This window comes from Labeo rohita, unplaced genomic scaffold (assembly GCF_022985175.1).
Source record: "Labeo rohita strain BAU-BD-2019 unplaced genomic scaffold, IGBB_LRoh.1.0 scaffold_558, whole genome shotgun sequence".
In the NCBI taxonomy this organism is placed as follows: Eukaryota; Metazoa; Chordata; class Actinopteri; order Cypriniformes; family Cyprinidae; genus Labeo; species Labeo rohita.
In genome coordinates, this window is record NW_026129481.1 from 1 (window position 1) to 51937 (window position 51937).

Consider the following 51937-nt stretch of genomic DNA (forward strand, 5'->3'; position numbering starts at 1 on the left):
ACAGTCACCCAGTTGCCCTGCTGCAAATGTAACCGTAGGACTCTTTAGTCTGCATTGTGTTGAAATTTTGACGAAGAACGACAGGAGAGCGCCGGATTGGGTCTGCATAGAGCAGGGGTTCTCAACCTTTTGCAAGCTGGGCCCCCCCAAAGCTGGTTCATTGCAGTTGAGATAATTTATATATTATTGCTTGAATATTTCCTATAAATTACAAAGGTTTAATTAGAATCTTTATTTCAAACGACCCGACCGCCGCGACCCGAATATAATTAAAAATATTTTTGGATGACTCGTAACTGCGGGTGACCGCAAGCACCCGCTCATTTTGGATCAACCCGCGCATCACTGATCAAACAAATGAGCGCCGTTTTCTAAAGTCTATGAGCGCAGCACACACAAATAAACTAAATTGACATACTGCAGTTAAATTTCAAAATGTGGTGTTTTTATATTTATAACATTTGAATACAGTTCAGCAACATACATCACACGACTTGACGACCAAGAGAGCTGACAATTGACCATCACTTAATTTCACCTCACGATTGAAAATGTGACACTGATTTCATATGACAGTTCAACAAACAAGTTAATAATATTAAGTCACTTATATTTTTGATGAAATAATGACTGTTTTGGTCTATTTTAGCAGCGAAAATAGATCCGATGAATCCAAACAAAGATAACGAATTTGCATTTTTTTTTTTTTGCTCCCATCCTGTAGCCTACTCGCGCCCCCCCCGCAAGAGTGCCCTACCGGTTGAGAACCACTGGCATAGAGAATGTATTTTTTTTATATAAACAGGTTGTCACGACAGCTTCAGCTCACACATCAGTAACTGTTCCATTCGAGAGAAAGACAGAAAAGGCGAGAAAGGAATGGAAAGGAGAGAAAGAACAGGAAATGAGGCCTCAGTCCATAGGCCTGCACATAAATTTATACAGAGGAGCGTACGAAACGCAACCATATTGGTATTAAAACAACTTAAAAACACAAAAATATGGTTTATCAATGCCTTACCTGCATAGAGAATGTATTTTTTTTAATATATAAACAGGTGGTCACGACAGCTTCAGCTCACACATCAGTAACTGTCAACAAAAATAACATTCTCAAGTATAGTTAAACATGTATGTTAAGTATATATAATATGTAAATGGCAAAGTAAAATAAATAAAAACAACTTCAACATTGTGTATTTCTGTGCATGTATTATTTTTAAACAAATGCTAAGTCTGTAGCATGGAACACTGCATACCTGTTCCATTCGAGAGAAAGTTTATCACATGTGAAACCCTCGCTGCCGACAGAGATTGATAAACTATACATATGACAGGTGATGCAGGTTACCAGGAAAGGAGAAGAAGCCATTACTCACCGTAGTTGTAGAACGACTTCTTAGAACGATTTCAACTCACCACTGTTGTCTGATGAACTTGTGTAGAAAAAGGCGTAGAGAAAAAGTAAAAGTGAATGGCAAGCTAACCGGCGAACACACTACAAACACGCTGCACTCGCGGTTGTAGAATAAAAACGAGCGATCAACGAGAGCGAGGGAAAAAAGGAAAGCGGTAGTAGACGTGAATAGAGACGTGAGTGGGAACGCAAATGGCAGGCTAACCGGCAAACGGAATTGCACTCGCAGTTATAGATTAAAAGCGAGCGATCGGATTAGTTTGATGGATAATAACAGAAATCTGGTGGGGAAAAAGCTATATTTTATCACTTTAAACAACAGAAAGTATAGTAAAATAGGGATTTCCTCAGAAGAATAAAACTCTAGGGAGCTACAAACGCACACCACTCTGCAACACGAGACCGGAACCGGAAGCTCTGATTTTTATACTAACACCTGAACAAAATTTCACATTAGTTAACCTAATGTTAATATAAGATTAGCGTTGATCGTTGAAAATTATTTTAATACAACAGGCTGACTAACGCAGTTTACTATAGTAAAGTTTGTAACCGCCATGTTGACGGGTAAATGTTACTAGGTTAAACTGGTGTGCAAAAATCTGACAAACACTCAGACAAACGTATATATATTTTTTACCTCACTTGCTGGTCTTAATCTCTCGTAAATTGCATCGACAAACGGCGCGGATGTTCTCCAGAACTCTTCCACTCTAGCGGGTTCATCCCCGGGCAAACGCCGCGCCGCCCGCTGCTTCAGCGTCTTCCTCGGACACGAGTGGCGCAGCGCAGCTCGACTCGACAAAAGAAGACAATATAGAACCCATTAAATATACGATCTACAGTGGATGCTTACGGTAAAGTGATGCCCCGGTATATTTCTGACTTACAGATGTACTTAAAGCGCTCGCGCTTTGTCTGACATGAAGGACAAACAGATTTTCCAGTCATTACAAGCGATGCAACACATCCGGTGTAGTCCGTCCAAAGCTGTTGCGGCATTGTAGACACAGTGTAGGGCAAATCTTGTCAATCCAAATATAATAAATGAGGAAAATAAAACGACCTGAATAGAACGCCGCCAATGAGACCGTTACAGCAAATACAGTAGTATACAGCAATTTTAAAAAAATACAGTAAGTCTCTGTATTTGGGGTCTGACGTCACAGAAAATTCCCATAATGCAACGGTTATTATAGTTATTTACTGCAAAGGGAATTTGCAGTATTATACTGGGTGATATACAGTTAATAACTGTAGAAATTACATAAATGTCTAACAGTGTGCCTATGACTTTCTAAATTATGTTTTTTGATGTAATCTTCTTAACATCAGAAGTGGACTACAGAGAACAGCACAAAATAAAAAAAGGCAGTTCATGACCCATTTAAACAATAAATAAATGTAAAATAAATAAAACAAACAGAAAAAAAAATTTAGTTTGATTGTTTACTTTCTACAATTTTCTGTATTATCAATCATAAGCCTAACTGACTAAAGTAAAGCATACAGTAATGTTCAGATTCAGGGTAACAAAGGGACAGCCCACCCTACTAATCAAATATTAACAAATGTATTTTATCTGGAATTGTTCTCAATACAGTTTAGTTAACAATACACTATTTTTAACCACACACTTTATGTACAATATTATACATCAAACATCAATTTACATAATTATACTGAATCGTTTCAAAGCATAATCAGCTTAGTCATGAATAAATAAACTATTTTACATTTATGTTGGGTTTAAATCTATTGTAATACTGATCCAACAGAAGACACACAGATTGTCATCAACAACTGCCAATATTATTCTGTAAAATGCACCAGTAGAAATGTCAGTTCTGAAGAAGAAACAAAAGTTTTCTTTGTCTGACTTTGGATCAAAGATCGGATTAAATTTTGTTAAATTAATCTGTTGATTTTGTTGAATGTGATGTCTGTTTGTATTGGCTCTTTATTCACCATCTGCTGATCCAGAGAAGGTCAGACTAACATCTAAAACCTGAAAGTAAAACACAGATAGTCAAATATGTATGACATTACTGCATTATCCACTTTAGAACAACTAAAAAAAAATTGTCAGAGATAATAAACTATCCCTGTGACATACAATTTTTAAAGCTAAACCTCTTTATAACCATCCAGATTTTGTTTTTACATTCAAACTACCATAAATGATGAACCCTATCCATAATTTTGTATGATTTTTCTGTCATCGGGTCATTATGACGTCAAAATTAGTGATGAATATTTACCATTATCTTCTTGTAACTGACATTCTCTCAAAATACATAATTTCAGGTATTAAAAAACAATTAATATGTTTATGTGTACCAAAAACTTGATTATTGCCAATAATCAGAGTAAGGCATTGCAGTATGTTTACAGGAGTAAAAGTAAACATCTTCACTCATTTACATGCAATTTTCATTATCCTAATCATTCATTATCCTTATCAATACCAAGTGTCTGTTTTTTTTTTTTTTTTTTTTTTTTTTGTTAACATTTAACATTAATAATTTAACATTATTCATATAATCCAGTGCACAGCACAAATGATGAACTGTTTTATCTACTAATATCAATTCTTAAACACATTTCAACTAATGTATTGGATGGTTATTTGTCGCTGAGATTCTTTTGAAATAAAAAGAAGCACTGAGGTACCTAATTGCTACTATAAACAGAATCAAACTCTTATTAAACATGTTTATTGTGGGTAAGTGTAACCTAAGAAGAAGAAACTATATAAACATTAAATTTAAACATTTTAAAACATTTTTAATCGTCACTACTCACTGAAGTGTATCTAGTTTACAATGTGGATCATCCTTCAGATCAGAGAGCAGCTTCACATCTGAATCTTGTAATTTATTTCCAGTCAGATTCAGATATCTCAGGTGTGAGGGGTTTGATCTCAGAGCTGAAGCCAGAACAGCACAATCTTCATCTGTGACTCCACAATACCACAAACTGTAGAGAACAATGACCCTGTCAGTCTTTCAGTTCAGGATCTACAGCTCAGATAAGCAGAAGCTTCACAATTAGAAACAGAGACCTAATCCACGACATGATTAACAGTTTCAGTACCACAAATTCCTCAACATTTGTAAGACACAAAAACAGTTGTCACATCTTTAGATCACACAACCATCTTTATACTTGAAAAATTGGAATGAATAAAAAAAAGATGATCTAACAGAACATTTGTTTTAGTATTTTTTTTTAGCTTTTGTGGTTTTCTTTATTATAAATAATTCATTATTCACAGTGGAAAGTGAATAAAGGAGGATTTGAAATGTTTATAAACTCTTACTTCAGTATCTCCAATTTACAGTGAGGATCCTTCAGTCCATTAGAGAGCAGCGTCACTCCTGAGGCTCCTAGTTTATTTCCAGTCAGATCCAGTTTTCTCAGGTGTGAGGGGTTTGATCTCAGAGCTGAAGCCAGAGCAGCACAACCTTCATCTGTGACTCCACAATTATTCAACCTGTAGAGAACAATGACATTCTTAAGTCTCTCAGTTCGGTATCTACAGCTCAAACTTCACAATTAGAAGGTGAGACTTCATCCATGACACAATTAAATAGGTCCATGCTAGGGACGTTCATTTTCGGTTATTTCTTTTTTTAACTGACAACTGATGTTGGTTAATTGATTATTGACTGCTAACTGACAATATTATGTTAAATTAGAATGGATAAGTGTCTGTGACCTGTTAAAAATACCAAAATTTGGTTTCCATAGATTAAAAAGCAAAAAGCAGCAAACAACTGAACATGAGTATTTACATGGGTCACATCACACACCTGCAGCACTTTTGTGAATGCAGAAAAACATAATAAAGCTAGCCTATATGGACAGAAAGGACATGATGTGTGTGGCCAAGTATGGTGTTCCATAGTCAGAATTTGTGCTCTGCATTTCCCCCATCCAAGTGTACACACACAGCAGTGAGTAGTGAACACACACCGTGAACACACACCCAGAGCAGCGGGCAGCCATTTTGGCAGCGGCACTCAGGGAGCATTTGAGGGTTCGGTGCCTTGCTCAAGGGTCTCACCTCAGTCATGGTACTGAGAGTGGAACAGAGGTGGTTGGAGACCTCTGCTTTAGAGGATCTGTTAAAACTCAATGGGCTCAGGGGAGGCAAGAGAACTTCATCTGCTGGTGTCGCTTTTGGACAATGTTTCTTTAGAAAAATAAGACATTTCTACACGTTTACACTTTTATTTTTGTACTACATTTTTTTTTCTCATGCAATATTTTGAGGAAACACTGCCTCACTTGCCTCCTCAGAGGAAACACCCTGAAATAGATACATTTATTCTATATACAGTATTCATTAATATAAATGAAAGAAAAAACTGTGCAACAAGTAGTAGCCTACATTCAAAGTTTCAGTTTGTTGTGCAATGCTCCACAAACAACCTTTGTTGTTGGCAAAAACTGGCATCTTAATTTTCATAATTTTACAAAAGTACAAAGCTTAGTTTTTATTGTGAATGTATACAGATAAAATTATACCTTGTACACTTTTGATTATCTGAATGACTAAAAACGAAGGTAAATTGCAAGTTGTTTCTACTGTTAAAAGGAAAAAATTCAAGTGATCATGCTGGCTACTCACGCGCGCACACAGCTAAGCATTGCTAACTTGACAATGCCGCCTGTTCATTATCATAATAAAACACAGCCAGCCAAACATATGAAAACACACACACACACACACACACTGCTTAGTTTAAATAGACTGTAGTGCAATCTGTGCTGTTCAGTGTGACCACCATATCACCCTGATGTTATGCCAAACACATTTTGTTTTACGTGGATACTGGAACACAGGTGAAGTACAAAACCAGGTTTACATATACAGTTTGGCATCCAAATACATTTGGATTTGTGCCAAATGAGAGAGAATTGTTTTGGAGTGAGGGGAACTAAAATAACCCATACCTTAGCGATGTTTATAATGTTTGTAAATATTTTGCATATTTATTAGGCCCATTTCTGAATGTAATAATAAAATGGGACTTACATGCGGCTTAAGCCCTATTCACATGGAATTAATATTATCTAGGGACCTTGTGTGATTTAGAAATGCCCCTCCCACATCCAAAATTCATGTGGCACATTCTCACAGGATAAACAAAAGCCTGTAATTTTACTCGGATTTATAGACTTATCTCCCGGATATGATGTCAATGCTTTGCATAATATTATACATCATAAACAGAAGAATGTCCCTTACCGCATGCTGCTATAGCCTACATGTCATCAATCTCCATCAAATCATTCTTGTTTTTGCTGTTCTGATGGTTTTCAGCTTTCTCTTCATGCAAAAGTGCAAATTGTATAGTAGTATGGTGTATAGCGATATGATCCAGCACCCAAAATACTTTTAAAACACTTTGCAGCCTCCATTATTGACGAAAGTTGGATAAAAAGGCACACAGGAAACAGAAACACTGAAAAAAAATTATATACGCCCCCGCCAAATGCTGGCCAAATCACAAATATGCCGATTCTCATGGGACTAATACTGTATTATCACAGGTCGTCTGTGTTTGGCAAAATATGGTAGGTCATTGGCGGGGGGATTTTTACTTTACAAATTACAGACATGGCTGATTCACACGGTATTAAGATCACAGACAACCTCCGCAATTATTACAAATGACTAGAGATCACCAGGTAATACTAATCCTGTGCGAATAGGGCTTTATTTTTTGTCTCTCAAAATTATGTCAGACAACTTGGAATTAATAACAAAAAATGATCATCTGACAGCACAACTGTTTTAGTCATTTTAGTTTTTGTGGTTTTCTTTATTGTAAATCAGTAATTATTCACAGTGGAAAGTAAATAAAGGAGAATTTGAGATGTTTATAACTCTTACTTCAGTATCTCCAGTTTACAGTGAGGATCCTTCAGTCCATCAGAGAGCAGCTTCACTCCTGAGTCTCCTAGTTTATTTCCAGTCAGATCCAGATATCTCAGGTGTGAGGGGTTTGATCTCAGAGCTGAAGCCAGAGCAGCACAACCTTCATCTGTGACTCCACAATCCCTCAACCTGTAGAGAACAATGACGCTCTTCAGTCTCTCAGTTCAGGATCTACAGTTCAGATAGGCAGGAACTTCACAATCAAAAAAAGAGACTTAATCCATGACATGATTAACAGGTCCAGCCTAAGGTTCAGAGCCACTTCTACATCCTGCTTGAGGGGATTCATTTTAATATTATAAAAATTGTGAGAATATTTTTTTCTATATGAGGACCCAAAAATCCTCAACACATCTGATATAAACAATCCTTTAATCTTTACATCACACAACAATCTTTAGAAGTATTTTAAAGATTACAAAATTATGTCAGACACTTTGGAATAAATCTATTGAAAAATAAAATATCCTTTTAAGGTTGCGATTCAACATTTTTTTTTACCTTTCTATTTAGTTCATTATTCTTCATATGACCAAAATAAAGGAGGTTGTAGACATATACATACATACACACACACACACACACACACACACATACTGTAAACTGGAGATACTGTGGTAAGATATTATATATATATATATAATATCTTACCACAGTATCTCCAGTTTACAGTGAGAATCCTTAAGTCCATCAGAGAGTAGATTCAGCCCTGATGCTCCTAGTTTATTTCCAGACAGATTCAGTTCTCTCAGGTGTGAGGGGTTTGATCTCAGAGCTGAAAGCAGAGCAGCACAACCTTCATCTGTGACTCCACAATCCGTCAACCTGTAGAGAACAACGACATTCTTCAGTCCCTCAGTTCATGATCTAGGTACAACTCAGATAAGCAGGAACTTCACAATCAGAAAGACGGACTTCATTCAGGACACGATTAACAGCTCTAGTCTAAGGTTCAGACCCCCTCACACATGGTGTTTGAGGGGGTTCATTTCAATATTGTAAAAAATATTTTTGTATGTGAAAACATCAAAATCTTCAACACATCTGTATGATGTGAATATATACTGGAAATGTCTGTAAGATTTGAATAAGAAAACATTATAAAATGTTTATTATTATTTTTATATCATTATATTTTTTTTTATTGACTGCTGACCCAGGGTACACATTTCCCACATAACTGTGCTAGTTTTCTCTCATATTTCTTATTTACATCAACATCAAATCCTTGTTTTGTACATGTACATGTATATTTAAAAAAAAAATAATTTTGATGGCTGCAACACACTGCACAAAAGTTGGCACAGAGGCAAAATAAAAGTGAAAAGGTAATAGAATATCCATGTTAAACTGTTTTGAAATGGTCCACAATAAGCTGGTGAATTTGTAATAGTTGAGGGGATCGTGATTGGGTGTAAAAGGGGCATCACATTCTTTGCCAGGAAAGCTGGATCATGGCACATTACTTTGTGCCAAATTTCAAGACAGAATTGTCAGACAAATCAAAAATCACATTTCTCAATGCAAAATTTAGGTATTTCACCATCTACCATGCATAATATTGTGAAAAGATTCAGGGAAACCAGAGAAACCTCAAAATGTGTAAGTTTGTGAATTTGTGTAAGTTTTGAGCCTCTCACATGGTATTGCATGAGAAACTGTCATGCTGCAACAAGTGCAAAAGCAAATGTCTGTCATGGTACATGGGGGTTTAATCAATGCATGCAAACAGCATGGGTGACATGCATATGCCTGAAGGTACCATTGAGGTGGAGGCATACATTTGGATTGTACAAAGACACATACTGCCATCAAGATAACATCTTTCATGGGATGTCCATAGTTATCAGATCAAGACAATGCCAGGTCTTATTCTGCATGTGCTACAACAGCAGGGTTTTGTAGACACATAGATGTGAATGACTGACCAGCAGTTCTGTCTCCTATTGATAATGTATGGCCCATCATGAAAAGGAGAATAAGACAACAAAGACTATGGAATGTTGAGCAGCTGAGGTCTTGTATCAGTTGAGATGGGGTAAAATATGCTTGCAAAACTGTAAAAAATAGCATCCTTTGTAACTGCATTTTGTCTATTAAATAACGCTTAAAGAGAATGAACAAATAACAGATTCTTAATTTTAAGGAATTTTGCCAAACTTCCCAACTTTTTTGGAATTGGGGTTGCATATGTCCAGGTAGTCAGTAACAATACCATATTTAAAAAGAAAGTATTAAATCAATTAAATGAGCTAATTACTAATGCTAATAATAGTAAAATAAATAACGCATTAAAATAATGCAGCAGTGAATATGGTTGTCACTCCCAAAAAATTGCAGTTTGTACTAAACAGCAATAAAGAGTGAGCTTTTATTCAGATTTTGAATGGGTTATAAAAAGAAAGCGAACAAATAGTGCTCCCTTATAAAATTACTGAAGCTTTCAATCACGTCAGTTGTCATCTCACTGCAATGAGTAAGGAAAAGATTTGCAAGCTTTCAGAACTCTAAAGCATGCATTGAATAAAAAGTGATTTAAGCGGTGCTGAGCAAATTCTTACTAATTTAAACATCTCACTGGTCAAATATGTCTGTGATTGGCTACAATGCTCAAAGCTTCAAAAATGTTGTGATGCTTAACACACAGAATGCACACAAATTCACACTGGACTGTTTAAAAGCAGTTTCCTGTCAGCGGATACTGAACTGACCCAGTACTTGGTAGCACCGGTCCTACAGAATGGCTGGGATCATTACATTTTTAAAACGTCAGTACTCACTTGGTATTGAAATACTGTTGCTTTTGATAAAACTACTATAAACAAAACTTTATTTGTTTCTTTAATTATAAAAAAGTACTTTTCATTAAAGTGTAAATTGATCAGTCATGGATTGGAGTGAGACTAAAATTCACCAAGCATGGGGCAATGGTGACACCTGAATAGAAAAGTCATAATTCTGCTCATCTGATAATTTAGGATTACTGATATGCTTTCATGAAAAACATTCTGATTTTTTGATACATTTAATTTTCAGAAATGATCAATTTTATATTTTAGAAAACAGAATAGGGCAATAGTGTGAAAAAACAAAAATACATAATACATGAATAGATAAAAAATACATACAGTTTTCTTTCTTTCATACTTTTCAAAATCGGGAAATAACTAAATATCAAATTCCACACTTTCCAATACTGCATAGGATGTACTGTATGTGATGCTTTATGCTATGTAATGTTTATCTGTTATGACTGGTCTCCTGTTTTTTTTGCAACGGCCAGCTAGTGGGTGTGGCTAGGAGCCCCAGCCAGAACTTGTGACACCTGTTCCTTCCTCTATAAAACTTTGTGTTACTGTGAAAGGTGTTCTCTCTGGTTCCCTTGGTTGTTTTTGTTTGACTTTAATTTTGTTTGGGTTTAGTTTATTTCATTTTCTTGTAATATTATGTGACATTTAATCAATAAATTGTATCTTAAACCACACTTCGCTGTGTCCATTGAGACTATGATAAAAACTGAATTGCTTGAACATGGTGTTTTAACATTACGATTATCTACAGATTCTTCCTTTAGTGATAGGACTACAGTGTCTCACTTGACATTTGAGCAACAGAAACAGTTGTTACTAATTAAAAATCAGATGAAAGAAAAACTGTTAGAAGCACAAAATCGTATTGAATTGTCTAAAGCTCAATTACAGCAGTACAGAGACAGTAAGCTTTTAGTCACAAATATAACGGAAGGTGAAATTGTTTCGATGCGATTTGATATTGTGCACAGTCATGGAATTAAAGGGATACTGGAATGTCCCTCTAATGGAAAGGCCTCAGGACATATCTGCTTTTGTGACACCTTCAGGATTATTTTCTTACAAGGTAATGAGTTTCGGGTTGTGAAATGCACCTGCAACCTTTCACCACACGATGAATAGGGTCATATCTGGCTCTGATTTGGTCTCTGCAACACTTTGAGATCTACGTAGGGTCATTGGAGGGACCTTTAGTGGTCTACACTAGAGACCTACACTACAGAGCTCAGAAGTTCTTGCACAGTGCTGAATATTGCATGCACACGAATCCTCTCATTACAACACATGAAGTGCAGACATTGTGAAAGATTCATTGTGCATATATTCATTGTGTTATAAGAGCTTTATGAGATTGCGATGAACTGAGATGTCAGCTTTAAGGGGGCTTTGTTTGCTCGCATTCTGCCATGCATGCACGCAGCAGGCCATGCTTGCTTTTCTGTTAAGATTAACGGTGGTTTGTGAATGTTGATGCTTAGCCTAAATAACAAATATTTTATCGGAAGCATTTATGATGGGATCTTGTAGAACTTACGAGATGTTGTGGACCCTTTTATTATGCCCCTTTTTACAAGATGTATTACAAATCTCAGGTGTCCCCAGAATGTGTCTGTGAAGTTTCAGCTCAAAATACTCCACAGATCATTTATTAAATAATTTTGAAAATGCCTAATTTGTGTGGAAGCAGAAACACGCTGTTTTAGTTGCATGTCTCTTTAAATGCAAATGAGCTGCTGCTCCCCGCCCTCTTTTCCAGAACAGGGCTATGCTGTTTTAGCTTGTATCTCAGATCTCTGCCAAAAAACAGCTGTTTGGTTTTGATTATCATGTATATCGCACTGAAATCACCTGTTTTAAAGGCTGGATGCACACATCGAAGCACGCGATCAAGAAGCGGCTTTCACACACTTATGTGAGTACTAAACTAAGTTCTCTTTTACACATGCATAAGTTGCAAAAACACAGTCTGTTATGTCTATAAGTTAAACAGCTGGGAAAGAAATCACATGCTTATATTAGATTGGTGTATTAAGTGACAGCTGTTTGGGTCTATGCTGTTAATATGACCCAAACAATACAATAAAAGCTGAACATCACTCACTGCACTGGACTGGATAATGTCTATAGCTGTAATAAGACGACATTTCTTACTTGAATTTTGCTTTTGAATGCTCTGGCATGAAGATAAACACGGCAGATAGTGTGTTTAAGGCTCTCTCAGAGCAGGGTCTCTGCTAATTTCGTCTGTGTCAGTCAACTATCGTGGGCGCGGCTGGTAAAGTGTGATGTCACACATTACAGATTCTGTGATCAGTAAGCTCTGAGACACTGCTCATGATTTATAGAGATTAAAAAAAAGGAGTGGGCGGATTTTTATCATTATAGGGTGGTTGTGTACACACACTGCCAACACACATTTATGTTTAAACAATATGTAAAAGTAAATTTTGTATAGTAGGTGCTCTTTAACTCATCATTAGTTCATATTAAAGTAATCTTTAATTTGGGAAATAACATATTTGTGTTACCCATAACTCTGATGTGGTACATGCAGAAATTAGCGTTGACACCCCTGATTTATTTGATAAGCCATATCTAGACTCTTCTGAAGGCCAATAACGAAATCAACTGAGGAATCGTGTTCACCAGCAAACTTACAAACCACATGTGTTTGCAAAACAGCTCATCATCACCTTCACATCATCTCTTTTTTTGTAACAGGGATTTGTCTCTCCTCTAACACTTGGTTAATTTCCTGACATGTGGATTAAGATCTACAGATTATCCTACATCCTTGTCAGGACTACCACTATAAACTATTTGTGAATATTTCTTCGAGAGTACGAGTCATTCTCAGAGATTTACCAGAGTTTCTCCAGGTTACAGTGAGGATCCTTCAGTAGATCAGAGAGCAGATTCACTCCTGAGTTTCCTAGTTTATTTCCAGACAGATTCAGCTCTCTCAGGTGTGAGGGGTATGATCTCAAATCTGAAGCCAGAGCAATACAACCTTCATCTGTGACACCACATTCACTCAACCTGTAGATAACAATCAGAAAGACAGACTTAACCTATGACATGATTAACAGGTCCAGTCTAAAACATTGGCTACCTTATATTGAGGAGGATTAACAAAAATTTATTTCATGGATTTTTTTTTTTTAATTTAAAAACAAAATAAATTAAAGGGGTCCTATTATGCTTTTCCACTTTTTGAATTTTAGTCAGTGTGTGATGGGTATGTTTGGCTATAAAAAAGATCCACAAAGTTAAAAATATCAGTCGACTCCAAAAGGAGATATTTCGTTTTTAAAAAAAAATCAAAATGATCCTTCAAAAATCATTTCATCTGGGAGTTTCTGTTCATCAGTCCAAAACAAGTCCAATGAAGTGCATCCATCCATAAAAAGTGGTCACACGGCTCCGCGTGGTGGGGGTGGGGGGTGGGGGGGTGTTCAATAAAGGCCTCCCTGTAGCGAATCAATGCTTTTTGTAAGAAAAATATCCATATTTAAAATGCAAGAATCACTTTAATCTAGCTTGCGCTAACAGTTGTACACAGAGCTGCTTTGGCTAGGGGCGTGGCAGTACTGAAACACCGTCTAAGCCAATCACAACACATTGAAACAGCTAACCAATCACAACACATTTAGTTTTTCATTTAGTTTATATATCATTTATTATATAAACAATACCCTATAAAAATAGTACAGTTGATAGTTTTACTAAGAAAACAACATACGCACAAGAAAAAAAAGTGGTCTCTTTGTAAACCATAACCTGTGGATAGGGTAAGTATAAACTACGCTTTAGGTGCTGAAATTTATTATGTGTATTCTCATGTTGTTATTTTTAGTCAGATGCATTGACTGTGCCTCAGATGTAAACAACTGAAACTGTGGCCCTGTTTACACTTAACACTAAAATGCATTCAAACTTCATTATGTTGAGCCAAAACACACTGACCACAAATTATATCCATTCACATGGATCTCTAATGGAAGGTCCTAATGTTGTCTACTGTTTGTAGCCCATTTATCTTCAGGTATAAAGCTCTGTCCCAGAGACAGATCTCTGGCAGCATTAAGATTCTTAAGTCTTGGTTAGCTGAAATTTCTCCTAGCATTGTACCACAGCCATCTGCTAACTGCATGTGCATTTATAGGCCTCCTTTTGTGCTATTCTCTGAAACGACAGTGAGCATTTAACCAACAGTAAGTAGTGTAGTAGTTAATGTTCCCTCTAAGCTGTGGCTGTGCACTTCTTCCACAGCGGCCACACAGAAGAAATAACACGCAGAAATGAGCTGGGAAAGCCATTTGATTGTATTCTAGTAAAAGTAAAAGAATTGCAATGCACGGGGAAACCACTATAGAGTTGATGTCGCTATAGAGTTAGAACCGGTGAATACAGTTTAGAGCTTTCACAGAAAGAGAATGATGTGCGCCAAATGAGTTGCTGAACAGTGAAATAAAGTGTCATCATGTATTGAAGAAGGGTGGCTTGATTAAGTGGTGGAAATAGTGGATGATGGGCACAGAATGGTAACAAAACTCAGAGACATTTACAGTCACACACAGGTGTATTGTGCAAACTGTTCTTCATAGGGATATTTAGCTATATAAGAATTCACGTTCACGTTTTTAAAAAAAATATTTAAGTATCAGATTTCAGTTCAAATGTTACAGTTTGTTTTCAGTTCTAAATGATTCAGTTTGTCTTGAGATTATATTATGTTAGGCCTATATTATAAGCCTAAGAAATTACTGACCTTGTTTTTAAATGGATCCTCTTATGCTCATCAAGGCTGTGTTTATTTACTCAAAACAACAACAACAACAACAAAAAAACAGTAATATTGTGAAATATTATTGCAATTTCTAATATTGGTTTCCTGTTTTAATATACTTTAAAATATAATTTATTCCTGTGAAGTAAAGCAGAATATTCAGCATCATTCAGCATCGTCTTTAAGTGTCAAATGATCCTTCAAAAATCATTCTAATATGCTGATTTATTATCAATGTTGGAAACAGTTGTGCTACTTAATATATATCTATATGACATAAAGCAGGTGTCTTTACATCATTCACTCACCCTATAATATCATAAGTACTTTAAAGTGATGTCAAACATTTTGGAAAGAACGTAATAAGGATTAAAATATATATTTTAATTACCTGACCAGACAGTTTTGTTTTTAATTTTGTTCATACCAGAGGAGCAAAATTTAGGGGGATTTTGACACATTTATACAATCTTACCACAGTTTCTCTAGTTTACAGTAAGGATGCTTCAGTCCATCGGAGAGCAGATTCAATCCTGATGATCCTAGTTTATTTCCAGACAGATTGAGTTCTCTCAGGTGTGAGGGGTTTGATCTCAGAGCTAAAGCCAGAGCAGCACAACCTTCATCTGTAACACGATTGTTACTCAACCTGTAGAGAACAATGACACTCTTTAGTCTCCCAGTTCAGGATCTACAGCTCAGATAAGCAGAAAATTCACAATCAGAAAGGGAGACTTAATTTACAACATGATTAACAGCTCCAGTCTAAGGCTCAGACCCGCTTCTACATGCTGCTTGAGGAGGTTCAGTTTATTGTTAATGTCAGAATTTAGCTTCTTTATGCAAGTACCTGAAACTTAACAATACATCTTTGCATGATATAAAACACACTGAAAATTGTTACAAATATTATGGATATTTTATGGATATATTATGAAAAATATTATGGATACTGATTACTGACTGTTGTCCTTGGTTCCAACCTTGGTTGGTTATATAGCTGTGTTAGTTTATCCCATACACTGTATGTGCTAAGTTAAGTTTTAATTAACATTTAAATCAATGTTTCATGCCCTGTCATTATTTGTTTAGCAGTCAGCCTCAAGTTTTGCATTAGAGTCTTGGTCTGAGATTTTACCCAAAAACAAAAATTCTGTCATCATTTACTTACCCAATGAGGAAGGGCTCTGTATCACCATCCAACTAACAGGAAATCAGCTATTTTGTTTTGAATGTGGATTTTTATTTTTTTTTTAAATCATAGGCACTTATTTTTTTAAATACTCCTTCTGGGTGATTCATGCGATTCATACTGTGGATGTGAAACTGCAAATGGACTTTGTATCTCGAATGGTGTGGCCATGGTGAGGGAATGCCATAATGAAAAAACAGGAAATGTCTGATTTAGATGAAACTGAGACTGAATGTTTGGTCATGGGGGCCGATCACAGAGATGCGTAAATTGTGGTTTACAGTATAATTGTGATTTACAGTATACCACAATCAGCTGGCAACAGGAAGTGTACACATTAAAATAAATGACACAATTTGTTTTATATTTACCCACTTAATCCTCTGGTATTTTTAAATAAACGTTTTTATGATATGAATATACTACATTTCATACCTATCATATAATAGTTTTTCTTTGGTATTTTTAGCATTGAGGACAATCCATGGTTTTAAACAATATTCAGCTCTTAGGTATAGTGTACGCCATATATTTATATAAATTAACACAATTTTAAAAAAATCTTTGTTTTTTATTAATGCAGTATGTGTAAGTTAAAAATATGCAGATCTGGTTACTATAGTATCTAATACTATAGTACTCATTGATATGTGCTTTTTTCAGTGTTTTGGTTGAATTATTAACATATTTCAAAAAAGTTTGGACTGTATTGTAGTAATACTCGTTCATATGTGTGCGGACACATGTATGTATGTTGATTAATAAAGTAAAAAAGAAATAAAAATAAACTACAGGGTTAATGATGTGTCTGCTGTGCATTGTTGTCCTAAAGCCACCACACTGAAGGTGGTACCAATGCTTGGACACAGCATAATTAAAGTGTTTAAATGTTTGCTGATTTCCGCCTCCTTCTTCCCTGAGCTTTTAACTTAGTTACAATGTTACTGACAAAATCCCAGAAAATACTGAGGTCATTTTTAATCAGTATCATACATCCATACTTCCACTATCTGTTAATGGGGAGATAAATCTCTACAGGTGATCCTACCTCCCTGTCAAAACTACACCTACAAACTATTTAAAAGTATTTCTTAGTGAGTGTGTGTGTGTAACCCTCAAATAGATAATTTACCTCAGTGTTTCCAGTGTACAGTGAGGATCCTTCAGTACATCAGAGAGCAGCTTCATTCCAGTGTCTCCTAGTTTATTTCCAGACAGATCCAGTTGTCTCAGGTGTGAGGGGTTTGATCTCAGAGCTGAAGCCAGAGCAGCACAACCTTCATCTCTGACACCACAATCACTCAACCTGCAGAGAACAATGACACTCTTTAGTCTCTCAGTTCAGGATCTACAGCTCAGATAAGCAGGAAATTCCAAATAAGAAAGAGAGACTTAATTGGCAGTCACTGACAAAACACTCAGTAGAAATTGCAGAATGGGGAGGCAGTGTTATTGTTGGGTACTGGTGAGAGATCAGCACACAAAGAGAAAAATTTCATGTCAATGCAAGATTTCAGTGTGGTGGTAACATCACTGTTTTCTAATGCAGTTAAACTCAGAGCTTCACTATTACTATAGAAAAGCTGCATAGACAGAAGTAACTCACACAATTTCCCTCTTCACATCAAGTGATTCTTTGCATCTACATCATACATTAAAATAATTTATTAATAGTGGTAGAAAGAGTACTAAAAAATGTACTTACAGTAAGTAAAAGTATTGCTACATAAGGAGTAATTTACCTGAGTTCAAGTAAAAGTACTGAAAAATAATATGACTCAAGAGAAAAAAAACAAGTAGTTTGCTGAAAAACTAAAGTTATTGTGTTACAAAGTACTTTAGTGTTATTTTCCTATTTTAACTCAACATGACGCAATGTGAGCATTGTGGAGCATTAAACACTCTCGTAATGTCTATGTTACAGTTGAGACTCATAGAAGTATTAAACTTTAAACTGACATTCCAGGAAATCTCTTATATGGACAAATGCATCAGATTTCACTACAGCTGAATAACCTGCATATAGAGATGCTGTGGCCGATGAAACAATGATGAAGACAAGAAACGCACAATTGTGATGCAACGCTAATCGACATAGCCTGTATAACAGTATAGAATTGTATAAAATAACAAATTTTCTGTCTAATTCTGTGATAGAAGCAACATGGAACCACAAAATCAAGTTATTTCAAACACGATTGATGTTATATAGTGATTTTGAAGCAAATCATGATATGAGATTATGTAAACCTACTGAAAGAACATTAGATAAGCAACTTCACAGTTGCATTAGTTTGAGAAGAGCAAAATAATCTGTTCTTACCAGTAAGATCAAAACCATTGAAGGGTTAATGATTGATGATGGAAATCTGCAGAATGTACGAGATCTGATGCAACTTTTTGCACAGTTGATAACTGAGATTACTGATTTAAATGTGCAAGTTCAGGAACTTCTGGCAGCAGATGAAAAGATTGCAGATCAAAGAAATTAGTTTGAGACTAAAATGGATTTCCTGAGACTTTTTGAAAAGAAAACAGAAGATTGGATGGCTACTGTTGGTGATAGAAAAGGCTAAAATGACAATGTTGATCTGGCGGATGATGTTACTCCTTACGACAGTTGAAGGGTCTGGCTGCACACATGCACTTGCACTTTCAGAAACCTGCAAATCTGCTAGTGATGTCAGTTGCAGTATTTGTTTTTTATTTGATTATTTTTTAACTGAATCTCTCAACCTTTTACATCAGTAGCCAAGTGGTGAAGACAAGAAAAAAGAAACAAAATTACAATTTCACTTGCAATTGCTGCTTGCACTCTTCGTTACCTGCGACGGCACTTACAATCAGCACAAATTGTGCGTGTTGCCAATGGAGGCAAGACGCTGTGGTGGTTAAACAATTAAAACTAATTTAGTAGAAACTAATTTAAAGAAAAAGACAAGACCCACAAATCAGTGGCCACAAAACAGCAGAATGCAAAGTCTCTGTTAAGCATTTTCCATTAACAATTAATGGCCTGGTTTCACAGACAGGGCTTAGACTAAGCCAGGATTAGGCCATAGTTCAATTAGAACATTTAAATAGTTTTTAGAAACGTGCCTTAGGAAGAAAAGGGAAAAAAAAAAAACAACTACTGTTTTTTTTTATTTTGAGATAAAACAAAGGCATATGTTTTAAGATCAGTCAGTGCAAGTTTCTTTCAGCTGAAACAGCTCAGACTAACATTTTGCCTGTGAAACCGGGGAAAAATGGCTTAATGTATTAAGATACATAAAGTGCAATTAAAAGATCAAATTTGATATATAGTTTATTCATTTAATGTACTACAAGGCAAGCAGATGGCCATGAACACAACACGCAAACTTTTACTTGTCCTCCCATACAGCAAAACGCTTAATGTGGCATAATAACTGACTAAGATGATAAAGACCAAATTCAAGTATTATTGTTGACACAAACTATATACAAACCAGCAGATATGAACTCGCATTAAGAAATGCATTAAGTAATATTAAAAGGACCAACTTCGTACAGGCAAGTGGACGAGCCCTCCAATAGAAAATCATTATAAATAAAACACGTAATGTAGCGTAATGGACAAAGACAATGACAGAAAAGGGCTGCAGAGTCTATTCTATATGGGAAAATTCTTAACGCAAAACTTTGCGTGTGGCGTTTTTTTTATTCTGGGCTCACCTGCTTGTCGGTACGTATTAGTTATGTTAATAATGAAGAGGAGCATATTCAGTTTGTCACCTTTGTCCGTTATGCCATTATTTAATTAGGGTTGGATCAGGCAGAGTTTTCACAGTGGCCTCAGATCAAGTCTGATGATAGTAAAGCCTTGAATACAAATGCTCTGTTCCAGATTGCTTGTCGTGATACATTGGAGGATGGAGAGTCTATGGAGGAAATGGACAGTTCTACCAGTATGAGAGTTGTCATTTTAAAGTGGCCATACAAAATAAAAGAAAAGTGGCGACATCAAAGTGCGAAAAGGAGTAAGAGCCAGATGTACTAATTTAGTTGACTTTATTGATCGTCAAACAAAAGTGACCACTGAACCTGAAAGGTAAGCCAACTCAAATTCTACTGAGCACTATGTGTCAAGATAAGCCAGGAGAGCAGAAGCTAGTAAGCAGTTTTATCCTACCTAGCATTAATACAAATGTGGATCATCTAATTGGAGCCAACAATTCAAAGGCAATGAAGCTGTGGTACATCATAAATAGCCAACAAAATGGACCATATTCCATAAAAAATGCACTGGGTTGGGTGGTGCACTCTTAAAAGGTTCTTCACAGTGATGCCATAGAAGAACCATTTTTGGTTCCACAAAGAACCATTCAATCAAAGGTTCTTTAAAGAACCATCTCTTTCTTACCTTTTTAATAATCTGAGGAACCTTCTTTCACCACTAAGAACCTTTTGTGAAACAGAAAGGTTCTTCAGATGTTAAAGGTTCTTTATGGAACCATTTAGACAAAAAGGTTATTCTATGGCATCGTGAAGCACCTTTATTTTTAAAAGTGTGAATGGAACCATTAATAAAAAAAGCAACAATACAGAAAGGTCTAAACTGCCACACCATGCAGTTAAGCATCTCTCCGTGGTGAAAATAGAGCAATTGTTGATTCCAAAGTATAACTCAGATATTCCTGAACACCACTATGGAGAAAAAAAAAGAAATCATGTCACTGTAGGACAAACAGTTTTTGTGGTCAATGCAGGAAAATACTAAGTTTGAGAATGGGCATTACTGTGTGAAATTGCCATTGAGAACTGTTGCTGAACTGGATCCTGCTAACCTCAAAAGGAAGCTTCAAAGGAACAAGTTTGCTTAAAGACTACAGTAACTTCATGAAGAGCATAATGGTGAAAGGATATGCAATTAAAGTTTCCACAAAACAGCTTGATCGCAACTACAACAGAGTATGGTACATACCACACCATATGGTGTACCACCCCAAGAAAAAGAAAATTTGACATTACTGCTTATTTTCAAGGCATGTCGCTAAACGGCCAATTGCTACAAGGTCCGAACCTCACAAATACACTCCACTCACAGGTTTAAAAGAAGAACTGATAGCCATAATGGCAGACATGGAGTCGATGTTCTATGAAGTTCCTGAAGAAGATGCAGATCTGCTTCACTTTCTAGGGTGGACAGATGGCAATTTGAATGCACCTATAGAGGAGTATGTAATGATAGTGCACTTATTCGGGGTCACTGAAAAATGCAGCAGAAGACAGAAAAGGTGTAGCAAGCTATTACGTAGATGACTGTTTGAGATCAGTGTGCACAGGAAAAATAAGCAATTGACCAAGTGAAGAACATTAGAGACTTGTGTTCTGAAGGAGGTTTTTGCTTAAAGTGGGTAAGCAATAGTAGAAAAGTATTATTGTCTATCCCTAGAAGAACAAAGGGCCAGCATAATAAAAGACTTTTGACTTGGATCAGGATTCTCTGCCCATCAAGAAAGCGCTCGACATGCAGTGATGTACAGAAAATGAATCTTTCACTTACAGCATCCACGTACAGGAGAAGCCACTGAGTAGAAGAGGTATTCCCTTTGTCAGCTAGTGAGTCTGGGAAAACTCACATCCACCACCTGCACCAAAACTGAAAAAGTTCAACGTGCCACAGGCGCAGATAACACAATTTTACTCAGCTGTTATTGAGTCAATTCTGGCTCTTCTATAAGTGTCTGGTTTGGGTAAGCCAGGAAATCAAATATAAAAAGACTGTAACAAACTGTTACGACAGCAAAAAGGACCATTGGTGTGCACCTGCCCAACCTTCAGGACTTGTACAACTCCAGAATAAAGAAACGGGCAGGAAACATCATCAAAGACCCCTCTCACCCCGGGCACGACCTGTTTGCACTTCTCCCCTTAGGCAGATGCTACAGATCTCTGTGCACTAGAACATCTAGGCATAAAAACAATTTTTCCCCCATGCCATCTCCAGCTTAAACAGCTAACGCACGAATCATTACCTGTGTTCTGTCATTCATTTCTGTAATTCATTCAAGTATTATGTAAATACATATGCATCTCTTTATTTATACTGCTGTATATAGAGTAAATAATGCATAAATCTGTACAGAAATCTTCTGTTCCAGATTCATACACATTATTGTTTTTTTTAAGTCTTACTATTTAAATGTTTTTTTTCTGTTCTCATGTCAGATATATATATAAATATAGCTAATTCTGTATTTATATATATATATAGCTAATTCTGTATTTATATATATATATATATCTGACTAAATATATATAATTACTATATATCTGAATAAAGCTAATTCTGATTCTGATAAACACTTTGAGGTGCTTCATAAGTAGAAGAGGACAGGTGTCAGTCATGTGCTTAGACAGTGGCACAAATTTGTTGGCACTGAATGAGAGTTGCGAGAAGCACTGAGCAACCTGAACCATATCAAAATTGAAAATGGCATGCTTCAGAAAGGCATTAAATGGAACTTAAACAGTCCAGCTGCTTCCCATCAGGGTGGAGTTTGGGAGTGTCAAATCCGGTACAGTAGAGTAGAGTACACTTAGTGCTCTCTTAAAAGAAGCGTCTATCAATGATGACAGTCTTCACACCATCATGTGCAACGTGGAAAGCATCATTAACAACAAATAAATAACTAGTGCATCAGACAATCTGAATGACTTTGAGGATTTGATGCCTACCCATTTACTGTTGCTGAAAACTCTACCCAACCTACCACCTTCAAAAAGGAGAACCAATATGCAAGAAAACGCTGGAAACAGGTCCAATATCTTGCTGATTTGTTTTGGAGTAGATGGACTAAGGAGTACCTACCCATTCTACAAGAGTGCAGTAAATGGGTAAGACCTAAAAAGAACTTTGAGCCAGACGATGTGGTGTTGGTGGTGGACAGTTCTTCCTCACGCAATTCACGGATAGTGGGAAGAGTAATAGAAACCTTGCCAGATACCAGTGGAGCTGTATGCCAAATGAAGCTACAAACCAAGACAAGTAAACAAACTGTGTCTAATTTAAGAGGCAATTTAAGTATGCAGAATAACAGAATCATCAAGAAGACAGACAATGGAAATGTGAAAAAACTAAGCTGCGGTTTACTATGTAAAAATAAGCATGTGTCCTAAGCATGAAAGACCACTACCACTGTCATCAAGGCATCAAAATGTGCAATAAACACTTACAATACATATTACCATTCATAAGCTAAAATGTGTACTCTCACCCATACAGTTTGATATACATGCTCAGGGAACGTTCTCCAATCGTACTGTATGTGTACAGTATGTACATTGAGCACTGTTGTTCACTTGGCTTGTTTGGGGCCAAATTTATTTGATTCATTTGTTTGTTTGTTTTTTTAAATATATAAAACAATTAATTTCATTGGATGAATTTGCCTGTCTTTTATCAGATTTACCGGTTGTTAGAATTTCTATTTTGTGCTGGTCAATTATAAACAATAGATAAAATTAGACTGCTAGCAAAAACTTGAGAGAATTGTGTGGGGCCGAGAGGCTGTTGCTGCAAATATTTCGTGGCCTCCTACACTAACAGTTGTAATCTCACTCCAGACTTTTTATAAAACTTCAGAGCCTTGTTTCAAAGTTGCTGTTAATGTGGTGGTTATTTCAGCTTAATACAAAACTTTGTATATTTAGTTTAACTGCACTGTTAAAAAGTGTCATTCTATCAACTGAGTTCTCCATTTACTTAAACAGCTGAATGCTCTGGTAATATTAGTGGTGTGATTCATTTCAGGAGCTATCAAATTGCAATTTAAGGTCAGAGCATAGCTCATACATACACTAAAATATTAAAATACTAACGCTTATTTTTGGGCTTTTTGTTACTTTATTATTCAGACAGGACAGTGGAGAGATGACAGGAAAGTATTGAGTAGATAGAGGGGGTAAAAAGGGATCAGCATAGGACCTCGAGACAGGAATCAACTCGGGTCACGTGAGCGCAGTTGTGCTGTACATGTCGGCGCGTTAACCGCAAGGCTATCGGCGCCACAAATTAAGATATGTTTGATGCATTCTGAGAGTTATTAGAGCATGGTATTTTGCATGTGTAATTCAACTGGGCGTTCTTGCAAAAACTACGAAATATTCCTAGAACACTAACATGTTGCACAGGTATCAACATGTGATATACACTCTCATTTACATCATCAGAAGATGAATTCAAAGAGACCAAACTTGGCATTGTTGTTGATATACTAACTAGAGATCTATCATAACACAGGCATAAAACAGTATACAATAAAAAAGACAATATGCAAGAACAGTAATAATATACACGATGACCTGAGGATATGTGTTCCTTCAAGGAAAGGGTTTTTTTCTTATGAATTAATCAGAGAAGAGTCCTTTTTATTGGAATTATGGGTCTTTCCTATGGAGAAATGTGGTAAGAGTGAGAACTCTCAACATGCCATTACGTGGTAAAGTTTATCTGGTCTGGCCGAGTAGTCCTGGTTGCCATACCATTGTGTGTCTGATTGGTCTAAATGCTACCTATTATTGCTCTTTTATTGGTTTTGAGTGCTTCTATTGTCCTCATTTGTAAAAGCGTCTGCTAAATGCCTAAAAGTAATGTAATGAATATTACTGTACTGGAAGCCATTGCTCATGAGAAATGGGCTAAGATTCCTCAGGATCACTGCCAGAAGCTAGTCTATGGCTATTTATCTTGTTTGCAGCAGGTCATTACAGCAAAACGGTGCTCTACTAAATATTAAAGATGCTTGTTAATAATTTTGAGACTGCAGAAATCATTAAAAGTTGCACTTTCAGTTAAATTTGGTGAAACCACAAAGCATTCGCTATGTTGATCTATTTTAGCAAACAGCTGAAAGTCTGTAAATTTGGGCAATAAACCTGATTTGCAACGGAGGTTAAATTATTATGATTGTAATGCAACTGTATAATTCATACTTCTTTGGACAGAATCATAATTTCTATTTTTTTCCACTGAATTTAGTAATCTGATTAGCATTAGTGCCTTCCAGTGCTTTCTATCTGTGTTTTCTCAGGTGCACACCAGAGTCTTATCTTCCCCAGATTTCAATCTCACATAAACAACACATAACACACATTGTTTTTGATTAACTACCTTTACCTAAAATGTGAGTGTTTACTGTTGCCTTTGGCATTGTTGATGTACTGTTTCCTATTTAATACTGTACAGCCACCTTGTCACAATTCTGTATTGTTAAAGGCGGTATATAAATAAAGGTGACTTGACTTGACTTGACATGACATAAAAAGGGTCCTATATTCCCAGTTCAATGTTTTGTTAAACTTTATTAATTCATTTGATGCTAAGAAGTTAGACTTTGTGGAGGACTGTAATGAAATCATTTGGAAAGTTCATGTTCAGTGTAGCTGACCTAGTTATCTAGCATCATATGGTAATTGAATCTTTGAGTAATTAGAACATACTTTGTATAGGGAACACAGTCATGCATTTCTCATGTGCCATATAAATCTGGGGAAAACTAAACTTTCACGTGTCAGCATTCTAAATACTATATCTGTTGGTTATGTGTCCAAACCACAGTGGCTCTAGAGCAGCAACTGTTTTTCTTTTGGGTATGTAAACTAATTAACCCCTCTGCCAAAATAGGAGCTTGTACGAGGAGAAGTTAAAGGCGTCCTATTATGCTCTTTTACAAAGTCTTGATTTTGTTTTGGGGGTGTACTAGAACATGCTTTCATGCTTGGTGGTTTGAAAAACGCATTATTTTTTAACATAATTGACATTATTACAAAACATTTTTCCCAGCCTGGCACAAATGGCTTGATTAGTTCCCGATTTAATGAGGGAAATGTGTTGTGATTGGTTAGCTGTCCCACTGCATTGCGATTGGCGAACATCTTAGACGGTATTTCAGTACTGCCACGCCCCTTGTCAAAGAAGCATTTCCGTGTACAACTGTTAGCGCAAGCTAGATTAAAGTGATTCTTCCGTTTTAAATATGGACATTTTTTTTTTTACAAAAATGCATCTATTCGCTACAGGAGGTCTTTATTGACCTATTCTACACTGTATGATGAAATAATCTCTTACCACACACTGCACATGTCTGCGGCGCTTTACGGCTCCGACGCGGCAACACGAGTAGATCGCGGCTTCGGCATGTGTTTCGAAAAGGTTTCGACCCCCTGTACTGCACACGTCTGCGACACATTACTGCTCTGAAGCGGCCACTCTAATTGATGCTTGTGTTTTACCTGCCGCGCTGAGGCTCATTAAAGCGGCTCTCCGCGCTGCATCCCTAAAGTTAGGCTCCCACCTCGTCCCTACCCACCCACCATCAATTCGAATTTCCGTAGGCGGTATTTAATCACATCTTACAGCGAATGAGTATGATGGACCCATGTGGGAGCACAGAGCTGCCAAGAAGTCTCAAAACACATACAAATCCAAGGTGAATAATAAATGATTTTTAAGAAATAAATAATAAACTTGTCCATTTTAAACATTCAAAACTTTTTGTGCAGTTGTACATCTGTGAATTATGTTTTGCAATCATGATATGTATTTGAAAAATATGTAATTTTATTTTGCACACGTGAATGTGTGGATGGGGGTGGAGGATGTTGACACATTTATACAATCTTACCACAGTATCTCCAGTTTACAGTGAGGATCCTTTAGTAGATCAGAGAAAAGATTCAGTCTTGATGCTCCTAGCTTATTAAATGACAGATTCAGTTGTCTCAGGTGTGAAGGGTTTGATCTCAGAGCTGAAGCCAGAGCAGCACAACCTTCTTCTGTGACACCACAATTAATCAACCTGTAGAGATTAAAGATGCATAGTGAATTGATCTCAGTTTAGTTGCAGAAAAAAAAATCCACAGGAAATGGTGAAGTCACTGGCTTTGTAATAATCACAGTATGTTGTGCAAGAAATTTCTATCAGGCAGGGAATTCAAGGAAAAAAAAAAAATCAGGGAATCAACCTCAAATATGGCTTATCATTTAAAATGAAATATGTAAGCAGATGCAACTTTAGAATCAGAATGAGCCTTATTGCCTTTATTGCGAGGAACTTGTTTTTGTGACATTTGTGAATTTTTTAGGAAAGGAAAGGAAAGAAAATTGATTTGAATTTGAAACAAATTTGAATTTGATTACATTATATCTATAAAAAGCTTGAAATGTATATTTTAATTCATTTTAAATGAATAAAAGGAAACTCTCTGATTATGTAATCGGTATACAGGTGCGTCCATTATAGGCTACTGTAGATATTCACAACAAACACTGACTCAGAAAACACTAGTTTAATAATAAATAATGAAAACATGTCCTTGCACATTCATAGTCATTAATATTGCTAGTGCTTTGTGGAAAGCTTTACAGTCAAACCAAAAATTATTCAGACACCAGATATAATTTTTTATATTTTTTTTCTAGTGGGTGCAGGCCCCTCTAGTTCATTTATGTAAGTGATGATAGCAAAATAAAGTAAAATGTGACATATTATTCCCAAAAATTGTTCATACAGTGTTGTTCATACCAGTAAAATTGATAAAAATTTGGGACCAAAAATTTTATTTGACACTTTGACCTGATCATGTTTTTGTTACATACCTTTCATTATCAAGATGAATTTGTTCTGACACAGTTTAACGCTTGAGTTCTTGTCATATTTTATTACCGTTTTCTAAACTATAGAGAATAAATAATGTGAAAAATGTTGAACAGGTTTGAATCAATTTTGGTTTGACTGTTTGTAGTGTACTGTGTGAGTGTGACTTACTGAACTGATCTAGATTCTTTAACCACAGGCAGCAGGTTCTGAAGAACTTCATCGGCTGTATTTTGTGCTCCAATAAACTGTTTTAGATAAAAAACATCAATCTTCCGCTCTGATGTCAGCAACACATAAACCAGAGCTGACCACTGTGAAGAGGAGAGTTTAGTTTCTCCTATTTTTCTAGATTTCAGATAATCTTGGATCTCCTGCATCAGTGAATCATCACCCAGTTCATTCAGACAGTGGAACAGATTGATGGATCTCTCTGGAGAGTGATTCTCTTTGATCTTCTGCTTGATGTACTCAGCCGTTCCCTCTTTGTTGAAGGAGCAGCTTCCTGTCTGAGTTAGTAGTTCTCGCAAGAGAGTCTGATTGGACTCTAATGAGAGACCCAGAAGAAAACGCAAGAAAAGACCCAGATGTTCATTCTTACTCTGTAAAGACTCATCCACAGCTCTGTGATGCAGCTCAGATATTGAAACAGATTTCTTCTGGTTAAAAAGTTTGGAAAACCGACTTTCTTTGGTGTAGTCAAATACATTTAGGTAGATCTTTGTAAAGCAGAGGTGTGCATATAGAGCTGCTAGATGTTCCTGGATGCTCGGATGAACAAAGCAGAAGACTCTCCACTGATACAAGCCAAACCCCTCTCTGAAGATCTGAGTGCACAATCCTGAGTACACTGATGCTTTTGTTTCATCAAAACCACACTCTTGCAGGTCTTCCTCATAGAAGATCAGGTTGCCTTTCACAAGCTGCTCAAAAGCCAGTTTCCCCAGTTTGACAATCATGAATTCATCTTTGACTTTCTTCTCATAGTCCTTCTCGTGTTTGATGTTGGTCTGAATGATCAGGAAGTGTGTGTACATCTGAGTGAGAGTCTTGGGAATCTCTTCACTCTCTGCTTCACTCAACATCTTCTCTAGAACAGTGGCTGAGATCCAGCAGAACACTGGGATGTGGCACATGATGTAGAGGCTCCTTGATGACTTCAAGTGTGTGATGATTGTATTGGCCAGACTCTGATCACTGATTCTCTTCCTGAAGTATTCTTCCTTCTGTGGATCATTGAAGCCTCGTACCTCTGTCACTCGATGGACACACTCAGAGGGAATGAGATCAGCTGCTGCTGGTCTGGAGGTGATCCAGATGAGAGCAGAGGGAAGCAGATTCCCCACAATGAGGTTCATCAGCAGCACGCTCAGTGAGGCTGATTCACCTACATCACACAACCTCACATTGCTCTGACAATCCAGAGACAGACGACACTCATTCAAACCATCAAAGATGAACAACACTTTATATTCATCACTGGATATTTTCATGTGTTTTGTTTCAGGGAAAAAGATGTGAAGAAGTTTTGAAAGACTGAGTGTTTTGTTCTTCATCAAGTTGAGCTCTCTGAAAGGAAGTGGAAATATGAGCTGGATGTCCTGATTCTCTTTCCCTTCAGCCCAGTCCACAATGAACTTCTGCACAGAGACTGTTTTTCCAATGCCAGCGACTCCCTTTGTCAGCACAGTTCTGATGGCTTTGTCTTGTCCAGGTAAAGGTCTAAAGATGTCACTGCATTTGATCGATGTGTCCACTGTTGCTGCTCTCCTGGTTTGTGTCTCAGTCTGTCTCACCTCATGCTCATTACTGATCTCTCCACTTTCACTCTCTGTGATGTAGAGCTCTGTGTAGATCTCATTCAGGAGTGTTGGGTTTTCCTGCTTTGCTGTTCCTTTATACAGAAACTGAAATGTCTTCTTCAGATTTAATTTAAGCATGCATTGGATCAGTTGAGAATTATCGCTGAAAGATAAAATTATATATCACGCAACATAAATGAAACAATAAAGTGGTAGTAAATTAAATGAAGAGTTAATAATCAAATATCTAAGCAAAATGTGACCAAGAGTGCTGTTATTCCAAATATCAGCATGGCAGTGATTCGTCTCTAGGCGCAAGGCTGCAGGTAATCACAATGGTATTGATATTCAGATTAATAGCATGATTCTGAGTGTGATACAGCAGTTCAATAACATACAGTTTAAATACAACATTGCTGGGTACTGTATCTCTTTTACTCCGCTAATGAAAAGTTTAAAAGTCACAACAAAATTACCCTTCGAGCATCTCAAAGCAAAAGGCAGTAGGAGTTTTGTTCAGGAATGAATCAGCATTTCTATGTGACTCCAAAAAAAGAGCGGCATTACCTATATTATTATTTTGTGAATATAAACTTTATCAAATTTAACAACAAAATTAGATATTAATTTTGGGTCCACTGTAAGAGAATCATTAATCTTAAGTTTCTTTAAAGAGGAAAAATCAATATTTTAAAAATACTTCGAATTTGATTCACCTTTTTCTAACCACTTTCTCCTTGACCTTATAAACACCCACTTAGCTTGATATTCATAGATTTGTTCTAATTCCAACTGTAAATTTCTTACAAGATTTTTATCTTGTTCACTTTTTATTTGTTTGTCATGTATATACGTTATGTTTTGAATTAAAATATTTTCTTTGTTTCTTTTGGCTTTGGCTATTTCTTTACTTCTTGAGACTGCATATTTCATAATTTCCCAATTTGTTGCATATAAGTCTGATATTTTAGCATGATATTTTAGAGTTCTAGTATTACAAAAGCTGATAACTATATGGATCATTTTATGGTCACTAAAGACTGAATGCTTTTATGATGCAAGATTAATGTAAACAGCCCACTGTGAACACCCTTGTAATTCACTTCTACCTTTTTTTAATTTTATGAATGATTATTTTAGGTTCAAGTGTGTGTAAGAATTTGGAAACAAGCAGAGTATGGCTGTTTCTAAAGCAAGCAGTGCCATCTGCTGTTTAAAACTAAGCTCAGAATCTATTTGAGAAAGAATTGTGATGCATTTTAAAAAATCTCAGAATCAATCCTGAATCATTTCTCGATTCACGATGCATTGATTTATTTTCTCAGCCCTATTTTCCACCATTTGAAGTGCTTCTTATCTTGCCAAATAATTTAAAGTGTTTGTTTTTTGTTTTCTGATGTTATAAAAACTGGGTGTGGGCATTATGACTGTGAGCTTGTGATTAGGTCTGCAGGAGTTTGGGCGGGACTCTGATATGCAGCTCCAGCTCAGGATCACTACTGAGCAGACTCTGGCTTCAAATGATGTCACCAGTGCAATATGACAGCAACCATACTAGGATGTGTTGGCTTCACATTTCTATAATGGAAGGAAGTGGAGACGCGTCGCTCATTTTTTTATTTTTATTTTTTTAAACAGTCTATGATGTGTGCTTTTTTAAATATTCTCATAAAAAAGTTTTTTTTTTTTTTTTTTGCGAGTACATTAGCATGAGCACAGTTGTAACATCTTCACCTCGTCCATAAAGTATCATAAGTAAAATGATGTCAAACACATTGGAAATAATATATCAAAGATAAAAGCAACATTCCCCGTTAGTAATTTTAGATAATATTTTTTTTAAGGCAATTATTATTCATTATAAGAAAAATGGAGGAGGAGGAGGTTGAGATATTTTATAAAAACTTACGTCAGTATTTTCAGTTTACAGTGAGGATCCTGCAGTAGATCAGAAAGCTGCTTGACTCCAAAAGCTCCCATTTCATTTCCAGTCAGATTCAGTTCTCTCAGGTATGAGGGGTTTGATTTCAGAGCTGAAGCCAGAGCAGCACAACCTTCATCTGTGACACCACAATACCTCAACCTGTAGAGAACAACGACACTCTTAACTCTCTCAGTTCAGATCTACAGCTCAGGTAAGCAGGAACTTCACAATCAGAAAAAAAGACTTAATTCATGACATGATTAACAGGTCCAGTCTAAGGTTCAGACACACTTCTACATGGCACTTGAGGAGGTTAATTTCAATACCATAAAAATGTAAGAATCTTTATATTTTTATGTGAGTACTACAAAATCCTCAACACATCTGTATGATATAAAAACAATTGTCATATCTTCATATTATCTATATAGTGTAATAATGATATTTACACAATCCTGTTGCTCAAACAGAACAGCATGCTGCGATGAACACCAAGATCATTGGTTCAGTTTACAGGGAAAGCAAGAGCTGATAAAGACCCTGAATGCAATGCAAGTTGCATTCTAATTATGTTCTGTTCAGCTATTTGAAGGTGCACTTTTTTTTTGCTTGTCTTAATTTTATTAAAAATCATTAATTATTAACACTAGGATGATAATAAAGGAGGATGTTATACTGTTATACACTCTTACTTCAGTTTTTCCAGTTTACAGTGAGCATACTTCAGTAGATCAGAGAGCAGATTTACTCCTGAGACTCCTATTTCATTTCCAGACAGATCCAGTTCTCTCAAGTGTGAGGGGTTTGATTTCAGAGCTGAAGTCAGAGCAATGCAACCTTCATCTGTGACTCCACAATCCCACAACCTGTAGAGAATAATGACACTCTTCAGTCTCTCAGCTCCGGATCTACAGCTCAAGTAAGCAGGAAATTCACAATCAGAAAGAGAGACTTAATCCATTGTCACTATGTTAAAGGAGAAGTCCACTTCCAAAACTTCCAAAAGATTCCCATATAATGTACTCACCCCCTTGTCATCCAAGATGTTAAGGGTATGTTAAGGGTCAAAAAACTCCAATCGTATTTTCTCCCTCAACTTTAAAAATCATTTCAAAATCACCCTACATCACTGAAGAAGTACCGACCCAGTCTTTGCAAAGTGAACATGCAAAGATCAAACACCCTTAACAAAAAAGGTAAAACAGCGAAAATACGATCAGAGTTTTTAGACATACCCTAACTGTCTTGAGCCAGAATACAGGGAGTATTCAGGGAGAGCAAGATGAGCGTTTGACATTAGAAAGTACATAAATTGTACTATTTTTATAAAAATAACCGATCGTTACGCTAGATAAGACCCTTCTTTCTCGTCTGGGATCGTTAACAACCGCATTTGGGATCGTTTGAAGCTGCATTTAAACTGCATTTTGGAAGTTCAAAATCGGGACACCATATCAGAAAACAATTTCTTTACGACTGAAGACAGACAGACATGAACATCATGGATGACAAGGGGGTGAGTACATTATATGTGAATCTTTGTTTTGGAAGTGGACTTCTTCTTTAAGACTGTGTCTTAAAAACTATTTTGACCAACTAGCCAAGAGTTAATATCGGCTAGCTGGCATTTGTAACTGACTTTAAAAAGTTATAACCAGTCTTGAAGAAAACAAATTAGATGACTAACGTTTTAAAGGGGACATATTATGCACTTTTTTTACAATATGTAATACAAGTCTCTGGTTTCTTCAAAACGTGTCTGTGAAGTTTCAACTTAAAATACCCAACAGATTATTTATTTATTACAGCATGTCAAATTTGCCCCTTTTTGGGTGTGTGCAAAAACACGGCATTTTCGTGTGTGTACCTTTAAATGCAAATGAGTTGCTGATTTGAAGAGGCGGAGCCCTTACAGCTTGCACTTCAGATAGTCTGTCAACAGCAAAACTGGAGAATCTCACGCAGCTAGAATGTCAAAAATTATCTAAGAAATATGCAGCCTCAATAATGTGTGACGTCACTTCCCAATACAAACACGCCCCATAGTGTAGTCTCACCCCTGACACTGATTGACAGGTTTCTGTGTAAGGCATCAGAAATTTAAATGCTAAAGGAATAGCGATTCCATTTGAGTTTTGGCAGGTTACATGTGCGACGCAGAGAAAAAAAAAAAAAAAAAAAGAGTGGAAAAAAAAAGAGACGTGCTAATTAATATTGATATTTACATATGACAGGCTTATAACTAATTGGAAATACAGTTGCAAATGGACTTTGCTTTTCCATTTGAAATTTGGCACTGTGCATTCATGAAAGCAAAAACACAAACGGTAATGCAAGATTTGCAATTGCGTTAGGAATACGTCCCAATTTATGCATCCACATATGGAAAATCCAACTGAAAATCAAATTCCTTTCGAAAATAGTCTGGAATATCCTTTAATAGAAGACAGTATGTAAATAGGCACTACATCCAGATCATTGGTTCAGTTCCAGGAAATGCAATAAAATATCTACCTTAAATACAATGCAAGTCACCTTGGATAAAAGCATCTGCTAAATGTATTCATATAAATTTAAATGAAATTATATTGTACACTTTGAAAAAAAAATTTACTTTAAGAATACAGTCTCTTCAGTTATCTAACAGTGGACTTTTTGCCTTTTATGTTTTTGGTATATCATTCATTTTTCACAGTGGAATGATAATGAAGGAGAATGTTGGATTAAATAATCTCTTATTTCAGTTTTTCCAGTTTACAGTGAGGATCACAGGAAAGTACATGTTAAAATCATAAATGTGATCATGTTTTATCAGTGTAGTGATTGCTGTCAGTGTGACTTACTGAACTGATCTGGATTCTTTAACCACAGGCAGCAGCTTCTGAAGAACTTCATCTGCTTTATTTTGTGCTCCAATAAATTGTTTTAGATCAAAAACATCCATTTTCTGCTCTGATGTCAGCAACACATAAACCAGAGCTGACCACTGTGAAGAGGAGAGTTTGGTTTCTCCTATCTTCCCAGATTTCAGATAATCTTGGATCTCTTGCATCGGTGAATCATCATCCAGTTCATTCAGGCAGTGTAACAGATTCATGGATCTCTCTGGAGAGCGATTCTCCCTGATCTTCTGTTTGATGTACTCAACGGTTTCCTCTTTGATGTAGTAGCAGCTTCCTGTCTGTGTCAGCAGTTCTTGTAATAGAGTCCGATTGGACTCCAATGAGAGACCCAGAAGAAAACGCAGGAAAAGGTCCAGATGTCCATTCTTACTCTGTAAAGCCTCATCCACAGCTCTCTGATGCAGCTCAGATAATGAATAATTTAGAAACCAGTATAAAGTGTTATATATCCAGCCTAAAACGTTAGAGAAGAGCCTTTTTTCAGTTTGGTCAAAAACATTTATGTAGGTCTTTATAAAAGAGAGGTGTGCATATAGAGCTGCTAGATGTTCTTGAATGCTCAGATGAACAAAGCAAAAGACTTTCCCCTGATACAAGCCAAACTCCTCTCTGAAGATCTGAGTGCACAATCCTGAGTACACTGATGCTTCTGTTACATCAATGCCACACTCTCTCAGGTCTTCCTCACAGAAGATCTGGTTGCCTTTTACAAGCTGCTGAAAGGCCAGTTTCCCCAGTTTGACAATCATGTCTTTATCCTTTACTTTTTTCTCATAGTCCTTCTCATGTTTGATGTTGGTCTGAATGATCAGGAAGTGTGTGTACATCTGAGTGAGAGTCTTGGGAATCTCTCCACTCTCTGCTTCACTCAACATCTTCTCTAGAACAGTGGCTGAGATCCAGCAGAACACTGGGATGTGGCACATGATGTAGAGGCTCCTTGATGACTTCAGGTGTGTGATGATTGTATTGGCCAGACTCTGATCACTGATTCTCTTCTTAAAGTATTCCTTCTCCTTTGGCTCACTGAAGCCTCGTACCTCTGTCACGCGATGAACACACTCGAAAGGAATGGTATCAGCTGCTGCTGGTCGGGAGGTGATCCAGATGAGAGCAGAGGGAAACAGATTCCCCACAATGAGGTTCATCAGCAGCACATCCACTGAGGCTGATTTGCTTACATCACACAACCTCATATCGCTCTGAAAATCCAGAGACAGACGACACTCATCCAGACCATCAAAGATGAACAACACTTTATATTCAACTCTGGATATTTCCATTTCTATTGTTTCAGAGAAAAAGATACGAAGTAGATCTGAAAGACTGAGTGTTTTGCCCTTCATCAGATTGAGCTCTCTGCAGGGAAGAGGAAATACGAACTGGATGTCCTGATTCTCTTTCCCTTCAGCCCAGTCCACAATGAACTTCTGCACAGAGACTGTTTTTCCAATGCCAGCGACTCCCTTTGTCAGCACAGTTCTGATGACTTTGTCTTGTCCAGGTAAAGGTCTAAAGATGTCATTGCATTTGATTGGTTTGTCCCCTGTTGCTGCTCTCCTGGTTTGTGTCTCAATCTGTCTCACCTCATGCTCATTACTGATCTCTCCACTTTCACTCTCTGTGATGTAGAGCTCTGTGTAGATCTCATTCAGGAGTGTTGGGTTTCCCTGCTTTGCTGTTCCTTCATACAGACACTGAAACTTCTTTATTAGATTTGATTTAAATCTGCTTTGAACGAGTTGAAAGTCATGACTGAAAGATTAAAACAATACATTTACAACATAAATTAAAGAGGTCAAAGTGAAAGTAATATATATCCATCTAGACAGAAATTTCATACCTCAAATTAGTTATCTGCATGGACACACAGCTGGACTCGTTTGAGTTTGATCTCTCCCTGTGGAATCTACTTTTAATAGAATAGACAACATAATAAAGCGGAGATACAGAATAGAGATATGAAATTAGTTCATTTTACACAGTTATACCATGGTCTATCTCAATACTTGATTCTGATTGACTAGGTGTGCATTAAAATTGTTCAACCATAGATCAAATAGCAAAAGTGAACTTATTTTATCTATCCAAACTATGCACTGGAAACATCAAACGAAAGCTTTAGCTTTTCAATGCTATGAAGTTACCATGGTATAAGCAGGATAATCTACAGCTAAGTGGGCTAGTCTCAACTCTGGTCATTTGCCTCCATGTTGTGCATTAAAATTCATGATTTTTTTCCTAACATGAACTTCAAATAAAGTCTTAGTAAATCTGTCTTTCTAGACAAAAAAAAAAAAAAGCTGTACAGTACCTCAGATCAGTTGATGTGTTTCTTCCCTTAAATTCTGGTGGTGTGTCCATAGAATGGTCACTCTTCATAGACACACAGTTGGACTCCAGTGAGTTTGATCTCTGCCCCTGGTTTTGACTTTAACAGAACAGAGATAATAAAATAGAGACAGAACAGAGACAAGTATTTATACAGTATACACACCACTTTTAAAATACAGTATTTTGAGAATCACGTCACATCTTTCTTCACCTTTAATGTTATATCAAAGTCAACAAACAAATAGAATATATACGTATATACATTTCTGAATTTTATTGGTTTCAGTATTGCATCTGTCTTTCTAGACAAAAAAAAGCTGTACAGTACCTCAGATCAGTTGATGTGTTTCTTCCCTTAAATTCTGGTGGTTTGTCCATAGAATGGTCACTCTTCATAGACACACAGCTGGACTCCAGTGAGTTTGATCTCTGCCCCTGGTTTTGACTTTAACAGAACAGGGATAATAAAATAGAGACAGAACAGAGACAAGTATTTATACAGTATACACACCTCTTTTAAAATACAGTATTTTGAGAATCACATCACATCTTTCTTCACCTTTAATGTTATATCAAAGTCAACAAACAAATAGAATATATACATTTCTGAATTTTATTGGTTTCAGTATTACATCTGTCTTTCTAGACAAAAAAAAAAAAGCTGTACAGTACCTCAGATCAGTTGATGTGTTTCTTCCCTTAAATTCTGGTGGTGTGTCCATAGAATGGTCACTCTTCATAGACACACAGCTGGACTCCAGTGAGTTTGATCTCTGCCCCTGGTTTTGACTTTAACAGAACAGAGATAATAAAATAGAGACAGAACCGAGACAAGTATTTATACAGTATACACACCTCTTTTAAAATGCAGTATTTTGAGAATCACATCACATCTTTCTTCACCTTTAATGTTATATCAAAGTCAACAAACAAATAGAATATATACATTTCTGAATTTTATTGGTTTCAGTATTACATCTGTCTTTCTAGACAAAAAAAAAGCTGTACAGTACCTCAGATCAGTTGATGTGTTTCTTCCCTTAAATTCTGGTGGTGTGTCCATAGAATGGTCACTCTTCATAGACACACAGCTGGACTCCAGTGAGTTTGATCTCTGCCCCTGGTTTTGACTTTAACAGAACAGAGATAATAAAATAGAGACAGAACCGAGACAAGTATTTATACAGTATACACACCTCTTTTAAAATGCAGTATTTTGAGAATCACATCACATCTTTCTTCACCTTTAATGTTTTATCAAAGTCAACAAACAAATAGAATATATACATTTCTAATTATTACAAAAATTATATTGGTTTCAGTATTACATTAAATCTGTCTTTCTAGACAGACAAAAAAAGCTGTACAGTACCTCAGATCAGTTGATGTGTTTCTTCCCTTAAATTCTGGTGGTGTGTCCATAGAATGGTCACTCTTCATAGACACACAGCTGGACTCCAGTGAGTTTGATCTCTGCCCCTGGTTTTGACTTTACAAAGACAGAACAGAGACAAGTACAGTGGGTATAAAGTCTACACACCACTTTTAAAATACAGTATTTTGAGAATCACGTCACATCTTTCTTCACCTTTAATGTTATATCAAAGTCAACAAACAAATAGAATATATACGTATATACATTTCTGAATTTTATTGGTTTCAGTATTACATCTGTCTTTCTAGACAAAAAAAAAGCTGTGCAGTACCACATACAATAATATGTGAGCAAAATGGATGTACATGTTTGCATTTTTTAGAAAAAAATTATTATGCGTGGTTAGTAAGTTTTGGGAAAATAAACGTAGCTGAAATAAGGCCATAAAACTCACACTGAATAGTCCTGAACAAGGCTTTTGAGTAATCACTCTTGTAGGCTAGAATATTTACTTCAAAATGATGTGAAAATGATCGTGCTTACTCTTTCACAGAAAACAATATATTGATGTAAATTTTCTAAGACATGTTTTGTGATAGAAAGCTGTATGCGAGGGAGGGATAACGGCCATGAATATTTAGTGATTCACACCTGAGAGACAAAAGGCCGTCCCCTAATGGCCCATCAGTGTGACTGTCACTTCGAGGCAGGTAACAAAGAATGAGAGGAAAGTAAGATAATGGGGGGTTTTGGTCATTTGTATTTTATTTACAACGCAATATAATCAAACATACATAATCAAGGTCAAAGACACATTATTGTACTCACTGATCTAACCACAGAGATGTGAACAGACCTTGTGTCATTCCTGTTCAGCAAGTGAAACTAGTAAATCATACCTGATATTTAAGTTTTTGCTGCTTCTTTCCATGGATTCAAGATAAAAAAAATAAAAATAAAAACATCAGTAGTCACAGAGATTATTTTACCATAGAAAATCAGCTAGAAGAACATCATGTTGGTACAGCGCTCTTCAGAGGAAAACTGTTTGAAGGCACTCGAGTAAAAAATCAGCAAGATTCATCAGTTGTGCAGGTATCAGATCACTAAAAAACAAAAACAAAAAACATCTCTGAGTATGTTAATATCAGAAGCATCTGTATATAACGATCTTGTAGTCACAGATTCAGGCATGCTTTGTACTGTCTAAAAAAGGACATTTTATATCTGAGAAACAAATTATCGTTTAGCACGTTATAAAACTCTATTTGGGAACAGATTATTAATAACAAACATGATCTAGACATTCTTAGACTCGTAGTATTCATCATGTTACAGTGTACACTCACATTACTTTTATATCGTACTTGGTTTTATATTATATAGAACATGAAAACTAAATCGCGTCGTAAGAAATTCAGACACAATGAACTACCTATCATTTTCAAAATGTTTCACTCGATTTCAAACATTTTAGCCAGGAATCATAGTTTGGGGAAAAAAGGCTAATAAATGTGTTCAAGCTTATGTCAAAATAACACGTTAACTAATGCAAAAAAAACGCATTACTTACTCATCAGACTGATCTTTTCCTCTGGATCAGCCGCATGTCGCGTTGTGCTCTTTATCTGAGGTGAATTCTGTGTTATTCCTCTCAGCGCGTCGTCTTTTTTCTGAAGGTAAATTCTGCTATTCCTCTCAGCGCGTCTTCTTCCAGAAACGAACAGTAGCCGAGATAAACTTGATGAATCGTCAAGCTTTGTTTAAGATGATGTGGGCGCTAACATGCTGCGCCCTGCACGTGGCTATTTATCACATCAAAAGCAAAAGCAGCTCTTGGGCGTGATCACATTAAAAATAATTAGCTCTGAGGGCAAAACTGTATATCATGTTGGTTTCATACAGATTACTTTAGCACAGAATATTTGTTTTTGAAAAGACTTGATTTATTTAAAAGAGATATCAAGCTTTCTATAGATATCTATAAATCTCTCCTCTCTGAGTGTCGAGTATTCACTGAGTTTAGGTTCATTTTATTGACGCATTTCTAAAAGCCGTTCGCGGAGACAGTGAAGACTGAGAAAGCACCCTGTGTATTTTCTTTATTTTTAAGAAGCACACAGTTCTGTTTTTATTTCGAGTGTGCACAAATAAAAGTATACACTTTATGGTTTCTAATGATGTATAACACTTATTTGTGTGACCAAAATCGACAGAGTATTTTTAGTGTTTTTGGCACTGATCTTAAAAAAAGTGAGCTGATCACGCCGGCGTGATCGTCGACCCCAGGGAGTTAATGTTATATCAAAGTCAACAAACAAATAGAATATATACATTTCTAATCATTACAAAACTTAGATTGGTTTCAGTTTTACATTAAATCTGTCTTTCTAGACAGACAAAAAAAGCTGTACAATACCTCAGATCAGTTGATGTGTTTCTTCCCTTAAATTCTGGTGGTGTGTCCATAGAATGGTCACTCTTCATAGACACACAGCTGGACTCCAATGAGTTTGATCTCTGCCCCTGGTTTTGACTTTAACAGAACAGAGATAATAAAATAAGGACAGAATCGAGACAAGTATTTATACAGCATACACACCTCTTTTAAAATGCAGTATTTTGAGAATCACATCACATCTTTCTTCACCTTTAATGTTATATCAAAGTCAACAAACAAATAGAATATATATGTATATACATTTCTGAATTTTATTGGTTTCAGTATTACATCTGTCTTTCTAGACAAAAAAAAAGATGTACAGTACCTCAGATCAGTTGATGTGTTTCTTCCCTTAAATTCTGGTGGTGTGTCCATAGAATGGTCACTCTTCATAGACACACAGCTGGACTCCAATGAGTTTGATCTCTGCCCCTGGTTTTGACTAACAGAACAGAGATAATAAAATAAGGACAGAACCGAGACAAGTATTTATACAGTGTACACACCTCTTTTAAAATGCAATCTTTCTTCACCTTTAATGTTATATCAAAGTCAACAAACAAATAGAATATATATGTATATACATTTCTGAATTTTATTGGTTTCAGTATTACATCTGTCTTTCTAGACAGACAAAAAAAGCTGTACAATACCTCAGATCAGTTGATGTGTTTCTTCCCTTAAATTCTGGTGGTGTGTCCATAGAATGGTCACTCTTCATAGACACACAGCTGGAGTCCAGTGAGTTTGATCTCTGCCCCTGGTTTTGACTTTAACAGAACAGAGATAATAAAATAAGGACAGAACCGAGACAAGTATTTATACAGTATACACACCTCTTTTAAAATGCAGTATTTTGAGAATCACATCACATCTTTTTCTTCACCAAATTTAACGTTATATCAAAGTCAACAAACAAATAGAATATATATGTATATACATTTCTGAATTTTGTCAACAAACAAATAGAATATAATGTATTCTTCTGAATTGGTTTCAGTATTACATCTGTCTTTCTTTTAAAATGCAATCTTTCTTCACCTTTAAGACAAAGTCAACAAACAAATAGAAAAAGTATATACATTTCTGAATTTTACAGTATCCTTTCGAGACAGATCAGTTGATGTGTTTCTTCCCTTAAATTCTGGTGGTTTGTCCATAGAATGGTCACTCTTCATAGACACACAGTTGGACTCCAGTGAGTTTGATCTCTGCCCCTGGTTTTGACTTTAACAGAACAGAGATAACAAAATAGAGACAGAACAGAGACTAAGTATTTATACAGTATACACACCTCTTTTAATATGCAGTATTTTGAGAATCACATCACATCTTTCTTCACCTTTAATGTTATATCAAAGTCAACAAACAAATAGAATATATACGTATATACATTTCTGAATTTTATTGGTTTCAGTATTACATCTGTCTTTCTAGACAAAAAAAAAAGCTGTACAGTACCTCAGATCAGCTGATGTGTTTCTTCCCTTAAATTCTGGTGGTGTGTCCATAGAATGGTCACTCTTCATAGACACACAGCTGGACTCCAGTGAGTTTGATCTCTGCCCCTGGTTTTGACTTTAACAGAACAGAGATAATAAAATAGAGACAGAACAGAGACTAAGTATTTATGCAGTGGTATAAAGTCTACACACTTCTTTTAAAGTGCAGTATTTTGAGAATCACATCACATCTTTCTTCACCTTTAATGTTATATCAAAGTCAACAAACAAATAGAATATATATGTTTCTGATTATTGCAATAATTTTATTGGTTTCAGTATTACATTAAAGGTGGGAAAAGATATGACATGATTTAAATATATATATAAATATATATATGTCTTAAAAAGCAGCAATTTTAACAGGGGTGTAGAGATTTTACACAGTTTGTGGTTAATTTTACATGTAGATTAATTTTAGAGAATCAAATTTAGCTTCAGAAATGTTGAAGAGTGAGGATATTGCACAAGAATATTGTCACTAATCTATCTACCCCTAGTTTTGTGTTCTTTTAAGGTCCGTGTATAGAAACCTGTGTGAGACCTTCAGGGTCCTAACTATGTCACAACACCATGAAACAGAGACAACAAACTCGAACTTTAGCAACACTGGCAAAACACCCAAAATACTCTGTTATGTCTTTTTTTAATAATCTAAAGATGACTTTAATGTACCTGCATCCTGAAGTAAAATCTTCATTGCTGCATGTTTCTTTGTCCTCCATGATTTCTTTATGAAGCTGCACAGGTAAGACAGATAATAAAAAAAGTTAATAATTTGTAATTTATTTGAATATAGGGATTATGGCGGCAAAACGCTGATTTATTATTATGTCTCGTATTTGCCATCTCTGTCTGTCACGTTTAGGGTGACCACCTGACAATAGATCTGTTGTGGGACAGTAGGCTTACATGTGCTTTTGCGGGACACGTGTGAGACAGATACATTTACTACAGTCATGCTATGCAAATACTGATTTATATCCGTTATCATATGCGCTTATTTATGTTTCTGACCGCGCACATGTAAACGAGAGAAAGCGCGTCCGTTTTGTGTGAGAGTGAAGAGAATCCACCTGCGAGAGAAGCAGGGCCGCTGCTAGCCAAATGGGTGCCCTATAAGCAGAATTGTATTGTTGGGCCCCCTCCCTCAAATATTAAGGAAGGAAAAAAAAAAAAAAAACACCTTCTATACGAGGTCAAAATATAACTTAAATAAAATTTAAAAGTATAAATAAATAAATTGTAATTACATTGCATTATTTATAAAATAAGTGACTTCCTAATGTTTGAGACAATAAAATCACTGTCAGAAAAAAAGATACAACTGTATTAATAATTATTTTATTTTCTCAAACATTCAGAAATCACAAAAGAAAAAACAATAAACGATAAAACCATGGATAATTTAGGTAAGGGTTTTCACATGTTTTTGTTGAACAAATTCTAGAGGCTGTAGCATTTCTATCCCAAGATTAAATAAATAATTGCATTTAATTAAATGTTTGGTCAATATCAAACAAGGATCTGATCGTGTAAGTGTAAACAACAGCAATTATCAAGCCTTTGGCACCCTTTGCAGGTATTTATAATACAATGCAATGTACATAAATTGTTTAATTTGAATTAGCCTATGTATTTTAACAGTGTTATTCAATGAAACCATATTACATTTAATTAACCAATCATTATTGCCTCATTGTTTTTGTATAATCCATTTTAAGACATTAAAACTAGTATAGTAAGGCAGATGCGTTGGCGGTAAAATTATTACCGACATTAAAACACGTTATTAACATTAACAGCCAAAAAGGTTTTACTGGATTCTGATCGTACCTGAAAGTTATAGACGGGCTTCCTTTTGGGATATTTTATCTTTCTTTTCTCGGCGCCGGACTGCTTATTATGATCATTTGCATTCATCCGCAAAATTAAGCCTCGGGCGCGAATGAGGGAATGGCGCGTCACGTGTGCTTAGCCTGCTGCCTGCGTTCACCGTAAAATGTTCACAGTAACAATTTTTATAAGTATAAATATATGTTCATGTTTTATGTTTATATTTTCACTTATGTATAGGTACATGTTAATATCAATACAGAACGAAAGTGTCTAGTCTGGGATGGTGCCCTACGCAGATTGCGTAGAGATTCATGTTTACAATAACGCGCTCTAGACATTTGTCATTAAAATAACGCCTTAGAAACTGCCTCAAACTAACTATTAAAATAAGAAGAAAGTCGTATCTGAAAGCTGCATCGAGTCTTTAAATTTAATAGAGAATTTCGTGTTTTTTTTTTTCGTGTGCGTCGTAGTTCCACTTTATGAGCTCCGCACATCCTTACGCGGAAACTACGGCGCAAACAGAATCAATAAAAAACCTTCGTAAAAAGGCAAAACAACGTATGCACGTTTTATTAATGTGACAATTAAAAACCAACATACTGATAAAAAATGCGGGACATTTTCTCAATATGCGTCGTGCAGGACAATCGGTGAAAATGCTGTGAAGTAGGGGAGCGCGGAGTAACACACGTGGTTTAAATATTTCCACACATGCTAGCATAACCAAATTTACGGTATTTACTAGCTGCCAAAGCAAAATTCAAAAGCCTTTTGAAGACATGGCTGGATATTTATTTTACCCTAGTAAAAGTAAATTTACTTCAGCCAGAAATGTTTCATCTCACTTTTTAGTATTTGTTTAAAATGAGACAAATCTGCTATTGTTTTAATTTCCAATCTGTTATTTATTAGTTTAACTAGTTTATTAATGCTTGGCAAACCAGCAGAAGACTCTAACCAGTTTTAAATTCCAGTCGCGCTGATGGGGAAAGTTCTAACACTGCGTTACACTCTGCCCCGCTATTATTAAACTATTCTATGACATTAGCGATGTCATTTTCACTATTTATTTTTATAATTTTTAACAAGAAACCACAATAAACAGGTGAATAAAGACTGAAAATCGATGTTTAATGTTCAGAAATTATTATTTCAAGAAATGTAAAGCATTTTGGCTTGTTTATGTGTCTCGTGTTCTATGAGAGCTGTGTTTGGAAGGAGGGCAGTGTTTTTCTGAATGTGTTTCATCTATTTGCGCACATTGTTTTGAACTATACTGTAAAGCTGTTTGCGATCAAGGCCGTCCCACGCATGGTTACGATGCGTTCATTGTCAAACTCTAAAGTTAGAGTATTTGTAATTCTTAAAAAACGCCAATAATTTATTTGAAAAAGTTAATCATTTTATTTTATTGACAAAATATTTTAGTTTGTGGTGTAGGCTATGTATTTTTTCTCATTCGATCAGATAACATTTTAAGCTGTCATATGGTCATGTTACAACGTGCCTCTCCCATGTTACAATGTACCCCACCTACGGGGCATGTTGTCACACTTCCTTTGTTGTGAGATAAATAACGGAAAACGTATACACTGTAATTATGAAACAAAGCGATATATTTGTACTACGTGGATAAAAAAATTGCACTCTGAACCCCACGTGGATTTACACAAATTGAAAATTTCAAAAAGCGTTAGGTTGTGCCCCGCGCTTCCCTACAACGCAAAGCGGGACGGGTGGGCAATCTAGTCACGTTAGAAGTATATAGACTTAAAAAAAAAAAAAAAAAAAACCTTTACACATTTATAAAGTGTAATTTTAATTTTAACAAACAGGGCCTATATGTCCAACAAAAAGATAATTAAAATGATCAGATGATCATGAAATTACTATTAAGTACTTCATGTGTAATGTACTTTAATGTTTAACGGTTACTTACGTTATTTAGGAAGTCACTTTCATTTGCCAGAACGCTTAATCAAAATGTAAGGTTAGACACAGATGATCAAAACGTTCATGGCTTTCCATTTACAGCACGTGAATTCCACAACAATAAACATTACTTTTAGACATTGCCGGTTCAGCATTTCGCAAAATGGCGCATGCATGTAAAACAATATACTTTCACTTTCATTCTGGCTGCGGCTGCTGTTTCAGCATCCTGTGTGGAGACAAAAAAGCTCTTACCATAGACTTAATATTAAACAATTAGTTTGAGGGAAAGACTAGTCTAGTGCCCTCACTAATAATTTAAAAATTTCAAAACTGTATATGGGAAAGAATGATGTTTTAAAATTACGAGTTTGGGACAGGGGATTATTAGGGTGAAGATTCCATTATGATCTTTTAAGGTAATGAATATTAATTCAATTATGCACGAAAAGATCATGGCATCTTGAAGATCCGGAGATCAGTAGCAGAAAATCCAATAATTTCAATTCAAAATGTAAATAAATTAGAATGATCCATGAATTATTTAAAAATAATAGAATTTTACATATACATTAAGTAATTTAGCAGAAGGTCTTATCCAAAGCAACCTCACAAATGAGGATAATGGAAGCAATCAAAATTAACAAAAGAGCAATAAATGCAAGTGCTGACAAGTTTCAGTTAGCCCAAGGCAGTACAAGTAGCAATTTCTTTTTTGTTAATTATATATATAGCAATTTTTTTGTTAATTTTATATATATATATATAAAAAGAAAGAAAATAAAGAACCAGATAGAATAGAGAAGAATAGAGCAGGCAAGTGTTAGAGGCCTTTTTTACTTTTTACTTTTTTTTTTTTTTTTTTACACATAAAACTCCAAATCACTGGAAAAATAGAAATTCAGTGTTCTTAAATATACTTCATATATTTAATGAATGTGACATTTAACACCTTAAGATATTTCCCATTTGTTTTGTGATTTGACTATAATAATAATGGGGGGGAAAAAACATGCTCTATGCATGAGAAAACACTGGTATTGTAGGGCCTATAGAAAAGCCTAATATTTAAATATGTGTTGGATAAAATGATGGTCACCAAAACAAAGCAGAACAGGACAGACGTCTTTACATTTCAGACTCCTTTAAAATGACAAGGATGGACTTATGCATTCAAATAAGAACTTATGAGGATATGACTTGTAGTATACTTTTTTGTTGTTGTTTGTCACTACCCATTTTATACACAGCAGCATATCAGAAAAAAATCAGTAAACAAATAATAATTCAAAGGTGCACCTTTTGAACGTTTTAATGGAAAATTCAGAAATATTAATTCTCTTTGATGTTCTTCCTTTTGCTGATCATCCTCTATATGCCAAAGAATATGTGATGAATCAAAAACTTACTGGAAGATCTTTACAGGATAACTCAGTCCAATGTCCAGGAAAAATGGTCTGAGCAACCCTCCTATTAAATGTAGCCAAATACACAAAGGTCAGCAACATTAGGCAACTGTAAATTAATCTTAAGTAGTAACAGTACTACAGTACATGTTTTAAGGGAAAGAGTTTTACATTGTCTCTGTTTTTAAAAATTAATATGAATATTATATTTGAATATGCATATCACCTTTAAATTTTCAACTTCAGAGATGACCATATATCCTTTAATACACTTCAGACATCATCATTCCCATAAGAACCACCAAGACACAAAAAAAAGAAAGGAAAAATGCAGAAAAACGCTGAATCAATTAAAACAGAACCACCACACAGCAGTTGAGAACATTTGAAAAACTGTTCAACTGGTATTTCCGAACATGAACTACTAAACTTGCATGTAAAAGACCTGTACACTTATCTGCCATCACTTAGACTATTCTTGCATAGCAAATTAAAAAAAAACACTGAGTCATCAAACATTTCTTAATTATGACTTACACAAACCATCCAGTGTGTCTTGCTCCATGATGGAAATACAATGCAGTCTTTTGCAGAAACATCAACCTGTCATAAAATATAATACAAACTACAGTAAAATTGTGCACAATTGTATATTTTGTATGAAATGTGTCTACACAATATGTTACAACTGGATTTTATTATTAATAGTAATAGTATATATTTCAAATGTATTTTATTATTATTACTATTTTTTATATACTCTTCTCTCATATACCGAAAGGCTGTGGAATATGTTTGCACTACACATTCTATATGTATTCATACATTTCTCTTTGTTTTTTTGTATATTTATTTTAGTTGGTATGGTTGTTGTTGTTTGCCTCTTTTCTGTTATGTCGTCTGTCAAATTTTTGAATTCGTCACATTTTCAATAAAAAATAAATCTATAACACAGCAGAGAAACAGACACAATTTCAAATAGTAAAATAAACATTACGCAAACTATGTCTGACCTACGTATCACGATAACATTTTAAATGTAACACCGCCGTTCACTTTATTCTCACATTAACACATTATCTTAACGTGGATATCATCAAATATATTTACGTTCATGATGAACTGCGCGAAGTCTGTGACGTTGTAAATGTCCAAGTGTGTCTTTCACATGTTTTAAAAACATTGCTTGCACAAAATGGACATCGATACAAGCTTCGATGCAAATACAGTCATTGCTTTGTCTCACAGTAACATGTTTATGTCAACAACAGTTAAATAATTACTAAAACTGAAAAATACAAAGGAAACTGAAAACACGAAGGAAAATAATATATTATGACTACATCTTAATAAGCTATCGCAGTTAACATTTCGATCTGTAATATACGCCTTACCGCCGCCATGTTTCGTATAAGTATGGTTGCCGCTAATTAGCCAACGCAGAAGCTCCTTTGACCAATGAGAAACCTTTTGTCGCTCCCCCTACCTTTCGGCACGCCCATTGCTCCAGCCTGCAGGCATCCCTACTTGGGGTCCGAGCGTGAGTGCGATTGTTCCTGTCGCCCCCTGCAGCGTTGCTCTGGTTCCACACTTGATTCATTCGAACCCACCATGAAGAATTTTGTTTTTGTTGTATATTATGTTTGTAGCCAGGTTTATACACTCAGCAGCACACTGAAAAAAAAAACTGACAACAGTTCATTGGTTGGAAAACACAGTAAAGAAGATATTCAAAGGTGCATCTACTTTAAGCGTAATTTCAAAAGTGTAAATTCACAAAAATCTAAGTTTGTCATTCACGTTCTGCCTTTTTCTCACATTTCATATGTCATCTTCTACATTCATATATTTTCGATGAAATTAAACTCTTTTGGTTAAAAACAATTCAGCACAGTCCTGTTTATGAAATTGTATTCCATTCTGTGATCATGATACTGATCATGAAACCGCTATGCTTCTGTACAGACATGTAATCTCTTAGTCCACCAGCTGCCATATTTACCAAGAGTTTCATGGGCAAAGATGGCAACTGGATTGTGCAAAGTATATGCATGTTTTCACCCAGGGTTTAAGGATTTATTTAAGTCTATATAGGTCTCAGATGGTGATGAATTCATTGTCTAGTGTCAAAAATATCAGCTGCACCCTTTTCTGCTGGTCTGCTTTACTGAAAATAACTGCAGGAGAGAAGATAAGGAACTGTGTGTGTAGAATAGGCTATGCAAATGGAGTAAAATAGGACCTGAAATTTATCTCAAATTTATCTAAATCCACTCTATTTGTGGAAAGTGTCTAACATCTGACCTTTTTTTATTTTAATCTGTAGGATGTTTTAGACATGACCTGTTGACCTCAAACCATTCACAAACACACCTGGAGGAGCAGAAGATGAAATGATTTCCACAGACGAGTGTATAACTCTATTAGTGACTTTTTCTCAAACTCTTTGTGATAGATACAAAGGTAGTCAAGCAATCCCTAACCATTTCAGACATACTGAACACTCACCAGAGTCCTGGGACAAAACATCATCTACAGCAGTGGTTCTCAATCCTGGTCCTGGGGGCCCCCTGGTCTGCACATTTTGCATGTCTCCCTTATTTAACACACCTGATTGTGATCATCAGCTCATTAGGAGAGAGATCCATGAACTGAACTGACGAGCTGATGATCTCAGTCAGGTGTGTAAAATAAGGGAGACATGCATAATGTGCAGAGCAGGGGGCCCCCAGGACCAGGATTGAGAACCACTGATCTACAGCAAGAGAAAACATCACAGCATCACTATCAGTTTCAGAGAAGCTCAGTAGTAGTCAGCTGTTGACACACGGGGGCGCTGTTATCAAAGTCCCTTTAAAGTCATTTCACTCGGTGGCCATCTTTGAAAACATCATTGTTTGTTTTAATTCTTTTTTTTTTAATTGCTAAAATAAAGATTTCCATTCAATATAAAAAAAATATTTTCTAATATGGACTGACTGGAATATACATAAATATACATAAAACTGGTAATATGTTGTAAAATTTGGAACAAGAATAAATATTTCTAAAGAAGAAAAAAAAAGGTTTCTTTATTTGACTCTTGATGAAGGATTGGATGATTCTGTAAAGTTACACAAACACATCCATGTGTGATGATCACTATGGGTTTGTGTCAGTTCTGTTCAGTGTGATGTCTGTCTGTAGTGGTTCTTTATTCACCATCAGCTGATCCACAGAAGGTCAGACAAACATCTAAAACCTGTAAGTAAAACACAATCAGATGTATGACATTAATGAATTATCCACTTAAGAACAACTAAAACAAACTATTTGACAGACATAATAAACTAACCCTGTGATGCATAATTAAGTTGGCTTGAGAAAGCCAACTTACTGATATGCTATTTAAACTTCTTCTTATTAAGTTGGCTTGAGAAAGCCAACTTACTGATCTGCTATTTAAACTTCTTATTAAGTTGGCTTGAGAAAGCCAACTTACTGATCTGCTATTTAAACTTCTTATTATTAAGTTGGCTTGAGAAAGCCAACTTACTGATATGCTACTTAAACTTAAAGTTATTATTAAGTTGGCTTGAGAAAGCCAACTTACTGATCTGCTATTTAAACTTCTTCTTATTAAGTTGGCTTGAGAAAGCCAACTTACTGATCTGCTATTTAAACTTCTTATTAAGTTGGCTTGAGAAAGCCAACTTACTGATCTGCTATTTAAACTTCTTCTTATTAGTGGTGCTTGCCAAAGGCAAAGCATCACTATTATTATCTCACCGACTTATTAGTGGTGCTTGCCAAAGGCGAAGCATCACTATTATTATCTCACATACTTATTATTAGTGGTGCTTGCCGAAGGCAAAGCATCACTATTACTATTCTGCGTGCTTATTATTATTATTAGTGGTGCTTGCCAAAGGCGAAGCATCACTATTATTATCTCACATACTTATTATTCTTCTTATTTTTCTTCCGTACAAATTTCGGCGCGTAACTAGTCCCGCAGTTTTTGTCACAGACCCATGAAACGGGCGTCAAATCGTGCGGCCTATTCGGGAATGGTGTGCTATGACTTTTATAAGCGATCGGGGGTACGATGGTCGCACACGGGGCGAAAAATCAGCCGAAAAATCCCATAGACAATGCATTACGGCCAACTTTGAGGGGTCGTAGCGCAGAGCGAGAATTTCGTAGAAACATGCGATTCACCACATCTGGAGAGGTTTGCAAGCTGTGCGAGAACATACCTCACAATGGGGTATAAGTTGTACCCCTGGGGCGCAAGAGCCCCCCAAAGTGGCCCCATTGACATACTATGGGGAGGGACGGCCCATGAAAAGCATGTTTTTTTTCCTACTATGGTAATTTACATAGGAATTTTGCATTGAACATAACTCTGCATCACAATGTCATAGAGACATGGGGGAGGGCTCATTTAACTCAGACAACCAATCAGACTCTCAGAATCACTGTGAAGCTGTTAAGCCACGCCCTAGCAACCATTTAGAGCACCCTAGCAACAGATCCCATAGACCACCATTATAAATGGATAGATGGATATCTTTGGATCACAGTGTCATAGAGATATGGGGGTGGGTTTGTTTGACTCAGGGCAGCAAACAGCCAATCATGAATCACCATAGACACTTCCTAGCCACGCCCTAGCAACCACTATTGAGCACCCTAGCAACGAAAACCCACACA

The 51937-nt window shown here is 36.0% G+C and overlaps 1 protein-coding gene across 1 annotated transcript; it reads right to left on the minus strand.

Moving 5' to 3' along the window:
• Positions 1-2057: 2057 nt before the first annotated feature.
• LOC127161140 (uncharacterized) lies at positions 2058-45934 on the minus strand (the record flags this gene model as incomplete). The annotated part of the gene is made up of 25 exons (XM_051103788.1): positions 45844-45934; positions 42738-42802; positions 42022-42138; positions 41214-41330; positions 40886-41002; positions 40537-40653; positions 38115-38231; positions 37756-37872; positions 37415-37531; positions 37071-37187; positions 36723-36839; positions 34349-36163; positions 32198-32371; positions 31491-31664; positions 28499-29744; positions 27951-28441; positions 26808-26981; positions 17291-17464; positions 15442-15615; positions 13043-13216; positions 8019-8192; positions 7323-7496; positions 4740-4913; positions 4223-4396; positions 2058-2214 (listed from the first exon to the last, which is right to left on the minus strand). Coding segments are annotated over exons 2-25 (6552 nt in total), but the record flags the coding sequence as incomplete, so codon positions are not given.
• Between the last annotated feature and the right edge of the window lie 6003 nt (positions 45935-51937).